This window comes from Gorilla gorilla, chromosome X, assembly GCF_029281585.2.
Source record: "Gorilla gorilla gorilla isolate KB3781 chromosome X, NHGRI_mGorGor1-v2.1_pri, whole genome shotgun sequence".
Classification (NCBI taxonomy): Eukaryota; Metazoa; Chordata; class Mammalia; order Primates; family Hominidae; genus Gorilla; species Gorilla gorilla.
Genome location: NC_073247.2, coordinates 53,848,624 through 53,920,712, shown reverse-complemented (window position 1 = coordinate 53,920,712; position 72,089 = coordinate 53,848,624).

Sequence of the window (72,089 nt, the reverse complement as noted above, 5' to 3'; positions counted from 1 at the left end):
GCCTGCCTCTGTAGGCTCCACCTCTGGGGGCAGGGCACAGACAAACAAAAAGACAGCAGTAACCTCTGCAGACTTAAATGTCCCTGTCTGACAGCTTTGAAGAGAGCAGTGGTTCTCCCAGCACCCAGCTGGAGATCTGAGAACGGGCAGACTGCCTCCTCAAGTGGGTCCCTGACCCCTGACCCCCGAGCAGCCTAACTGGGAGGCACCCCCCAGCAGGGGCACACTGACACCTCACACAGCAGGGTATTCCAACAGACCTGCAGCTGAGGGTCCTGTCTGTTAGAAGGAAAACTAACAAACAGAAAGGACATCCACAGCGAAAACCCATCTGTACATCACCATCATCAAAGACCAAAAGTAGATAAAACCACAAAGATGGGGAAAAAACAGAACAGAAAAACTGGAAACTCTAAAACACAGAGCACCTCTCCTCCTCCAAAGGAACGCAGTTCCTCACCAGCAACGGAACAAAGCTGGATGGAGAATGATTTTGACGAGCTGAGAGAAGAAGGCTTCAGACGATCAAATTACTCTGAGCTACGGGAGGACATTCAAACCAAAGGCAAAGAAGTTGAAAACTTTGAAAAAAATTTAGACGAATGTATAACTAGAATAACCAATACAGAGAAGTGCTTAAAGGAGCTGATGGAGCTGAAAACCAAGGCTCAAGAACTACGTGAAGAATGCAGAAGCCTCAGGAGCCGATGCGATCAACTGGAAGAAAGGGTATCAGCAATGGAAGATGAAACGAATGAAATGAAGCGAGAAGGGAAGTCTAGAGAAAAAAGAATAAAAAGAAATGAGCAAAGCCTCCAAGAAATATGGGACTATGTGAAAAGACCAAATCTACGTCTGATTGGTGTACCTGAAAGTGATGCGGAGAATGGAACCAAGTTGGAAAACACCCTGCAGGATATTATCCAGGAGAACTTCCCCAATCTAGCAAGGCAGGCCAACATTCAGATTCAGGAAATACAGAGAACGCCACAAAGATACTCCTCGAGAAGAGCAACTCCAAGACACATAATTGTCAGATTCACCAAAGTTGAAATGAAGGAAAAAATGTTAAGGGCAGCCAGAGAGAAAGGTCGGGTTACCCTCAAAGGGAAGCCCATCAGACTAACAGCAGATTTCTCGGCAGAAACCCTACAAGCCAGAAGAGAGTGGGGGCCAATATTCAACATTCTTAAAGAAAAGAATTTTCAACCCAGAATTTCATATCCAGCCAAACTAAGCTTCATAAGTGAAGGAGAAATAAAATACTTTACAGACAAGCAAATGCTGAGAGATTTTGTCACCACCAGGCCTGCCCTAAAAGAGCTCCTGAAGGAAGTGCTAAACATGGAAAGGAACAACCGGTACCAGCCGCTGCAAAATCATGCCAAAATGTAAAGACCATCGAGACTAGGAAGAAACTGCATCAACTATTGAGCAAAATCACCAGCTAACATCATAATGACAGGATCAAATTCACACAGAACAATATTGACTTTAAATGTAAATGGACTAAATTCTCCAATTAAAAGACACAGACTGGCAAGTTGGACAAAGAGTCAAGACCCATCAGTGTGCTGTATTCAGGAAACCCATCTCACGTGCAGAGACACACATAGGCTCAAAATAAAAGGATGGAGGAAGATCTACCAAGCAAATGGAAAACAAAAAAAGGCAGGGGTTGCAATCCTAGTCTCTGATAAAACAGACTTTCAACCAACAAAGATCAAAAGAGACAAAGAAGGCCATTACATAATGGTAAAGGGATCAATTCAACAAGAGGAGCTAACTATCCTAAATATATATGCACCCAATACAGGAGCACCCAGATTCATAAAGCAAGTCCTGAGTGACCTACAAAGAGACTTAGACTCCCACACATTAATAATGGGAGACTTTAACACCCCACTGTCAACATTAGACAGATCAACGAGACAGAAAGTCAACAAGGATACCCAGGAATTGAACTCAGCTCTGCACCAAGCGGACCTAATAGACATCTACAGAACTCTCCACCCCAAATCAACAGAATATACATTCTTTTCAGCACCACACCACACCTATTCCAAAATTGACCACATAGTTGGAAGTAAAGCTCTCCTCAGCAAATGTAAAAGAACAGAAATTATAACAAACTATCTCTCAGACCACAGTGCAATCAAACTAGAACTCAGGATTAAAAATCTCACTCAAAGCCGCTCAACTACATGGAAACTGAACAACCTGCTCCTGAATGACTACTGGGTACATAACGAAATGAAGGCAGAAATAAAGATGTTCTTTGAAACCAACGAGAACAAAGACACAACATACCAGAATCTCTGGGATGCATTCAAAGCAGTGTGTAGAGGGAAATTTATAGCACTAAATGCCCACAAGAGAAAGCAGGAAAGATCCAAAATTGACACCCTAGCATCACAATTAAAAGAACTAGAAAAGCAAGAGCAAACACATTCAAAAGCTAGCAGAAGGCAAGAAATAACTAAAATCAGAGCAGAACTGAAGGAAATAGAGACACAAAAAACCCTTCAAAAAATCAATGAATCCAGGAGCTGGTTTTTTGAAAGGATCAACAAAATTGATAGACCGCTAGCAAGACTAATAAAGAAAAAAAGAGAGAAGAATCAAATAGACACAATAAAAAATGATAAAGGGGATATCACCACCGATCCCACAGAAATACAAACTACCATCAGAGAATACTACAAACACCTCTACGCAAATAAACTAGAAAATCTAGAAGAAATGGATACATTCCTCGACACATACACTCTCCCAAGACTAAACCAGGAAGAAGTTGAATCTCTGAATAGACCAATAACAGGAGCTGAAATTGTGGCAATAATCAATAGCTTACCAACCAAAAAGAGTCCAGGACCAGATGGATTCACAGCCGAATTCTACCAGAGGTACAAGGAGGAACTGGTACCATTGCTTCTGAAACTATTCCAATCAATAGAAAAAGAGGGAATCCTCCCTAACTCATTTTATGAGGCCAGCATCATTCTGATACCAAAGCCAGGCAGAGACACAACCAAAAAAGAGAATTTTAGACCAATATCCTTGATGAACATTGATGCAAAAATCCTCAATAAAATACTGGCAAACCGAATCCAGCAGCACATCAAAAAGCTTATCCACCATGATCAAGTGGGCTTCATCCCTGGGATGCAAGGCTGGTTCAATATACGCAAATCAATAAATGTAATCCAGCATATAAACAGAGCCAAAGACAAAAACCACATGATTATCTCAATAGATGCAGAAAAAGCCTTTGACAAAATTCAACAACCCTTCATGCTAAAAACTCTCAATAAATTAGGTATTGATGGGACGTATTTCAAAATAATAAGAGCTATCTATGACAAACCCACAGCCAATATCATACTGAATGGGCAAAAACTGGAAGCATTCCCTTTGAAAACTGGCACAAGACAGGGATGCCCTCTCTCACCGCTCCTATTCAACATAGTGTTGGAAGTTCTGGCCAGGGCAATCAGGCAGGAGAAGGAAATAAAGGGTATTCAATTAGGAAAAGAGGAAGTCAAATTGTCCCTGTTTGCAGACGACATGATTGTTTATCTAGAAAACCCCATTGTCTCAGCCCTAAATCTCCTTAAGCTGATAAGCAACTTCAGCAAAGTCTCAGGATACAAAATCAATGTACAAAAATCACAAGCATTCTTATACACCAACAACAGACAAACAGAGAGCCAAATCATGAGTGAACTCCCATTCACAATTGCTTCAAAGAGAATAAAATACCTAGGAATCCAACTTACAAGGGATGTGAAGGACCTCTTCAAGGAGAACTACAAACCACTGCTCAAGGAAATAAAAGAGGATACAAACAAATGGAAGAACATTCCATGCTCATGGGTAGGAAGAATCAATATCATGAAAATGGCCATACTGCCCAAGGTCATTTACAGATTCAATGCCATCCCCATCAAGCTACCAATGACTTTCTTCACAGAATTGGAAAAAACTACTTTAAAGTTCATATGGAACCAAAAAATAGCCCGCATTGCCAAGTCAATCCTAAGCCAAAAGAACAAAGCTGGAGGCATCACACTACCTGACTTCAAACTATACTACAAGGCTACAGTAACCAAAACAGCATGGTACTGGTACCAAAACAGAGATATAGATCAATGGAACAGAACAGAGCCCTCAGAAATAACGCCGCATACCTACAACTATCTGATCTTTGACAAACCTGAGAAAAACAAGCAATGGGGAAAGGATTCCCTATTTAATAAATGGTGCTGGGAAAACTGGCTAGCCATATGTAGAAAGCTGAAACTGGATCCCTTCCTTACACCTTATACAAAAATCAATTCAAGATGGATTAAAGATTTAAACGTTAGACCTAAAACCATAAAAACCCTAGAAGAAAACCTAGGCATTACCATTCAGGACATAGGCGTGGGCAAGGACTTCATGTCCAAAACACCAAAAGCAATGGCAACAAAAGACAAAATTGACAAATGGGATCTAATTAAACTAAAGAGCTTCTGCACAGCAAAAGAAACTACCATCAGAGTGAACAGGCAACCTACAACATGGGAGAAAATTTTCGCAACCTACTCATCTGACAAAGGGCTAATATCCAGAATCTACAATGAACTCAAACAAATTTACAAGAAAAAAACAAACAACCCCATCAAAAAGTGGGCGAAGGATATGAACAGACACTTCTCAAAAGAAGACATTTATGCATCCAAAAAACACATGAAAAAATGCTCATCATCACTGGCCATCAGAGAAATGCAAATCAAAACCACTATGAGATATCATCTCACACCAGTTAGAATGGCAATCATTAAAAAGTCAGGAAACAACAGGTGCTGGAGAGGATGTGGAGAAATAGGAACACTTTTACACTGTTGGTGGGACTGTAAACTAGTTCAACCATTGTGGAAGTCAGTGTGGCAATTCCTCAGGGATCTAGAACTAGAAATACCATTTGACCCAGCCATCCCATTACTGGGTATATACCCAAAGGACTATAAATCATGCTGCTATAAAGACACATGCACACGTATGTTTATTGCGGCATTATTCACAATAGCAAAGACTTGGAACCAACCCAAATGTCCAACAATGATACACTGGATTAAGAAAATGTGGCACATATACACCATGGAATACTATGCAGCCATAAAAAATGATGAGTTCATGTCCTTTGTAGGGACATGGATGAAATTGGAAACCATCATTCTCAGTAAACTATCGCAAGAACAAAAAACCAAACACCGCATATTCTCACTCATAGGTGGGAATTGAACAATGAGATCACATGGACACAGGAAGGGGAATATCACACTCTGGGGACTGTTGTGGGGTGGGGGGAGGGGGAAGGGATAGCATTGGGAGATATACCTAATGCTAGATGATGAGTTAGTGGGTGCAGCGCACCAGCATGGCACATGTATACATATGTAACTAACCTGCACAATGTGCACATGTACCCTAAAACTTAAAGTATAATAAAAAAAAAAATCAAAAAAAACAAAACAAAACAAAACAAATAATTGCTTGAACCCTGGAGGCGGAGGTTGCAGTGAGCTGAGATTGTGCCACTGCACTCCAGCCTGGGTGACAGAGCAAGACTCCGTCTCTAAAAAAGAAAAAAAAAATTATCCACTCATTACTCCAACTCCAAGAGGTGCTTTGTATGCTATTTATTAGTATTTCCATGGTAACCCCAAGCCTCTCAGATACTCCTGTCATTTAAACTGAATCAATCCGGAGTCTCTTCTCTAGGGACTCAGCTCTGAATCTAGCTAATATGGTAAACTAAGGCCTGCTGATGTATTAAAGAGGGTTAGTGAGTTAGTTTCATCCAGGGCCAGCTTGAGGTGGTATAGTTAACCATCTACTAAATTATTTGATGGCATAATTTTTCCATTCTTCTTCACCTGACCATTCCCACTGGGCTGTTGAAAATGGCCAGCATTTAATTCTGAAAATGTCCAGCATGAATCATTTATTTGGGTTAATAAGCTGTTGTGTGTGGCCTGAAAGTTAAGTTCTTAAGCAGGGATGTGCTGGAACAAAAAGGAGATCTTAACAAGAGCCCCTTTTTCAAGCAAAAGCTACCCAGTTTCCATGGACACTTGATTTAGGGTGGGAAGACAACATAGAGAGTGTTTCTTTTGTACTTAATAAAGTAACTCCCCCCTACTCCCGCCACCCCCCAACCCTAAGCTCATTTCTCTCAAAGCTACCTATGCATATCAGATCAGGAACATTCACAAAGTACCTTACCTCAGGGCATATTCTCATGTGAAATATTTGGAATAACTAAGAGTGTAACTGGGCAACTGGACTGTTAAAATTGAAGTTTCTTTTCCACTCCTGTATATTGGAGGATCTTTCTTATATATTTTTGGTGTACCCAGCCTCAAACTTGCTCTTGCTCCTGGACCTGCTGTCCACCTAGATATGTCTTAAAAGCAAGGAGGTATATTCATCATTCGGAATGTTTATTCTATACAACAAGAAAATTCTTAGTTGACTTCCAGAAACTTAAGTTTAGCTCCAAATGCCTCAGGGCTAGGCAAATTGTCCTCTTACAATTTGTCCTGAGATAATCTTCTCAGTGGAGGCTTTGTCATGTGGAAATAAATGAAGACCACTCTAATGAAAACAAACAAAAGCTATTTATTCAGAGCTTGCTATAGCAAGAGAGTCAGCCACCTTCACTTGGGTTTTGGGATAGACTCCAAGGTGGGCAGAGGAGTGGGAAAGCTTTATGTTGGATAAAAGGGTAGGTCTCATGTATGCCCTGATTAGATGCTATTGACCTGGGGAAGTTGTGAGGGGCTAACTAGAAGCATGGCATCTTATGTAATTGGTTAGGGGTGCGTATTTATTTTTCTCTGGTCCTAAGTTGGAAGAGGGGACAAATATTAGGGAATCTATCAGTTATTAATCAAGTTCTGTCTACTTTGGGCTGATTGTACAGGGATTTCTATTTAGTTTCCTGGGTTGTTATTAGAGATAGCAGTCTGACTTTCTACAAGTCTGACTTGTAGATAGCAGGCTGGCTTCCTGGGCTGGTTACTGTAGATAATTGATTGGTTTCCTGGGCCTGTTACTCTAGGTTGTGGGTTAGAGTTCTATTTTATATATGATATGGCCATTTTTCTATTTCTGTTCAGTCTCTCAGTTGAGAGACACAGCACATCATATCTCTTTGAATAAAGTTACCTGATAACTTTCCACATGGCTTTTTCATACACTCTGCATTTACTTTGGGAAATAGTTCCTTTTATAAACCCTGTAGTGGATGCTATACTAAGTTGTCAGGATTCCCCTTCAGGATGGGAGGATTTATTTCACCAACTGCCGTCAGGTGTCAGTCCTGTCCTCTCTGGGAATTGCCCTCTGCTGAGGGAGCTGATATGATGCCCAAGTAATCCCCTGTCCCATGGGCAGCCAATATCTAGTGACTGGTCAAAGCAGGAGGCATAAAGGCCCAGCCTCCTCAGCCCAACTTGGGACAACTCTGAAGGACTGCTCCAGCTTCGTAACTCCTGTTAGAGTCCACCAAGACCTTGGCTGAGATGGCATTACCAACCCAACTTCTCCCTCTGCCCAAGTCGGCTTCCTTTTCTTTCCCAAGTTTTGATCCTCAGAGCATTGCACAATAAACTTTCTGTTTGCTAATCTCCATCTCAGAGTCGTCTGCTTCCTGGGGGATATTACCTATAACAATTCCTCTTTAAATTATCCTAATTTGAGTGTACCATCTGTTTCCTGCTGGGACCCTGGCTGGCACAGGATATTATGTTTATTATTTATCCCATTAAATGCAGGCTGATGATTCACAACAGGACTTTTTTGTTTGTTTGTTTTTCACATAGACCAGGGGATTTGGGGTTGTTCCAACTGTGGGAATAGGGTGTGTTGAACATACTTTTTACTTATGTATTTTATCACCTTTTTTGGTCTGTCACATTTACATACCCCCCCCAACACATACACACACACACACACAAGCACACACGCACACATACACACTCCTTTTATAATGCCCAATGTATTTATTGAGGATTCAGAGCTTGGTGGAATTGAGGTACTACACAGAGAAGGGACAGAAGCAGCATTATCTTGTTTTGGACTTGCACAAACACTGTCAAAGGCAGCTGAGGTGCCCTGATAGGGTACAAAATTGACAAAACAGCTTATTTGTTGCCATGCTGCAAGTCATTTATACTGTGGCTTATATAACTATTCTGGAAGAACATACACCACGAATCTGTGTAGTTCAGTTTAGGGCAATTTTCACAAACATCAGTCTCTCCTGGTTCTTGAGCCAAGTTTAGCACCTCTAAGACAACATCATTGTAGGAAAGACAGCAGGATCAGCACCCAGCTGTCTGTGAAAAATATGTCCATATCCCAATTCTTTTAGCTCTGGGAAGATATTTTTCTACAGAGTTTGGCCTGTCTGAAAGGCAGAATTATAGCACAGTGCTTTAAAGCATGGGTCCAGGAACCAGAAGACTGCCTGAGTTCAAATCCTCCCTTTGCTGTTTACCTACTGAGTGGCTTTGGGAAAGTATTTAGCCTCTCTGTGCCTCAGTTTCCTCATTTGTCAAGTGAAGAAAATGATGATAATATCCATCTGATAAAGTAGTTGTGCAAATTGAATGAGTTAATCCATATAAAGCCCTTAGTATAGTGCCTGGCATATAGGAAGCATCATATTACTATTATAATGTGAACTTCATTGCTTGCCATGTAGAATTTTTAAGTTTAGTTTGTAGTCGGATCTGTCAGTATTTCCTTTTATTTTTTCTTTAAGGTAAGAAATTGTAGAGGAAGAAAAATAGACAATCTGATCCTAACACTATTGGCCTTCATTTATATTTTCCTCTAGTCTATTTCTCTAAATAATTAAAAATGTGTTATAGCAAATAATAAAATAAACTTTAAAGACAAGAAACATATACTTTGGGCTGGGTGTGATGGCTCATGCCTGTAATCCCAGCACTTTGGGAGGCCAAGGTGGGTGGATCAGTTGAGGTCAGGAGTTCAAGACCAGCCTGGTCAACATGGTGAAACCCCATCTCTATTAAAAATACAAAAATTAGTTGGTCATGGTGGCATGTGCCTGTAGTCCCAGCTACTCAAGAGGCTGGGCAGGAGAATCGCTTGAACCCGGGAGGTGGAGGTTGCAGTGAGTCGAGATCGTGCCACTGCACTCCAGCCTGGGCGACGAGTGAGACTCCATTTTGAAAACACAATACAAAAAAAAAAGGGAAAGAAACATATACTCTGTTTCCTCCCAGTCCATCAGACAAAGTTTTGATATTCTTAGTATATAAAGAGAACTGTAAATTAATAAGAAAGACAACCCAATAGACATGGGCAAAGTATATGTACAGGCAATTGACAGAAGAAATATCAATACCCAATAAACATATGAGAAGATAAGTAACTTCACTAGTAATGCAGAAAATGCAAATGAAAACAAAAATAAGATCCCTTGCTACCTACTATTTTGGCAAAACTGAAAGGAAGTGATTGAACAAGATTTCTGCATTCTCCACTCCTCTCACCCTTTGCCCCAGACTTCCTCTTGTGTTCCAGAAGCTATTCATCTTATATTCATGCTGGTACATGGTATTAAAGTGAAGCATTTTTTGTTTTAAACTGAAAATTTTCTATCAACATCTAAAATTACATTATTTTTTAACCTCCCCCTTTAATCTGCTTTTCATCTTTGCTCCCCCCATATCTTTTTGCTGAATTAATTAGTGAACTGGAAAATCAAGCAGAGCAATTCACTAATTTCTTCAACTATGTCCATTCTGCTATTCAATTTGTGTATTTTTATTGTCATAAATCATGTTTTCAATTTCTAATAACTGATTTCATCTTTTTCATAGCAATCGGTTTTGTGCTTCTGAGTGAGTTTTTCTCTTTAACCTCATGGACTGTGGCTGTTGTTTGGGACTTTGGGTATTATGATACCCCTTTCATATTTCACATAAATTCTCCCTTTTATTTAAACCATTTGGGTGGGTTTCTACTACTTGCAATCAAAACAATCCCTAACTAGGACAGGAATCTTATGGAGAATCAGAAGTGGGAGAGATCACATCTAGTTAGTTGAATGGGCAAAGACTTTATGTGGTGGTTTATAACATTTACTTTTCTGGATGGATATGACTCAAACTACCAAAAATGAGGAGCGTGTTCCAGGTTGAAGGAAGAGCAGTAACAAAAGCAGGCCAGTAAAGAGTTCTCAAGAGCAGGAAGCATTACAATTTGGCTGGATCTACCATGGGGTAGGTACAGTAGTGGTGGTGGAGGTGGAGGTTAATGGAAAAAGGCTAGGAAGGTATTTTAGGGACATTATGTTGAGGGCTTTCAATGCTAGCGAGAAGACTTTGCAACTAGCTTGACATTGAGGAGCTACTGAAAGGTTTTGAATAAAAGCATGGCATAATTAAAGTTATTGTTCAGAAAGATTAATCTGACTCCAGTGTGCAGAATGGGTTGGAGTAGTGGCTGAGAGCAGGACAAGTGGGCAGACTATGGAATTAGTTCAAACAAGGTGTAATGAGTGTCTGAACACATGGAAATATTTCACAGTCTATACAGAATTTGAATATTTAGTTTAGAAAATAGCACATACAAAGGAATAGTTGTATTTTCATATTCTAATAATCAAGCAATACGTGATACCAGATTGTAGCAATAAAATGCAAAATGGCCAAAAATGTAACTCCTGTTGTACTAAAAATGAGTTCACTTATTACCCCCTTTAAACATTCATTTAACAGTTTCTCATGATATTTCAACAACTAACGTCGATAGCATGTGTGAAATTAGAATTGCATCATTTGGCAAGTTCCTCAAAGACTTAATCTTTAGAAATGTTTCTTAAAATGAATTTCCAATTTCTCTTCTACAGTACTCAGTTAAACAGTATTTCTATTTCACTTTTAGCAAGTTTCAGAATAATTGTATTAATTTTGCTCTTGAATAGTTTCTGGGAAAATCTGCACTCTGAAGCTTTTCTTAAATTTAGAAACCCAAGGGAATTGAGGCATAGAGAACATAAGTGTAACCCTCCCCTCTCCAAATAGAGCAGGTAAGCTCAAGAATGTTAAAGTGAGCATAGGATAAAAGAGTTTAATTTTCTTGGTAAGAGCACAACTAACTGAGTTTTCTTTTTCTACATATCAGTACTGCAAGGACTGGAGGTAAGGATGGGGAAAATGCATAGATTTTCAGAGCACAGTGGTTGTCATGTTATACCACTCAGATAAATCTCCTCATCCTTCCAGGGCTTAGGCACTAGTTTACCTCAGTCCCTAGGAGTGCTATAAGTCCTCTCTGAGAATTGACTTTGGCTGAAAACAAAAACTGCCTTGCTCAAGGTCACAACCTTTTCTGAGGAGCAGTTCGTTTCCAGTGAGTAGTTTATTTGGCGGGTATAATGCCCAGCCCATCAATCCAGCTTGGGGAAACTCTGAAAGACCATCTCAGCTTCAGAACTTCCTGCTGGAATTGGCTGAGGTCTTTTGTATACATTTTCTATTGTTGGATGTAATAAATTACCATAAATTTGTGGCTTCAAATAACACAAGGTTGTAATCTTATGGTTTCTGGAGATCAGAAGTCTACAGTGGATCTCACTGGACTAAAATCAAAGTGTCAGCAGGGCTCCTTCCTTCTGAAGCTCTTAGGGAGAATCCATTCCCTTTCCCTTTCTAGCTTCTAGAGGTCATCTGTAGTCCTTGGCTTGTAAACTCTTCTATCTTGAAAACTAGCAGCATATCAGGCATCTTATCTTCTCTCAAACCTCTGCTTCTATGTTTATATCTTCTCTCTCTGACTCTGACCATCCTGCCTCCTTCTTTTCCTTATAAGGACCCTTGTGATTATATTGGGCCCATTTGGCTAATATAGAATAATCTCCCATGTCAAGATTCTTAACTTAATCACATCTGCAAAGTTCCTTTTTGCCATCTAAAGTAATATATTCACAAATTCCAGGGATTAGGATGTGAACATCTTTGTGGGGCTGGGTTGGGAGGGAAGTGGTCATCATTCTGCCTACCACGCCTTTGTTGGTGGCTGCATCACAACCCAACTTCTCCTTCTGCCCAATCCAGATTCCTTCACTTTCCCAGCAGATGTTGATCCTAAGAGCACACACTAGTAAACTTCCCGCACACAAAATCCATTTCAAAGTCTGCTTCTCAGTGAATCCAACTTGTTACACAGAACAATCCAGGAGGTTAGGAGAAGAGGCTGGTCATGGACTATACATTTGTAGTAGAGTTAAATTGTAATTATTCCTGAGAGCCTTGGCAGACCAGAGGCTGACTCAGAATTCCTTTGGACAGCACCCTGTCTTTACTTCCTGAAATAACATTCGTTAGCTCTCCAGAGACTTAGATCTTATTTTAAAGCAAGGGACTTAGTTTCTTCTTGGCTCTTTCATGTAGGAGATTGTCCCACATAATGCTGAATGAAAATACCAGGGGTTTCAAGGAGGAAACTAGGCAGGAGGGGTATCGCAGGTTGGGTTTTCTGGGAAGCAGATTTGAAGATGAAAAATAGTCTGCAGAAGGTTTCTGAGAGAGTATCTTTTGGTGTCAATATCTATGAAGGAAAGGGAGGAATCAGGAGTAGGCAGAGGGAGAAGTTGGGCTACAATGCAGTCTTAGGAAATGACTCAGCCAATCCCATGGAGGAGCTCTGGAGCTTGGATGGTCCTTTAGAGGTGTACCAAGTTGGGGCAAGGGGACTGGGTCTTTATACTCCTGTATTAACCAATCATTGGAAATGAGCTGCCCTCAGAAAGGGAGGAAAAACTGCCAAACTGTTTTTGCAAAGTGGTTGTATAATTTTGCATTCCCATGAGCAACATATGGGAGTTCCAGTTACTCCACAAACTCATCAGCAGTTGGTATTGTCAACTATTATTATTTTTAAAAATTCTTTTAGCCATTCTAGAGTGTGTGTATCTCCTTGTGGTTTTCATTTGCATTTCCCTAATGATGAATGATGTTAAATGTCTTTTTCCATGCTTACAGGTCATCTGCCTCTCTTCTTTGGTGAAATGCCTATTCAAGTCTGTCCAGTTTTTAAACATTTGGTGGTTTGTCTTACTGCTGAATTTTGAGAGTTCTTTATATTCTAGGTGTAAGTTCCTTATCAGTTATGTTTTGCAAATATTTTCTTCTGGGCTGTCAGTTGTCTCTTCAAGAGATGTTCTTAAGAATGAGTGATAGTATTCTCAACTCAGTGCCTAGATTTTGAAGGTAGGACAAGAAAGGAAGGACCAAGGTGGGGAAAACTGGAGTGGTCTAACTGTGCCTCCAAGGAGTGTATCCAGGAAGATCAGCCAGTTTTATAAGACACAGTTTTCTGCTTCTATTGCTACAGCACATGGCACTGATATAGAATTACCAAAAATAAATACAGCAAATTATAACAAGCTTGATTGTGAAACTTTGAATTCCCTCCTACTAGGGAGATTCCTGCCAGTGAAAATAGCACTCACGTAATGCTAATTATACAAAGCAGTTTTTTACTCTGTATGTAGTTAGGTAAATGGTAAGATGGTACTCGATAAATAAAATCAACTTTAAACAGAGAAGCTGCTGCTCTGAACATGCCTGGGTGTAGATAGCAGGTCGTCTTAGTTTTGGAAAGAGCCTGCAAGCTGCTCTGCATAGGTATACACATTTGAGTTGGTGCTCATTATTCTGAGAAAAGTCCCACACAACCTTTTGTCTTCTGACAAAGTACACATCTCTCATTACCCCCTGCATGCTGAGCTCAAAGTCATGTGAGAAGTTCTAGCTCCAAGGAGGCAGACACCCACTCTTCTCAAAGCTAATTAATTTGTGTTCCCTAGAAAGCAGAACCTGAGACAAGGCTTTTGGTGCAGAGGGTTACTGGGGGGAAGGGACCTCAGGAAGCAAGTGTGACGTTATGGGGAAAGTGAGACAGGGAAGGAGAATAAACTGATTAAAGATGTAGTGAATGATGTCACTGCTATTGTGTAGCTCTCCTATACTGACTGCCCAATTTCCCGGCTTCTGTGGGTTTTGCTCTTAATGGATCAAACGTGCAGCCTTCATTATAGAAGCATTCCTGAACTACTAGAATTGCCTTATCTGGAGCCAGTGAGAATCAGGAGTGCCTGGGAGTTTATAGTCCTTTGGATCCCCATGCTCCAGAGTGGCCCATAGCCAATGGCTAGTACAAAAGTGTGAAAGCACAGCTGCCTTGCCTCCAGGTGGGACACACTCTATGGTGTGATTTACATTGCAGAATTTCCCAAGGCTGGGATTCACCTGAAATCTCTCTTTGTTTCTTTCTTCCTTAGCCCTGCTCTGTTTCCCCTACACCCTTACTGCTCTCTCCTGGGAACACATCCTTAATAAATTGCTCACACAAAAATCCACATTTCAGGGTCTGTTTCTGGGGACAGGACCAAGACCTAAGGATACATTATGGAGATTGCCTCTGTGGGAAATGGGATTGTTATTCTTCCAGGACATTCTGTAAAGCATACAGAAACCCGAGCTCCCCCAACCCCACATTGTCTGAGGGCTGGGAGGCTGGAACATTTATCTCCTGCTTGCAGCCTCCTATTGGTTGAAGGTTAGACTCTGGGGGCTGTTAACTTCTCTGTATTCTTGGCTGGGATATTGTTGTCCCTGTGAATAAGGCTCTCAAGGCATCAGAAAAGGATTCAAGGCACCAGAAAAGTCCACCAGGCAGAAAGTGGAAAGATGACTGTGGAAAGCCGAAGATGGGACTTCTGAGCTTGAGTGTAACTGTCCATGGTAGATGTGGGTGAATTCAGAGGTGGGCCAAGGAATGTGATATAAGGCATCAGAAGTGTGTGTTAGGGTGACCTAGCAAGTATAACCTAAAGAACTATAACCCTGTGATCCCCCTGAACAAGGCATGACTGAAGTCTGTGCTTTAGCTAGTTGAGTGAGCAATGGACAGAGTTCAACAGTTATACGATGTAGCAGGGATAGTGCATCAGCAACTGGAAACTAGGGTCAGCTTGTCAAACTAGGCTGTGTGACCCCTAAAGATGTATCAAGATATCCCAAGGGATTTGTTTTAGTCAGCTTGTGTTGCCCTAACAGCATACCACAAACTGGGTGGTTTAAACAAGAGACATTTATTTTCTCACAGTTCTGAAGGCTGGAAGTCCAAGATCAAGATGCCAGCAGAATTGGGTTTTGGTGTGAAATTAAAATAGAATCCTAAGCCCCTACTCTTGGCCAAGGGGATCCCAGAAAAACTGAAAACTAAGTTCCCTGGCCATGAAAAGACAGAGGTTTGCTCACACCTCAGTACAACCCCTTCCTCGCTAACCTTTCCCAGATTATTTCCTGAGTCAAACAGAAACCAACCCTGAAAAAAACAAAAAACAGAAGATTTGTTCCATCACTGACTTCATCCAATCGCCTGATGCTGCAACCAGACTCCCTTCCCTTTTTGTGGTTTTGACACAGCAAATGACCAGTTATACCTTGTGTTTCTTCCTTATGTTCTTCTTTCCATGGACTGGTTTTAGCTGGTTTATAAAGGTTGTACACAAGACACCTCTGTGTTCTTTGTTTCACCTTTTGACATATAGGGCCAAATTGTAATACATTTAAATGTTAAGTCTCCATCCCAAAGTGAACATGGGATGCATTTGCTTACTATGCATGTATGAGTTCCCCCTTCATGAATATTCATATCTATACATATTCATATTGTCTAGATACGTATACTTGGCTATCTGTTCAGCATAAATTCCTGTCTCACTCTTCCTCCCTTAAAGTGCCTGCTTTTGGTCTTAGCTGAAGGCTCCACTTCCCAGTTTGCAGACTGTAACCCTTTTTATGAAATAAAACTCTTCTTTCCAAATTTATAGACTTTGTGATTTTTTTTTTTTTGAGATGGAGTTTCGTTCTTGTTGCCCAGGCTGGAGTGCAATGGCGCCATCTCGATTCACTGCAACCTCTGCCTCCCAGGTTCAAGCGATTCTCCTGTTTCAGCCTCCCAAGTAGCTGGGATTGCAGGCATGTGCCACCACGCCCTTCTAATTTTGTATTTTTAGTAGAGACAGGGCTTCACCATGTTGGTCAGACTGGTCTTAAACTCCTGACCTCAGGTGATCCACCTGCCTTGGCCTCCCAAAGTGCTGGGGATTACAGGCGTGAGCCACCTTGCCTGGCCGTCTTTGTGATTTTTAAGTTGACACTCATGAGGCCTCTCTTCCTGGTTTGCAGATAGCTGCCTTCTCACTGTGTTTTTACTTGGCCTTTTCTCTGTGCATGCACACTCCTGGTGTCTTTTCCTCTTCCTCTTCTTATAAGGACAACAGTTATGTTGGATTAGGGCCCCACCCTTATGACCTTGCTTAACCTTAATTACTTCCCTAAAGGCCCTATCTCCAGATATGGTTACATTGGGGGTTAGGGCTTCAACATATGAATTTGCAGGGGGAACACCGTTTAGTCTATAACAAGTACATGGGCATGGGAATTTTGTGAGAATCAATTTCTAGACTCTAAATTCCCATATGTACTATTTGCTAAAAATGAGAACATACATGCAATCAAGTGTCATGAAGATTCTCCTTTCTACTTCTCCTTTCATAATTGTCCTTTTCCCACTTTACAAAACACAGGCTTGCCTTTCACCCATCCCAGATTTTACTAAGGTGTATTGATTGCTGTGGGATGTAAAAACATCCTGCAAACCAACATATAGGCAATTAGACATTAGACAATTAGACACAGCTTCTTTTAACCAAGGTATCATAAGCCTGCTATTAGGTTTCATGTTTTGCTCTGGTATACACATTCTCTTAAGGATAAATTAAGAAATTGGAGTGAACATGGGGTACTTTAGCTCATGTTGGAGTAGTCTGAATTTAGTTACATATTTAGACTGGAGAAGTAGAGGTGATGACAAATTTTTTTTGACAATGTTCAGGGGATGGGAGAGGCAAGGGCTTTTAAGAATGCATACATTATTCTTAAGAAAGAGTCTGAAAGAAAAGGAAAGAAGAGTGTTGGAAAAATGACAATGCCATGCCTTATTTCACCCAGGTGACAATAACAAGGCTTCATAATATGAATATTAAAGAAAAGTTAAAGTATTATGAGAAACATCAATCTTTTACAAAGCTCATTTTTCTGCATTTTCAACATTCTCAGTAATTAGATAGAGAATGAAAAATTTCATTCATCTACATCTTAGTGTCTGTTTTAAGCTCCAAGGATTTGGTGAAAACAACATTTATTTACACAATAAGATAAAAGCAGTGTATAAAACCATAACAATGTTTCAATTTTTCCAGCCCCTTCTATGTATACAATATTACAAAAGGTGCCTCTCAGTGGAAGAGTAACACGGATAATGAATTGCCATGTTGCACGTTTAAGTAGTCTTTTAAAGTATACTTCCCACCAGAAAAATGAGAAAGTGAATGATTGATTTGACTAGGTAAATCCTTTTGCAAATCATATACTTTTCAATTCTTCGTTTTCAAGTAATTTGAAAGAAGACCTAATAAGATTATTAGCGGGTACGTCATTAAAGATGCTTTCTGGAGCTGGGTGTGGTGGCAAGTGTCCATGGTCTCAGCTACTCAGGAGGCTGAGGTGGGAGGATCACTTCAGCCGAGGAGTTTGGGGCTCCAGTGCCCTGTGATCCTACCACTGCACTCCAGCCCAGGTGACATAGGGATACTGTGTCTCTTAAGAAAAAAGATGCTTTCTGATTAAATAACTACTATTTGATTTTTGCCATATGAATTGGAATGGAGTAACTTTGCTATAATGAAACTATTTCTATTCATTTACTTGTCTAGGTGAGCAATGTTTTTCAATTCTTACATCTATAAACATAATACAAATTTACTGTAACCTTTTAAAAATACCAAGTATATTATTTAGTTCTCTCATGAAAGGCCCACTCTGTGCACAGGTCTGACTTACTCTGTAGAGACTGAAGGCAAGAGTGGGAAACAGTTCCTGGCCCTGTACTCTACCTTTTTTTTTTTTTTCGCTTTTTTGTTTGTTTTTCTTTTCCTTACTGTAAGACAGGAAGGCACAGCCCAGGTTGTTTTTCTACTAAGTTTGGGCCATAGGGAGCCTGTGGACCTGTTCACTAATTACATGAAGAAGTGGCAGGGAGTCATTTTATGACACTCTTTCTTTAGACAAAACAGCACTAGCTCCACTGCTTTGAAATAACTCTTGGCAAAATGCTTTTAATACAAGGCCACAGTGTTTGCTATATAATTAGGGAGCTCTAAGGCACCAATAAGAATGTAGTAATGTATATATTTCCTTAATGGTTTTGAGACTCTAACACTTTCAGCATCTTTGATTGTAAATTTTCTAGGAGAGCAGTCTTTAAACAACATACCACTCATAATAACCAGCCCTACATTAATAGATCTTATTTATTTAAACTAGGAGTTGGTAGAATTTTCCACAACCAACTAAACTTTACTTGATCCTTTTTGTTATACTTTATATAAATGAGAGCTCAGCAATATAATTATGTATTCATTGTACTCATTAATATCTTAACACTATTAAAGCGAGAAAAACATTGGGAAGTGCCTTGTTGTTACAGTAAGTTTTACTTTTGAAAAGAACTTGCACTCATTGCAAAGAAAATGTGAAAGCTAAGTTGATGGTAAACTAAGCTGGTTGATTTTAAGTGACTCTGAGAGAATGAAGAAGAAAGAAAAGAAATCATGCCATATTTGACTCCAGAAAATAAACAGCTTCATCATACATCAGTGCCCAAAATATATACAAGTGAACATTAGAATTGCAAATGAATTGGGGGAGGAAAGAACTGTCTGCTTTTACATAATTTTGTTTTGCACTGGGCTAGGGGATTTTTTTCCTAGTGTAAAAAATGGAATCTAATGAATCTGATTCTACTTGAAAAAGTGGAATCTAATAAACTTGATTAATTAGAAAAAGGAATGGCATTCATGGCAGAACAACATCTTATCACAGATAAATGCTTAACTTGTAAAGCATGATGCCTTGTATGTGCATATATTCAGGTTCCAAAGTCTTGAAATTTACATTCTGATGAGCCACGGTCTGCCTGATTAAATGACCAGGTCTTGGGATACTGAACTCTTATCATTTGATTTTAAATTCCCCTGAGAGAATAAACAATGATCAATAACTACCTACTTCATACTGCCTCCTAAACACTGATCTCATTTTTTAAACAGAAACTAAATGCGGATTTCTAACACGATTATTATTACTGTGTTTTGGAATTTTTCTGCCAACCTCATTTTGAATGTAAGCACGATGTAGCTCTTTCTTTGTCTATTTAGGGGACTAAAATGAAAGTTAGATGAAGGCAAATCTGGGGGGAGAACCCACCTCTTCTAAACGTGTGACTTCAGGCAAGTCACTCTAGAATTCGGGGCTTGGATTTGGAGCTTTATTACCATTTACAAAAGATTTAATATTTTTATTCACTTTTCAATGTACATTGGATTCAATGTACTTACACCTCAATGTAAGACCTAGAAGAGATCACTTGACTTCTCTTTTTTTCACAGATAGCACAGATAAAAGGGCTTGTGAAAATGAGGTATGGATGCCCACAATTAAACCCTCTTTACTTGGATGAATAAAGCATCTCAGGGTCAATGTAGGTGACCTGGCATCTGTCCCTGTGCTCTGGTAACTCAACTTTAGCTGCAGTAGAGCTGGGGGAACCCACCCTCTATAGAATCCAGGGCCATCTTTAGTGTATTTTCAATTTGAAGAACTCTAGATAAAAATGGAGGAATAAAAAGAATGTTACCTAATGACAAACTAAAGGAGAAATCCCATGAAATAATGAAAAGACAACATGTGCTCTGTATGTAAATGTGAGGATGCACTGGGCAGTGAGGAGAGAAGTGAGATCCACACTTGGCATTCAGAATGAGAACCACCAGACTGCGAATAAGGACCCGGGGAGAAACACTGGGAAATTTCTCTCGGAAGAGATATGGCTCTTCTCTTGCTTGAAAACCCTGTATTATCTTCATTTGAGGGAGTTAGCCTACAGGGGAATGCCAAGTCTCATCAAAACATTCTCACTACCTTCCAATGCTTCCTGACCTATAACTGGAGTCCAGTCACAGCACACCCAATGAGGGCCAAGTGCTAAGACTGAGTGAAAAGGAGAACACTTAAACATTGGCAAAATGGCAAGGTTTTAGCTAAATTGTATCAGCAACAATATGAGAAATATGTATGAAAATGAATTATGAAGGTTCTAGACCAAGGGATGTGAAATATATCATTGGCTAAGTATACCTGTTATTAATGACTTCTGCTTCATCCAGAAACTTAACAATTTGGACAATTTAGAGAAACTGGACTGCATATATTATCTGAAACAGCTGGGAGTGGTTGACTAAAATCTGAACTCAAGAGTGGGCTATACAGACAGTCCCTGACTTACGATGGTTTAACATGATTTTTTTTTGACCTCTGGATTGTGTGAAAGCAATTCTCATTCAGTACGCTCTTCGACTTACAATAAGGTTATGTCCAGATAAACCCATTGTAAGTTGAAATATCATCACTTGAAAATACACTTTTGACTTATGATAGTTTTCAATTTATGATGGGTTTATCAGGAAGAACATTCGTATTCAGAAAGATGCCTGAATTCAGTAAGCTAAGATGCCAGAAGTAGCCAAAAGTAGCCTGAAGGAATCCAAAAGCTTAGAGAGTGTAAGGGGCAAGGGAAAAACTTCTCCTTGGCCCTGTGAAGGTTCACTGAAAATCAACTGACAAAAGGCAAATTAAATAGAAGAAAAGGTGTACAAGACTTTACTTTAATATGTATAACATGAGGGAATCCCAGGAGAATGATTACCCAGTAACCCAGTGGGGTACAGAAATGCATGTACCTTTTTCATAGGGGAAGGGGGAAGATAGGGCATGTAGACAACTCTTTTGAGGAGTAGTAAATGATTATTAGGGAGAATAATGGACAAAAGTTAACTTGTAAATGATTCTCTTTGGAATTTGAGTCTGAGAGGCAGGCATTATTTTGTGAAAATGTCTGTCCAGATGTGGTGGCATTCCTGTCTTCTTTTCTGAGATGGATAATGAGATTTCAAGGAAGGGAGGAAGGCAACTGTTTCTTTTGAAAAGAAACTTTCCTGGTCAGATCAGGGACATTCCAGAGAAAGTCTCTCCCTCTACTTTAAGCAGGTGGAAAAAGACAAGGCTAGAGGGATCTTGATTCTGAGGCAGCTTCTAAGATTTCTCAGCATATCAAAGCATCAATCTTTGAAGGTATGGTTTTCTGAGTTCCAACAAGAGATAAGAATGTTGGAGTGAGTTTATTGTGTGCCCCACCCCACCCACCTCTCTCACTATTTCCTCTGGCAAGATGTAGATGACATACTCCCTTCTCAAGGCACTGAGAAATCCATGGGAGTGGGAGCTTCAGAAGCTCTTTCATAGCTTTTTTCTTCAGGTTAGCAATCATGGTGGGAGATGCTGCTATTGAACTGAGCTTCCTCATTTAATTAGGAATGATGGGATCCCTGAATGATAGAGGCCAAGGGAAAGCACTTAACCACTAGAGAAAAGGTGGATATGATATGCTTTGCATTTGTGTCCCCGCCCAAATCTCATGTCAAATTGTAATTCCTAATGTTTGAGGTGAGGCCTGGTGGGAGGTGACTGGATCAAGGGGGCAGATTTCTCCCTTGCTGTTCTCATGATAGTGGGTGAGTTCCCACAAGATCCGATTGCTTAAAAGTGTGTAGCACTTCCCCCTTTGCTCTCTTCCTCTTGCTCTGGCCATGTAAGACATTGCCTGCTTCCCCTTCGTCTTCCACAATGATTGTAAGTTTCCTGAGGCCTCCCCAGCCATGCTTCCTGTACATCCTGCAGAACTGTGAGCCAATTAAACCTCTTTTCTTTATAAATTACCCATCTCAGGTATTTCTTTATAGTGTGAGAACAGACTAATACAGGGTGCAATTACCAAAATGGCCAGAGTCAGAGTGGCAATCAGTTTTGTCCTGTAGGGATCTTTGGGGATGGTTTATTGATCTCAATGTCCCTAAGACTGTAATAAGTTATCAGCCTGTTGTCATGGTTCACCTTCCTCAGGACCAAACTCTGATACAAAATTTGCATTACGAAATTTTCTTGGGAAATGCTCTTGGGATCAGTACCCATGTGAAAGTGAAGGAAGCAGCATTAGGCAAAAAAAAAGCTGAGATGGATCTGCAGAGTGTTCTGATTTGGAGCAAAGGTGCCTTGTTTTATGCCTCTGTACTGACCTGCCATTTGATATAGCCTGCCCCCAGCAAGAGGCATAATCTTAGGCAAGCAAGTTCTGTCTTCAGGCCCAGGCAAGCTACAAAGAAGGACCTGGCTGAGATGTTGCTGCCAACACCCTCATCAGTTGTGGTAATGAATGCTCCAGTCTTAGAAGAAGGGTTGGGCTTGTGAAAAGTACCGAAGTACCCACACACCTACTGAAGTTTTATGGGATCTATATAACCAGGGGGAAAAATCTAGGTCTAGTGGAGAGAGACCTGACTTGAATTATTACAGTGAAAATCATGGTCTCTCACTCTGTTCACAGACCTGAGCCAGGTCACAGAATCAGAACATCTTGAATAAGGGGATATTGGGTCCCCTAGAAGAAGGATCCCTATGATATTACCATAAGCATATATTGTAAATTTGTCTCTAAGTTTTCCTCAGGCAGTTTAGAGCCATTTATCAGGGACCATGGACTGGAGAATGGGAAGTAGTTACATCAAAGATTACCAGATAGTGGCTCAGAGTTGAACCTAGTCTTGGAGTTCTCAGATGCTGCTGTGGCTCACCAAACAGAATGGTGGCTAGAGGTTAGGTGACTCATAGAATTTCAGGCTGAGAATATGATTTTTTCCCCAGATTTGGAATTATGACTGGGATAGACATACACAGACTATGACAGAATCCCCACATTGTTTCCCAGGCTCAGACTGAGGGACATTACAGTAGGAGTAGCCAATGAAAACCCCTGGAACTTCCATTTCCTACCAGGATAATAAATCATAAGCAGTATTACTTCCCTAAGGTAACCACAAAAAGTGGTGTCACCATGAAAAATTGAGAAAGATGGTTCCTATCACATCACCACTTAACTTGCCTATTTGTCTTCTGCAGAAAGCATCTGAGTCTTAGAGAATGGCTGTGGATAATCACACAGTTAATTGAGTGCTGACTCTCATTTCAGCAACTGCTCCATATGGGATCTCTTCTCAAGATGAAATCAACATAGCTCTTGGAACCTACCTGGTCAGTAGAGGCTTCTTCTTGACCTCTGGGCAATACCACCTTCTCCCTATTCACTCCTCAGTCGTAAAACACTTTTATAGCTTATTTCTCTGGAATTCCTCTGCGTGAAATATCTAGAGTGATGTTGTAGATTAAATTCCCTGGGAAGCAGACTAAAACAGAAATTAGCATACAGGATATTTCTTGTATGCAGGGAAGGGAGGACAGCACGATCAGGCAGAGGGAGAAGTTGGGCACAAATCACAAGATCCACTGCAAGTGGGAAGTGGAGGGAGAAAGGTGTTAGGGACAGTGAGGTGGCACAGATGACAAGGTGATGCTCCATCCTAGGGTCAGTTATTCTGGGGTGGCCAGAAGAAACCTGACTAGAACTCCATACTAGCCAATTCCATGGCATAAGAAGTATTTCCTCACTCAAATGATTGGTTCTCTACATTTCTCAGCTGCGCAAGCTCATATTATACATAACCAGAGAATATACAGAGCAATATTTGTGCATACACATCATATGTAACAAATTTACTATAAGCTATATGATTGCATTAAGTGTTCTCTATGTTTCCCAAATTATTTTTGGAAGAAAAATTTCCAAAGCAGCTCCTTTATGGCTGCAATGAACATCTTTGCAATTACACTTATTAAGTCTGTCCCACATCCTCTCTCCCCAACCCTGGATCTTCAGCTTTGCAAGAGAAGAAATGAGAGCTAATGAGACAGACAGAGAGAGAGAGAGAGAGAGAGAGAGAGAGAGAGAGAGAGAGAGAGAGAGAGAGAGGGAAATGGAGTTTAGAAACACAGCTAAAAGAATGCCTTCAAGATTTCTGAAAGCATGCTACACCATTTTGCATCCCTTCTTAAAAATCCATGGAGATGATCTAATTAGTTGCAGTGCTGATTTTTTTCCCTGTATTTGTAAGAAGATGAACAGTGAGAAAACACTAACTGGAGGCTTTGTTGCTGAATATCAAGAGAATCCCCAGAAAACAGAATGTTATAGATGATAGGAAGTAAGGACATGAGAAATTTATCTGGAATGTTGGGACAGATTTCAATGACACGATGAGGGAAATGTATTAAGAAATGACTGGGAGAAAGAAAAACTCAGAATGACAAATGATATAATATTTGCTAGTGCTTGAGCTGACAGGAATGGAGGAGGAAGAATTGCAAGACACTGCCTCAGAACAGGACTGGCAGATGAAACTGGCTGCCCTTGTGGCATCATGCCATGCTCCCTAGGAAAGCTGCCTCCATCGTCTTTCCTTGCTGCACCCCCAATTCTCTCTGAAATTTCTGTTAGATATTACTTCATTGTGTGATCTTTTCTTTATAATTGCTTTTGAAGCTTATAGCACCTAGCACAAAGCTGGGTTTGTGACTATATTCTGTAAACACTTTCTGATAATTTTGAAAATGTAAATTCTCTTAGGAGTAGAAACGTGGCATTTCATGTTTAGTAGGAAATAAGTACATATGACATATGTTTTCCTTAGCTATTTGAGAGCTCTGGACCTGCACCTGAGATGTGGGACATTAGGAAAAAGGGTGCTAAAAAAAGAGGAAATGCCCACCAATGGTCCCCAAAAATCTGCGCTTCCTATTTTCTCATGCAGCTTCAGGCCATGGAAAAATTGTGTGATGAAGTCAGTGTTGTGGGTTCAAATCCCACTCTGAACTTTTTTTTTATAGTTAAAGATTATAATACTGACCATACATCATTAGCTAAAAGATGTTTTATGTAGAGCAGTTGCTTTCATTTTTGTGCTCCTTCCAATATTTGTTCCTATACATAGTTTAAATAATTATAATGGTAGCAAAGATATTTTATGTTTTGATTTTTTACATAAAATAATTTTTCCATGTTGTTACACAGTCTTAATTATAGGTTTTCACGGGCTTCTGTGCAATTACTCAATTGTATTCCCATAGGACAGTTGTGCTAGTTTGTAATTTTCATACTACAGATAAGTCTCAAATTTGAGAAGAGAAACTACTTGGTCAAAGAAGCATGAATATTTAGACAGCTTTTGAGATATTGCTGGATTGTTTTCCAAAATGTGGCAATTTATAATCCACCAAACATTTCCACCTCACTTGCTAGTATTATTATTTTAAATGATTCTATTATTTTAATGAAAGTATTTGGTGTAAAACATAACTGTAAAAATGTATTACTATGTATTTCTTTGAGGATTGGCAAGATTTAATGGGTCCCCATATGTTTAAAATGATATTAAAATGAAAAATTATATATATATGACAAGTTTACAGAGAAGTTACAAGAAGAATACAAAGATCTCTGTGTATCTGTACCTGTAACCTAATGCATCAGTTGCATACATCTTGCCACATTGTTTTATCATGAACCAGTTTTTCATGAACCAGCTGAGAGTATGCTGAATATACCATGTCGCTTTACCACATTAATAGTATTGCATTACGTTAAATTTTCCTGAATTTTATAGTTACACCATTATTATATAAGAAAATATCCTTGTTCTTAGGAAATATGCATTTGTTTTACTTAATCTACAGTTCATATTCCATTTTTACAAGTTGCCTCAATAGTATCTTTGAAAACAATTTTTTTTCCTGTCCAGAAACCAATCCAAAACCATGCATATACTTAGTTGTCATGCTTCTTCAGTTTCCTTTAATACGGAACATTTTCTCAGCACTTTTTGGTCTTTCATTACCCTGACATTTTCAGAGTATGGGCCAATTATTTTGTAGAATGTCCAGCAGTGTGCTGGTAAATGTTTAACAGATGTCTTAAAAAAAAAAAAAAAGTCCTGCTGTGTAGCATTTACTGATTTCCCTGGTGTAAATATTCCTATCATGGCTGATGTCAGGCTACCAAAGTGATGTTGCTGAAAGTGCTGTTGTGCCATTGGAAAGAATTGTGCACAGTTGGCTCTCCTGAGCTGATATGTACGAGCCAGCTCCAGCACATCACTGAATCTACCTCAATTTGGGTTTGTCTGCTTGCTTTTTCATGAATATAACAGGAGCACCAACAAAGTAATGCAATGTCCTTCTTAGTGCGTCATACCAAGGAGGCACATAATATAGATACGTCCTACCTGTACATATCTTTGAGTATGCACATACATATATATGTGTGTGTGTATGTGTGTGTGTGTGTGTGTGTGTGTGTGTGTTTATTTCTGCCTCAGTATGTGGAATGGATGGAAATAAGGATGTGGGAGATGTTCTGACATTCTGGTTGAAGTAGAGAAAGTCAAATCCTCAAAGTCCCATCATTCCCCATATTGTGCCCCTGAAAGGGCTCTGAGTTGCACAATTTGACAAAAATCACTATCCTACAGACTGGGAGTTGTTTTGTGCAGGACTCAAAAGTGGAGTATATAAGCCCAAAGCACCTACTGATAGGTAAGAAAAATCTACACATAGAAGCACAAACCCCGTTAGAGAAAATGTGACTCATCCATAAGTATATTCACTCAGAACAGAATCAGGAAGAGGTCACAGAAGCCACAGCACTAGACTACAGTTCCAAGTTAGGAGTGTCAGTTTGCCTTGAATTAAGTTGTATCTGGTGATGACACTTAGGAAAGAGAGGAGTGTCTTAAATTGTGGCACCCCAAAAGCCAACCTGGAGAAAGGATTTGGGTGGTTTATTTGGGAGCTGATCACAGGAAACACCAATAAGGAGAGGATGGAGTGGAAGAAAACTAATACAGGGTGTGGCGGTGAGCAGTTGACTTCCCTAAGCAATCAGAACCTGATCCCACTGGGAACCACCGAGAAACCGTGAAGGGCATGTGCCAGAGTTGTTTTACCTGATGTGCAAGGAAGCTGGGTATTTATCACCAGCTCCCATCCATCATTGGCTGAGGGCTGCTCACAAGGGCATCAGACCCCTTGGAAATTTCTGCCTGTAGCACTCACAGGTGAAACCTTGTCCTGTGGTCAGAAAAAGCCTCTTTTCAGTAGAAAGACATTAGCATGTACAGGAATGATGAAAGTGGCAGAGATATTGGCAGGTTGCAAACAGCATCGGCTATAAGGGGCAAAAATGTTTGCCTACCTTTGGAAATGGAAAAGTAAGATGTACTATATAACTGAACTCTAGTCTGAGTGGCTATAATGTCTAGGTCAGTTAAGACAAGAAGAATGAGAAAAGTGGCTCATCAGGCAAGGGTACACCTTTGTGGCTTCCAGATTCCCTTTACACCAGTTTCTCCTGCAGGTCTTGGCTGTTCCTTTTAGACAAACACAGACTTTTACTGCATGTATATGTGTCAAGGATGAGTTTACTCTGCAACCCTTAGTTACAGGAAATATCACATTCTTTTATTTCTTCAAATTGAATTTCATATATTCATAACCTTGCCCACTTCTTAGTTGGCAGGATATTTAATTTCTTGCATTACTATAACTCCCTAAACCTCAGTACATAAAACATACAGGGTCCAGGTCTATGTGGGGCTAGAGAACCATTGTAGAGATTAGGTCCTCAGTCCATGGTGGTATACCATTATTCCTTTATTCTGTCACTGATTGGTAATTCATTCAATACTGCCTGGGCTCAGAGAGGCCCCTTGCGGTGACCATCACCTAAAGAGACCCTCATCACTTCTCTCATGGCTGAATAGCATAGTCCTGAGGCTATGCAGAATCCCTTGTGATTGCCCATTAGGGTGCAGTTTCAGATGGGGCTGAGTCTTTACCACATGTACTTCTTCTCCAGTTCCCATACTTACCTGCAAGTACATGCTTCCACTCCACTCTCTCAGGGACTACAAATCATAATCCTTAGCAATGAGCTTCAAAATCCCTTTACTCTGTTATAAAAACCCTTTATTACCCTGTCTCAGAGCCTGAGACAAGAATGTAAGAACAGGTAGTTTAGTCCCAAAGAAGGGAATAGGGAAAGAGAGAGAGGGAATGGAAAAAGCCAATGAAATGTGCATGAATGATCTGGTTTTTCTAAGAGAAACTGAAGCTCTGTCTCCTTGGGGACCTTATTATTGTTTCACCAGGACTGGAACATTTATCTGTTTATTTTTGTCCTTCATTGGTTAAAGTTTTCCCTTGGGAGGCATTCACACCCCCATATTTCCAGGTTGCACCTGTGTGGAGCTGATCAGGCGTTCTGAGCTTGCGAGAAGGCTCTGAGGCAGCAAAGCAGTTCCCAAATGAATGTGAGATACTGGCAATGTACAGTGAATTATCTGTCTATGCTAAAATTGGGTGGGGTGAGGTTTGGTCGCATGATACACTGTAAGTGTCTGTTAAATACCTGTTTTGGACATGAATTGTATACACTTCCTCAGATTCTCTTGCCTACTTCTCTCTTTCTGAAGGTGCCATCTGCTGCCCAGGCTTCTCCACCATTACCATCTTTGCTGAGATCCCTATGCTGGCTGGAGTTAAGTTGCATCCTGGGACTTTGATGGCCTATATAACCCATACTCTGGGCTAATCCATGACAACATCCACTCCATTTTCAGACTTGGATGAAACACCACACTCAGGGGGCATCTGGCTTCCTGAAAGACTGACAAGGGGCTGGATGACACAATCTAGAAGTAAAGGGGCGTTAGTTCTCTGTGAGGTAAACCTTGGCCAATGGAAAACAGGAGGCATGAGGGAGCTGATCATATAAATTCCTCCTCCTTTCTCCCTTCCATGGACTGCTGTGACATGTGGTTTCTTCTTGCACCTTCCAGAGGAATCCTGGTACAAAGAGACATAGATGCCAAGTTACCTATGCTCTAGTTTCTTGGCTTATCATCAAGCTGTGGCCAATGCAGTAACAAATTATGTCACTTATTTTTGCTTGCCTCATTGCCCTTTTTCTTTCTCACTTTCACTGTCATGGGATTGTACCAAATAAAACAGCAGTGCTCTAATCCTTACCTTGGGTTCTGCTTATTAGAGCACCCAGACTAAGAAATTATGCTTCTTTTTTTTTCCGAGACAGAGTCTTGCTCTGTCACCCAGTCTGGAGTGCAGTGGCACATCTCAGCTCACTGCAACCTCCGCCTCCTGGGTTCAAGCGATTCTCCTGCCTCAGCCTCCTGAATAGCTGGGATTACAGGCACACGCCACCACGCCGGCTAATGTTTGTATTTTTAGTAGAGACGGGGTTTCACCATGTTGGTCAGGCTGGTCTCGAACTCCTGACCTCATGATCCACCTGCCTTGGCCTCCCAAAGTGCTGGGATTACAGACGTGAGCCACCGTGCCCAGCCTGAAACTATGCTTCTTATACCTACCCCACCTGCACCCTTGCTAGTACTGGTGTTGTATGAGACAAACCAGACATCTTGAATCACATTCTGGAGAAAAGGTATAAAAGAAGGTGCTGACCAATATTCTTGTTTTACTTGTTGATGCTAGAGATAAGTGACTATGAAAAAAATTTATAAGAACCTTTTCTCCCTTTATTTGTAATATCCTTAAATTAAGTAGTAGATATCTTGTCTTAAGAAGAAAAATTCTGGACTAATTTCTACTCCCAGATTGTATCTGCCTGCCGCAGAAGACTTAGACAATCTTCTAATCACACGGGTGCTCTTAAATGCAGAGAGAGACAAATCATACAATGATCGCCTCTATCATGGTAAATTATAAGCTAAATGGAAGACAAGGGTTTATTTTCAAAGGGCAGGGGGTTCTAATTATTCTAGAAGGTTGCACAGTGTTAATGGGAAGAATTAATGACTTATTAAAATCATGCCTGTCCAGTGTGCTGACCTAAATGCACCAGTGGGACATACTTCCATCTATAGTTACTTAACTCAAATATATTTTTAATTAAATAGATTTGCATATCAAAGATCAGTTTCTTCTAATTTAATTCTCTCGTATGTCTTCGAGAGTGGTATACTTAGACTTGATTTAGCTCTGTGACAATAAATATGTCACATAACTTACTAGCATCTAATCTATCTAAGGAAAGGATGTTGCACTTATTGATCCTTGATTCTGTGTGGAAAAGGACTTTAAAATTCTAAATTATACTGTTCCCAAAGGTAGAGACCAACCTAGGCCATCACAGAAGAACTGCAGAACTGTCACTCCATGCTCTCTGAACCTTGTCTTCCTCAGGTTGAAAATCTTGATCTAAGTAGGTTTAGACCAAAGGTCAGCACTTCCTCAGCTCTTATCTATGGAATCTATTCTTCCCCAAGATTCACAACACTCTAGTTACATTTTACCTTTCACAGGTACCCAGAGTTCCTCCTATTATTCCATCACTTTAATGAGAAAACAATGAATGGGCAAAAATAATGACTAGATAAAACATACTATTTTTGAGGTAGCAGTTTTTAGATGCTGCAATGTTAGCTGAAATACAGTAATGAAATATTTTAAAAAATAATATTACAGGCCGGGTACAATGGCTCATGCCTGTAATCTCAGTACTTTGGGAGGCCAAGGCGGGTGGATCGGAAAGTCAGGAGACCAAGACCAGCCTGGCCAACATGGTGAAACCCCATCTCTACTAAATAAATACAAAAAATTAGCCGGGCGTGGTGGCACGCACCTGTGGTCCCAGCTATTCGGGAGGCTGAGGCAGGAGAATTGCTTGAACCCAGGATGCAGAAGTTGTGGTGAACGGAGGTTGTGCCACTGCACTCCAGCCTGGTGACAGGGCAAGACTCAGTCTCAAAAAAATATATAATAATAATATTACAGGTTACTCTTACAATAATAAGTACACATTTAGACTTAACTGACTGATAGAATTTCAACATATAAATCTTATATGTGGATTGTCATTTCAGGTTATAGAATATTTACATATATTTGAAAATGAATACTGAGGTGTTAATAATAAATCTGGAAAAATGACATGGCCTTTTAATATTATGGATCTTACTGAGGAAGGCCAGTAATGATGGTGATGTGGGTGTTTGGCCATTCAGCTTTTCAAAAGTTGATATATAAGAGGAATATTTGATTTTGGCTAAATACTGAGGCTGAAGCCAACTTTCAAGTATCCTTAGCATTCTGTTCCTGCTTTAGCCTTTTAGTAAGTTTTCTTTTTGAAATCACTTTTAAAATGTACTTTTGATGAGAAAGCTGCCAAGGCCATTGCCAGATCTGAAGCACCTCTAGTACCCACTCACAGTTGTGAATGTGCCAGGCTTTGTTCCCCATCGGGAGAATGTGCACATTTCCCCATGACTGCTCTTTGCTTTTGACTTTGGATGTGCTCATTGACTTCTTTTAATTTTTTTAGAGACAGGGTCTCTCTCTGTCATCCAGGCTGGAGTGCAGTTGCATGATCATAGCTCACTGCAGCCTTGAGCTCCTGGGCCTAAGCTATCCACCTGCCTCAGCCTCCCAAGGCACTGGGATTACAGGCATGAGCTGCCACACCCAGGCTCATTTTTAATGGTGCCAAAAAACTAAAGAAACAAAAAAATAGAAAGAAAGAAGTTATTAGATAAATTTGACCAGTAATCCAGGTCACATTTTGGAGAAATGAGTAGCTTGAGGTACAAGAAGACATGGAAATCCTGTCTGCCTAGCATATTGAAATAGTTTTGCAAAGTATCTTGAGGCTATAAAGGAAAACAAAAAGGAGAAAACCAAGATAAAGAACTACAAAATTGTATAAGCTCTTTGAAGGCAGAGGCCATGGTTTCTGTTTCTTCGTTATGATTTTGTACTGGGAAAACTAAACTAGATTCCAGCAGCTTTTTCCCACCTAGTAAAAGAACTATCCTGGTCAAAAGAAAACTCTAGGAAAATGAAACCCCATGTTTTTAATGATTTTCCCTCTTCCACATCCTCTGTCTGTGATAGTTTAGTGAGCAATCACTATTCCAACAAATATTTATCGAGTGTTTTCTATGTGGCACTTCCCATTGCCATAAAAATATGAACAAGAAAAACTTCATCTTTGCCTCAGGGTCTAGCTAAAGTTTAAGCCCTAGTTAACTTAGCTTTGTGGATGACTTAGAATGGCCTCAGCCACATGCAGAGGGTACAGCCGATCCTCGGATATATTTTGTAGGAAATACTATTGCTTACATGCTTCCATGTTCTCTTATATTCTTTCAAAGAATCAGAATTCCTTGAAGTATTAAAATTAAGGTTCTATTTATTAAAATGCATATAAATAAGATAATTAAACAACCAGACTATTTTCAATATATATAAAACCAAGCCTGGGGCAGGGAAGTATTTCCCAGGATCTCCCTTACTGTACCTCCAACACCATATACTCATTCCAAACACAGGAATAAAAATAATGTTACAGATGGCTCCATTCAAAGAACATGCTGGGTTATTTTTATATCTTTCCCATGTTTATAAGCGTGTAGTCACTGATGTGTTTTTGCTGTAGCCATTGTATACATCTGCAGAACAATTTCTTCGACAAAATGCAATCCTTCTTCTCACATGAATATTTGCCTCTTTCATCACTTAAATCATCTCAAATAATCCATTTTCAATGAGCTGTAATTTTTAGAGGCCAAGATACACATTAGAGGGCTTATTTTGTACAAAGAGCTAATTTGAATTTTCCCTATATTAGTCAGGGCCCCAACAGGAAACAGATGATGCTCTTGAATTAGCATACTTCAAGGAGGGATTAATAAAGGCACTATTCATAAAGATGTGGGTGGGACATAGAGGAACCATAAAAAATATTTCAGGAACCACAAAACTTAGTGCTGGTAACTACAAAGACGTCACTACTTCCCAGCCTGAAGGGAGATGAGAAAGCACTAACTGGGACCCAGAAGGCAAGAGTCTTCTAGAGAAGTTTGCCTTCAGTTGAGAAACCCACCCAGCTCAAGACAAACTGTCAGGGAGGGAGATGTGGAAATAAATACTTTGACCTCACTTTATTTTTGCCCTGATCTTCCGCTAAGGGTCTTTATGAGCCAAACCTAAGTGGAAACTATAGGACAAAGAAGACATTGATATAATTTATATAGACCAGGCTCTCAAGGCAGAAAGCAGGATGGAAAAAGATGGAGCACAGGTCTAGAAGGGCAAATGGAAGAGATCCTGCTACAATATCCCTATTAATTAGAAACCCCTTTAGCTTTGGGGCAAGGAGATTACAAAATAATTCTTTTGCTTGAGTCATGTTTCCAACTTTGTACATTTATATATGCATCTACTGAGCCCCTATTTTGTACTAAGCTCTATTTGGTGAAAATAAAATAAATAAAAATCCCTCCCTGCAAGCAATATTCTATGGGTGGCCATTTCTCTCAGGCAAGAGTCATTTTGTTGCAAGAGAAAGTCACTCGAGTTAGGAGGTTTAAAAAAATATTGCTTGTAAGAAATTCTCCAGATTGTTGTGAATCTGTCATGCAACTACTCCCTGGGCTATTACACACCTCTCTTCTTTCTTTCTCTCCCCCATCTCTCTCAATCTCTCTCTCCATATCTCCTCCCAACTCCCCAAAAAGTGATTTTGCTTCTCTACATATCCCTCCAAATCTGTTCCCTTCTCGTATAGGCAGGCTTCATTTTGAGGTTCTTATTGTCTCCTTCCCTATATTTTCAGTTTGCATGTGCTTTGGTATCTATTCTGTTTCTGGTAATTTATATGAAAGTGCTTTGAAAACTTTGAAGCGGTGGTCATCCTCATCCAGCCTATATTGCCCCCACTCCAAAAATGTTGTTCACATGACAGATGCTCTCCTATTGCCATATCCACTCACCCATTTGTTCATTTTTGAAAATTCATTTGAATATTTATTGAGTACTTTTTCACACCAGAGGTCGATGGGAAATTACCAAGGAATGATGGACATTTCATTTACTGAAGCTGGCGTTGGTGCTGGGGTAGGCTGGCATATCATGAACTATAGGCTGTGGGGAGAAATCACCAGCAGGTAAAAGAAACCAAAGCCAGAGTTCAAAGTGATATCCTTTCAAGTCAGATCTCAGATCTAAGCACAGTGCCCAAGAAACGGGAGCACAGACTAACCAGTCTGCAGAGTGGTTGAAACATGGTAGAGGGCCCATTAGACTGAAGCAAGAATCTGGGTCCACCAAGAGCAGAAACTATGTCAGAGATTGTTCAACATTTCTGCACTGAGCAAACTCTTACATGTGGTAAGAGTTGTGGGGGATAGAGCTGGTTCCCACTCTCAAGTGGTTTTACTCTTTTACAAAGGTACAATAGGCAGTTGTTGATGGTTTAAATGGCCCCCTTTTAGTGCTTTTGACTCTATCTCCTTCTGTCTGCATTTTCCTTAATATTGACGTATACTGAATACTTCTATTCCATTTTGAAATAACAAGTTAATGTGCTGCCCTTTGCAAGCATGGTTTTCATTTTGTTCCTGTTTATTTCAAAATAATATATAGCTCTGTGTGTGTGTGTGTGTGTGTGTGTGTGTGTGTGTGTGTACATATCTATGTTTTGATGGGAGTTGAAAAAGTTCAGGGGTATTGTGTCCATTAATTGATCTACACTGTCGTCTGCAGAGGTTTTGTGATGGAAGTGAAGTCATAGTTTACGCCTTCACCATTTTTCTAGCCCCTGGTTTTGAAGAACAACCATGGTCTAGACTGTGTGACTCGAGTTGACATTTGGAAAGAGAATTCCCTATATCCAAGGTGTTGTTCTGCATCTAGTATATTGTCTCGGACTTTGAAATAGTGTTTGGACAAAAGCACACCTCCTTGGATTCACTCTCCCTGCGGTGCAGGTACCATGTTATTTATTTTACTCTAGACCAGCTTTCTCAAAGTTGGAGTGCAAATAGAACTCCCTGAAAATCTTGTTGGAAGTGCAGAAGTGTAAATCATACCCCTGGGGACTGTGAGCCAATAGATCACAGGTGCATTCGTTTTCTAGGGCTGCTGTAACAAATTACCACAAAACTAGACAGCTTAAACAACAGAAATTTATTGTCTCATGATTCTGGAGGCTGGAGTCTAAGATCAAGGGGTTGGCAGAGTCACCCTCCTTCTGAAAGGGCTAGAAAAAGATCTTTTCCAGATGTCCTTCCTAACTTGTGATAGCTCCTGGGCTTGTGGCAGCATAACTTCTGTCTTCACATGGTAATCTCTCTGTATGCATGTGTGTTCAAATTTCTTTTCTAAGGACACAAGTCATATTGGATGAGAAGCCCACCCTACTCCAATTTAAGTAAGGTAAGAATTATTTAACTAATTACATCTGCAATGACCCTATTTCCAAATAGCACCACATTCTGAGGTACCAGGGGCTAAGACTTCAACGTATGCAATTTTTAAAACACACAATTCAACCCATAACAATGGATAACAACTAGAAACTGGCATTTTTACATGATGTATCAAAACCCCCTTAAGCTTCTCTTTATAATTTTGGCCCAATCTTGGATTCCAGTAGCCTTGATATGAAACAATTCGAAGTAGAGTGGTCTGTTTCACACAGGTGCACCTGGATAGCACTGGATAGCACTGTTACACCTGGATAGCACCTGTTACAATTCGAAGTAGAGTGGGCTGTTTCACACAGGTGCACCTGGATAGCACTTCTCTCCCAGCCAACCCCTCATGTTTCTTGCTTCTTGCTCCAGGCTTCTCTTACACAATAGCATGGAATCCTGCTGCCTCCCACTCAGCTGTGACACATGAGTAACTCAGAATATGGAGGAGTTAACACTCCTTGGGTGGCCCTTGGCCAATGGGGGATGAGATGCAATAGATAGATGATTCTCTCTCTCATCCCCAGGTGAACAGGTCTGAGATCTATTTCATTAGGATTTTTAGAGATTTCTTCAAATTCAAACACCAGTTACTAGTAGCAGTGGCCAACTTAATAATGCATTTTTTTGTTGTCTTGTCCAGCTTCCCTTTTATTCCTTCAGTTTTTTACCCTTGCTCCCTGAGTTCACTTCCCAAATAAATGATGTGTATCAAAACCTTTGCCTCAAACTCTGTTTATGGAGATCCAAGCTTCCCAGGTAATCCTGATGTAAGTGATCCATGGACCAATCTTTGAGAAATTCTCCAAATCTCAGTGGAAAACAAGATGGGCTAAAATTACTCTTAATGTGTGTGTTAAATAGAACACTCCCCACACCATTAATCCAAGAAATATGCAAGAGAGATTCTGAAGCCAGGAGTTATATGAGAAGTCCAAAATCAAAGTAAATCTCAGAATGAGGAGCAGGCCAGGTGCAATGGCTCATGCTTTTTATTTCAGTACTTTGGGAGACCGAGGCAGGTGGATCACTTGATCCCAGGAGTTCAAGACTAGCCTGGCCAACATGGTGAAATCCCATCTCTACAAGAAATACAAAAAATTAGCCCAGCGTGTTGGCACACGCTTGTAGTCCCAGCTACTTGGGAGGCTGAGATTGGGGGGATTACTCGAGCCCAGGAGTTTGAGGCTGCAGTGAGCTATGATTGCACCACTGCACTCTGGCCTGGGCAACAGAGCTAGACCCTGTCTCTGAAAAAAAAAAAAAAAAAAAAAAAGCTAAAAAAAAAAAAAAAAAGAAACATGAGGAGCAAACCACCCTCTGTGACAGAAGCCAGCAAGTACCCAGATACTATGGCTAGTACTGTCTGTCCTCGGAAGATATCTGGGTGATGGGTCAATGTGACTCAATTATCAAAGCCTCATTATCTCTGTGTACTTAGAAAATTTATTTTGAGGCCTTCTAAAGCTGTGGGTCAGACACTGTCACCCTTTCATGAAGCAGGGTCCTATGAGGCCCCATAGGTGACGAAGAGGTGGGAAGGCCAGCGAGTTAATAGAATATGATAATCTCCCTGCTGTGTCTCATGGAAACAGGACTCATGTTACAGAAAAGCCTATGCCAGTCTGAAAGCTTCATTTAAATAAGCCCCCAATTTATAATAGCCTTAAATGTGGCAGAACTGATGTTCTAACCTGAATTTTATGTTTCTGCTACTAGGCTGACAGAGGGCTAGTTATCTCTGGGACTGACTCAGCAGTTTAAAAACCAAACAATTACTAACCAGAATGGCCAGCTCAGCAGAAAGGATGACAACTGTGGGCTCTGAATAGCAGGATTTAAAATTCATGCCTGAGCTTGTCAGTCCTATGTGCCTAGACACAGTTGGGGGAGAAGAGAAATAATAAACAGAGGAAGATAAATTCAAAAATTATATATACATAAATATTTGTGTGTGTGTGTGTTTGTTAAAATGATGGCATTATCTTAACCAAGGATAAGATATTTGGTGTCCAGAAAACTGCTTTCTTCATGGATGACCCATCATGGAGGAAGAGTGAACAAAGAATATAACAAGGGCAGACCAGACAGGCTGGGCCTAAGCAAAGACCCTAAACCTGCTGGTAATGGAACAAGCCATTGAATGGATATTTTAATACCCATGTTGCACTTGAAGGGGTTTGGACTCGGGTAGATTTGGGTTTATACCACAACTCTACCACTTACCAGCTGAGTGCCAGCCAGATACTTAACTTCTCTGATAATACTACCTTGCAGAGTTGTGAGGATTAAATGAAAGAATGGGTTAAAGGTATTCAGCTTAATTCTTAGTACATAGTAGCCATTCAATAAATGGTGTATATTATAGTATTGTTATAAGAAAACAATTTTAGTGAACTATAATTTAGTATACACAGGATGCATCTTGGACTTTATACAAGCAATCTTAGTTTATGAAGTACTTAAAGAACCTAGTTGCACTACAGCCCCTGGGCATGGACTACAAGAACAGAATTAGAGGAAATATTGTGTATATATGAGATAATTAAATGTATGCATTTATGTGTATCATATAGTGTTATAGATTTATGTCTGCATTTATATTTTTATTTTAAATATTCTTCTTTTAAGTCTCTGTTCTTTCTTGTCCTTGTTTTTTCATGGTTGCAGTATCTTCTCAGCTCTGTGAGGTGCTGATAGGTTATTTGGGAAGAGGAAAGGTTAAACAAAATAACTGTTTCCTCTAATTGCTTTTTTTGCTCATCTGATGATCCTTGGCTGTCTGTTTACATTTACAAGAGGGACACTAAAAAGCTGACTGGAAGCTTTTAGAGTTGAATTGATCAACTGTGAATATTTCCATAGGGTTATCTGGCTGGGCCCTTTCTTTGGGGAACCTTTGATTAAGGCTTTCCTCTTTGGGGGAGATCATATTCCTTAGAGTAGGCTCTTCTTGTAGCCTCAAGGCTTGCCTTAAGGATGAAGGCATGGTGACTGGAATTCTGAGAGCAACATGGAAAAGAGGTCTGGGGAGACCTCACTGTCCATATTATCTGTTTCAATCGTGAACACAAGGCACAAAGACCCTACTTTTGATCTTTCCAGAAAATAAATCTCTAATAATGTTCTAGGGTGAGTGGAAGAAATTTCAAAGGGTAAAAGAGTAGATCTAGCAACCTAATTGTTTCTTAAATAGATTTTGAACTCAATTTCCTTCTTTTGGACCTTTCCTTTCCCCTTCTCTCCCCTACTTCTAGAGATACATAAATGCTGCCATTGGGGATTTTGTTGTGTAAGTTGAAGTACATTGTGTTGTTTCCTTGTTGATCTCTTCAAATTCAGTGTTCTCATGTTTCCTAAAATCTTTTATGCCTGCTTGTCCATCAGATTTCCAGTTTCCAAAATTTTGTTAGTGTTGCATCCTTTCCTGTTTCCCTACATTTTGTGGTTTTATGGCTTTAAAAACATAAAAATAATTAGAATTTATTGATGTAAGTTTGTTCAATCTGCTCTTTACCTATACATATGTACTTTTATTATGATCCGGAATTACTTTATTTTATTATAATCCTGACTTAGAGATATTTAATGTAGAAGTTTTATCTTTTGTCCTTTGCATAGACAGTATACAGCAAAGCAAAGTTCCCAAAATGAAGACAAAAGTGGAAAAGAAATGGATTTTGTGCCTTGGGCTGTGGACTTGAAACTGGCCTTCAGTCCTGTCACATTCATGGTCTCATATATGGTTAGGAAATTTATGAGTGTTTCTTCTCACAATTCCCCTTGTGACTAGTTTAATGAAATATGCACTGTCTTCATCTGGTATCTTCCCTCAAGAATATATCATATGAGACACTGAGGTCCATGTCTCAGAATTGCTCTCTAAATTCTTGGTACCTCTAGAACAATGTTGAATAGACAAGTACAATGACCAGGAGAAGGCATTGATGTGTGTGTGTGTGTGTGTGTGTGTGTGTGTGTGTGTGTAGACTTTTTTTGGACACTGATATGGGCTGTGCTTTCAATTCTCATTCTAGTTACTGACATGAGTTTCAGTGGTCATGAATAAAGCAAGCTCACGTTGCCTGATGATGAACTTGGTTATGCAAGCTGATTCTTATTCTGGCACACCTTTTCCAGCTTTCCCAGAAAGTTCAGCAAATACAGATTGTAGTTCCTTCCAAAACCTGTGATCCAGACATTCCCTCTTTGGGATGTGCTGCCCTTGTTTTCCCTTCCCACAGTACATCAAAAACTCAGAGGAAGGTAGGGCAAAAAAAAAAAAAACCCACAACAACAACAAAAAAGAAAACCTCCTTTTGATCTCTTCCAGGGGGGCTGCCATATCTTTCTGTTGTCACTGCCAGCCTGTCATATTGCCTCCTGTTTCTTCACTTACATCCAGAAAAGAAAAAAAAAATTGCAGATGTTTCTGAAGCACCAAACTTCTAAAGCTTATTTATCAATTCTCCTAGTGTCTGATCCAGGAAACTCCACCACATAAATCTTGGGTCCAAGAAGCTGTCATTGAAACCCTCTGGGCATCAGTTTCTCTATCTATGACATAAGGAGATGAAAATCTATGATCCCTTCCAAACTTTAATAATTGTTCTCTATCTTTTGTTCACCCAGACTGTACCAGGGAGGATCTGTATTTATATGAATTCAATTTTAGCAACCAAATGGAGAAGCAAGACATCAAAGAAGCCCACTGATTAGATGTTGTTAATAGAGAGGATGGTAGATCTGTTAATCAAGGAGAGAGAGAAAGAGCTGTTCTTTCTTCTTTCACAGGACATTGGCTATTGCCTTGGGGAAAATAACTTAAGCCATTTTAGATAAAAATGGGGATGAGCAATCCTGCGACCAGACACACAGATTATTGTGAGAGATATGATATGGTGTAGGTAATGGAGAGAAGGAGAGAGAACTGGGGAGGGGAGCTACTCTGGCTAACAGAATAGCCAAAGGAAGTAAGAGAATTGAGGTCAGGATGCGCAAGCCTTACCCTTCTAGGAATGAGCATGGATCAGGAGTAAAACTGGAAGAGGCTTTATCCTCTTTCCCCAGAGGAACCTTTAGAAGGGTTGAAGGGAAGCAGAGGCATGGGCACTGGGAACAGCCAGCCTGTGGGAGTTGTTCGTCAGGGAATGAGACAGACCAGAAGTGAAACTGGAGAGGGGTGGAGTAGTAAGAACTCAGGGCCAGGAAGCCAAGCTTCCAATTCTGGTTCCACAGCTAACTAACTGGGTGATTTGGCCAGGTCTAGCCTTCAGGTTTCTCATCTGAAAGACTAGCAAATTGGATTACTTCTCTCTAAGATCTGAGAGTTTTAACATTTTTATGATTCTATGAAATGGAAAAGGAAAGGTTCCTCTACATTTGTGAAAATACAGTTATTATTTTAATAATAATAATGATGCCAGTTACTGGCTACTATTAATTGATTGTTATAGGCTAGGCATTGAATTTAGCATTTTATATACAACTTGTGAGTGAGGTAGTTATTTGCAAAAAGCACAGATAAATATTTTAACAAAATTACACATTTAATAAGAGGCAAAGCCACAATTCAAACTTAGTCTAATAAACAATGAATTTTGAATCATAGAACTAGAGATTACCCTAAACAAAGCATTGAAGCCAATATTTCCTTTGAACATAACGAGGAAACAGAAGACTAGAATTCTTATCCCAGTTCTCATTATAGGTATAAGCTTGAGAAAGTCACGCCCCTTCCTCAGTTTTCCGGATCTCTAATTCTAACTGCAGCTTTTTTCCCCAATGCCCTAGGCTGCCTTCCTAAGAAAAATTACATCAAGCTGGTCTGCAGCTGTGTCTTTCAAGAAATAACAGCTTAGGGCACAGGGAAGTAACCTGAAACCCTTGGAGAAGGGCAGTCTTTCAGACAGGCTGGGTTCAGTATTTCTGAAAGGTCCTTTGCTATGTATGTGACTTTCAGGACCTGATTGAATTGACTTGTTTTTTAATGAAACACTGTTTTCCAGAATCTTATACTCTGGCTCTAACTCCATTCAAATTAGTGTATGTAGCACTCATGTGCAGTGTGTAAGATTTGCCTTGTCAGAAAGTTTATACAAAGTGTCAGCATTGCTAGGGAGCCAACATAGTGCCCTGCTTATATTTTTCCAGTGTGCAAGTTTCCTGTCCCCTGTGAGAACTTACTGAGAAAGGCTGGTGGCTTTGCTGTGTTATTTAATCTTGGACTGCCCTGGACCATTTCTGGAGGGAATAGCAAAGCAGTATGAGAGACAAAAACAGTAACCCAGGAAGTAAAGAGGGGGAAAGAAGTATAGTAAAACTGTAAGAGCTTTCTTTTCACCTTGGACTGTATCTCAACAAATGCCATCTTTTCAAACTGCCTTCTTCTCCCCACTTTTATTTTATGATAAAAATTTAAATGATACTTTAATATTTGATGTAAAATAAATCAAAAAACCATAATACAAAATTATATATTACAGCTGCTATCATGCAACAATGAGCTTTCATAATGAAAAATCACTGGAAGGTGATATTTGAAAATAAAAATCGTTTTGAATTATGGTTGCTTGTATTTGTTCTCAATATGCTTACTAATTGTTTTATGGCCTTTTAATTAATCAAGCACAGAGCTTTTAAATGAGTCTCCAATAGAAAAATGGGCAAAGGAGGCTGGACACGGTGGCTTGTGCCTGTAATCCCAGCACTTTGGGAGGCTGAGGTGGGCAGATCACCTCAGGTCGGAAGTTTGAGACCAGCCTGGCCAATATGGTGAAATCCCATCTCTACTAAAAATACAAAAATTAGCCTGGTGTGTGGCATGTGCCTGTAATCCCAGGTACTCGGGAAGCTGAGGCAGGAGAATCACTTGAACCCAGGAGGTGGAGGTTGCAGTGAGCTGACATTGTGCCACTGTACTCCAGCCTGGGTGTGACAGAGTGAGACTCCATCTCAAAAAAAAGAAAGAAAGAAAAATGGGCAAAGGATATAAGAAATTCACAAAAGAAGCAAAAACATGATCAATAAACATAAAAATTGCACAATTATATTTATGTTAAGCTGCACACTGTGATGGTTAATGTTATGTGTCAACTTCACTGGGCTATGGAGAGCTCAGACATTTGGCCAAAGATTATTTGGGTGTGTCCGTGAGGGTATTTCTGGATGAGATTAACATTGAATCGGTAGACTGTTTAAAGGAGATGGCCTTCCCTAATGTGAGAGTGCCTCATCCGGTCAATACCTGAATAGAACAAAAGACTAAGTAAGAGGAACTTCACCTGCCTGACTGCCTGAACTGCGATATCTGGTCTTTTCTTATTTTAGGAGTTAAGCTGAAAAATTGGGTCTTAATAGTCACAAGCCTGCTGCCTTTCACAATGGAACTTATACCATTAGCTCTCCTGGTTCTCAGGCCTTTCCACTAGAAAAGAAAATACACTATTGGCTCTCTGGGGTCTCCAGCTTGCCAACACCTGTCTCTCTCTCTCTCTCTGTTTCTCCATGGAAACAGAATCTATCTATCTATCTATCTATCTATCTATCTATCTATCTATCTATCTATCTATCATCTATCTATCATCTATCTACCTAAAATAGACATGTAATTAATTCTGTTTCCCTGGAGAACCCTGATTAATACAATATCTTAACAATAATAAAATATCTTATGCCTATTGTATAACTAATGTATATTGTATTAATACCTCCCGAAAATTCATATGTTGAGGTTCTAACCCCCAGTACATTGGAATGTAACCTTATTTGTAATTAGGATAATTGCAGATATAATTCGTTAAGATGAGGTAATACTGGATTATGGTGGGACCCTAATCCAATATGACTGATGCCCTTATAAAAAGGGGGAAATTTGGAGATAGACACACACAGGAAAAACACCATGTGAAAATAAATGCAGACTTGAGGGTGATGTTTAAACAAGCCAAAGAATGCCAAAGGTTGCTAACAACCACCAGGAGGTAGGGAGGGGCATGGAATAGATTCTCCCTCATTCTCCTCGGAAGGAACCAATCCTGCCAACACCTTGATCTCAGACTTCTAGCCTCTAGAACTGTGAGATAGCAAATTTCCATTGCTTAATCCATTCAGTTTGTGATACTTTGTTATGGTCACCCTAGCAAGCTAATATACATTTCATGTTAGAAAAAGTTAAAAGACAGATACAATCCAGCTGTGGAGAAATAGGTACTAATAAAGTTGGAGAAAATGTGATAAGTACTTCTCTAAAAGCACTTTAGGAATAGGAGCAAAATAAAATTTTATGCATCTACAGAAGTACTTAGGAATTTATTTAACAGGATTATACTTACAGAGCTGCTGGTAAGCATAAAAATTTCAAACAATCAAAATTTGTGTCAATAATGAAATGGGTAAAAAGTTATGGTACATAAATAATATAAAATTAATATATCTAGTTCAAAGAATGAGGCAGGTCTAATTGAGTTGGTACAAATGCTGTCCTTGATATGTTGGTTAACGAATAAAGCAATTCACAAAAAAGCATATAGTTATAATCTCATCATTGTAAAAATCAAAGTGAAATTTATAGGTGTGTATATATGATGAATAAATAAAAGTTGGTGTATTAGTCTGTTCTCATGCTGCTAATAGAGACATATCTGAGACTGGGTAATTTATGAGGGAAAGTGGTTTAATTGACTCACAGTTCCATATGTCTGGAGAGGCCTCACAATCACGGTGGAAGGGAAAGGAGGAGCAAAGTCACATCTTACATGGTGGCAGGCAAGGCAAGAGAGCTTGTGCAGGGGAACTCCCATTTATAAAACCATCAGATCTTGTGAGACTTATTACTACCATGAAAACAGTATGGGGAAAACTGTCCCCATGATTCAATTATCTCCACCTGGCCCCACCCTTGACAGGTGGTAATTATTACAATTCAAGATGAGATTTGGGTGGGGACACAGCCAAACCATGTCAGTTGGCAAAATGTGCATACATAGTAAAACTATTAAAGTAGTTACCTTTGCGGACAAGGGTTAGGAGCATAAAAGTTAATCCCTTTTTGTTGTATGTTCTTTCCTTGCTTGTTTTACAATGAGCAGGAATTCTTTATAGTATTATCAAAAAATGAAAACAGAAAGCATTGTTTCAGAAAAAGGATCTTCCCATTTGAATTCATGGCCAAAGATTCCTCTAATAACATACTATCATAGAAATTCCTGCTGCCTGCCTCATCAGATTCTGGGCATAGCACTCTTAATGCTGTTGCACTTACTTCAGGACTCTCATATTCTAAGGTTGCTCTAACCACAACGACAGCACTGACCACTATTGTAGACAGAGGGTAGTGAGGGCAGAGCTGTAGGCCCCTCAACACATTAATTCGAAGAGATACCACTACCCACATATTAATAATTCTATATTAATTCTAAGGCTGTCTTAGCATGCCTTCTTTCTTCATTCACCTCAAATTTTTATTCTTGTTACAGCTTGGCTTAGAGGTGAGTTCATCAAATACAGTTCTCAGCAACACTAAGATGGCCTTTTCCAAATTCTGCATCTATGATAACACCAGCATTTTACCAAACATATCTTGTTATTTTTAAAATAGTTTATTGAAGGTATGACTGACATACAACAGATAAGTAGCACGCATTTTAAGTGTAGAATTTGATAAATTTTGACATATGTATACACCCATGAAACCATCACCACAATCAAGATAAAGAACATATCCACCCTCACCAAAAGTGTTCTCTTGCCCCTTTGTAATCCCTCATTCATGCCTCATTCCCACTCTTCTCCAATCCTCCAGTCTCTAGACCACTACCAACGTGCTTTCTGTCACTATAGACTAGTTATTAGGCTGGTGCAGAAATAATCAAGGTTTTTGCCATTAAAATTAAAAGTAAACTTTTAATGGCAAGTAATGGTGATTACTTCTGCAACAACCTAATAAAATTTTCTGGATACGTAAATAAATGGAATCATATAATATGTACTCTTTATTCGTCTGCTTTCTTTCACTCAGCATGATGATTTTGAGATTATGACCATTTTAGTTGGTTCCTTTGTATTACTAGACAGTATTTCATGGTATGATATAACACAATTTATTAATCTATTCATCTATTGATGAGCATTTGGGTTGTTTTATTTTTGTCTATTACAAATAAAGCTGCTGCTACAAACATACAAGTCATTGTGAGCTCCTTTGTTTTCATTTCTCTTATGTAAATATCTAGGAGTAGGGTGGCTAGGTTAGACTTTGGGCATATGTTGAACTTTTTAAAAAACTTCCAAAATATTTTTCAAAGTGGACGTCCCATTTTACATTTCCATGAAGAATATATGAGAGTTTCACTTGCTTCACATCCTTGCTAGTGCTTGATACTGTCAGGATTTCTAATTTTAGCCATTCTAACATGTGTGTAATCTCACTGGGGCTTTAATTTGAATTTCTCTAATGATTAATGATGCTGAACATCTTTTTGTATGCTTATTTGCCATCCATATGTCTTCTCTGATTGGCCTGTTTACTTATTATTGTGACTTGTGAGTTATTTAAATATTCTGGACACATCTTTTATCAAATATGTGATTGGCAAATATTTTCTCCTTGTGCGTGACTTGCTTTTTCATTCTTTCAATGGTGTATTTTGAGGAAAATTTCTTAATTTTGGTGAATCCCTGTTTATTCAGTTTTTCTTCTATAAATTGTGCTTGGCTGTTATACTTAAGAAATCTTTATGTAACTCAATTCACAAATATTTTCTCATATATTTTCTTCTAGAAGTTTTATAAACTTAGCTTTGTGTAACTTTGTATCCTGCCAATTTGCTAATTTCACTTGTTCTAGTATCCTTTTATTTGGTAATGTAGGATTTTATACATAAACAATCATATCATCTGATAATAAAGGTAGTTTTAATTATTATTTTTCAATTTTTGTGCCTTTTATTTCCTTTTTTAAAATTTTTATTTCACTGGCTGGACCCTACAATGTACTGTCGAATAGAAGTAAGGAAAGTGGATATTCTTGCCTTTTTTTTTTAATCTTAGGGGAAAATAATTCAGTTATTCACCATAAGTATGATAGTGACTATACATTTTTTAAAGATGTCCTTTATCAGTATGAGACAGTTTCCATTTATTCCTAGTTTACTGAGAGTTTTAATCAGAAATAGATGTTGAAACTTTTCAAATGTTTTTCTATATCTATTGATATTTTTTCTTTTTAAATCTCGTAAACCAAAATATTAAACCAATCTACTCTGATAATAATTCTCATCTGATCCTTTTTATATATTGTTGAATTAAATTTGTAAAATGTTAAGAAGTTTTGTATCTATGTTCATGAGGGATATTGCTCTGTAATATTATCTTTATAAAATGTCTTTGGTTTTGGTATCACAATATTTCTCAACTAATTGAAAGAGTTAGAAAGTATTCCTTTCTTTTTAATTTTCTGTAGGAGTTTTGTAGAATTAGTATTATTTGGCCTTTAAATGATTGAAGGCTGGATATGGTGGCTCACACCTATAATCCCATCACTTTGGGAGGCCAAGGTGGGAGGTTCGCTTGAGCCCAGGAGTTTGAGACCAGCCTGGGAAACACAGGGAAATCTCATCTCTAAAAATAATTTTTAAAATTAGCTGAATGTAGTGGTGCATGCCTGTAACCCCGGCTACTCAGGGAGCTGAGGTAGGAGGATTCCTTGAGCCCAGGAGTTCAAGGCTGCAGGGAGCTATGATCATGCCACTGCATTCCAGCCTGGGTGACAGAGCAAGACCCTGTCTCAAAAAAAAAAAAAAGTTTGGTAGAAATCATTAGTAGAGCAGCTATCTGAGCCTAGAGTTTTTGTTTTGTTTTGATTTTGTGGGAAAGTTTTTAAACTACAAGTTAAATTTTTAAGTAGATATAGGAATATTCTGGTTATCTCTTACTTTTTGAGTGATCATTGATAATTCTGTCTTCCAAGTTATTTGTTCATTTCATAAAAGCTGTCAAATTTATTGGTATAAAGTTGTTCATAATATTCCCTTATTAAATGTGGTGGTTTTAAAATAGATTCACAAATAATTTGGTATTCCTCCCTTAAAGAGACAGAGACTAAATTCTGCCCCCCACCCCCCCATGTTTGAATAGTGCTAAATGACTGGCTTCTATCAAATAAAATATGGCAGAATTAAAATTGTATGATGTCCAAGATTAGGATATAAAAGACACTGATGGCATCCTCCTTAATCTGTGTCTTGGATTGCCTGCTCAATAGAAGCCAGCTGTTACGTGTAATGACACTCAAGTATAACCCTATGGAGAAACCTTCAGGCAAGAAATGGTGGCCTTTTGCCAAAAGTTAGCAAGGAACTTCGGCCTCCTGCCAACAGTCATGTGAATTAGCCATCCTGGGAGTCTTCTGGCCCTAGCCACATCTCCAGATGACTCTAGTCCTGGCTACCATATTGGCTACAATCTCACAAGTGACCTTGAGACAGAAACATCAAGATAAAATGCTCTGAAATTCCTGAGCCACATAAATTTTGATAATATATGTTTGTTTCTTTAAGCACTTAGACTGGGGACAATCTGTTAAACATCAATGGAAAACTAATACACATTTTTGTACTGAGAATGGAGTACTGGAATAGCAAAAAGCAAAAAAGTGGGAGTGGTTTTGGAATTGAGCAGTGGGCACAACATGGAAGAGCACTGAGGAGTGAGTTAGTGAAAGATTGAAGATTTTTGAAGAAATTTAATTCCCGACTCACAGAAACTGTGAGATAATAAATATTTGCTGGTTTAAGCTACCATGTTTTCTGGTAATTACTATGCAGCAATAGATAACTAAGGCATTTTCCTTTTATTTTTATTTTATTTACTTATTTTAACTCTTATTTCATGTTCAAGAGTACGTGGGCAGTTTTGTTAGATAAGTAAATTGCATGTCAGAGGATTTGGTGTCAGATTACTCCGTCACCCAGATAAGTAGTTTTTCAGTCCTCACCCTCCTCCCTCTCTTCACCCTTAAGTAGGCCCTGGTGTCTGTTGTTCCCCTCTGTGTGTCCATGTGTTCTCATCATTTAGCTTCCACTTGTAAGTGAGAACATGTGGTGTTTGGTTTCTGTTCCCATGTTAATTTGCTAAGGATATTGGCCTCCAGCTCCAACCACGTTCCTACAAAGGACATGATCTCATTCTTTTTATGGCTACATAATATTCCATGGTGTATATGTACCATGTTTTCTTTATCCTGTCTACCATTGATGGCATTTAGGTTGATTCCATGTCTTTGCTATTGTGAATAGTGCTGCAATGGACATACACGTGCATGTGTCTTTATGGTAGAATGATTTATATTCCTTTGGGTGTATACTCAGTAATGCAATTGCTGGGTGAAATAGTATTTCTGTTTTTAGTTCTTTGAGGAATTGCCGCATTGCTTTCCACAACAGTTGAACTAATTTACACTACCACCAACAGTGTATAAGCTTTCCTTTTTCTCTGCAACCTCACCAACACCTGCTATTTTTTTACTTTTTAATAGTAGCTATTCTAACTGACATGAGATGATATATCATTGTTGTTTTGATTTGCATTTCTGTAATGATCAGTGATGTTGAGCTTTTGTTCATATGCTTCTTGGCCACATGTCTGCCTTCTTTTGAAAAGAGTTCATGTCTTTTGCCCACGTTTTAATGGGGTTATTTTTATCTTGTAAATTTGTTTAAGTGCCTTATAGATGCTGGATATTAGACCTTTGTCAGATGTACAGTTTGCAAATATTTTCTCCCATTCTGCAGGTTGTCTCTTTACTCTGTCGATAGCTCCTTTTGCTGTGCAGAAGCTATCAACAGATCCCATTTGTCAATTTTTACTTTCGATGCAATTGCTTTTGGCATCTTTGTCATAAAATCTTTGTTCATTCCTATGTCCAGAATCATATTTCCTGTTTTCTTCTAAGTTTTTATAGTTTTGGGTTTTACATTTAAGTCTTTAATCCATCTTAATTTTTGTATATGGTGTAAAGAAGGGGTCCAGTTTCAATCTTCTGCATATGGCTAGCCAGTTATCCTAGCACCATTTATTGAATAAGGAATCCTTTCTCCATCGCTTTTCTTGTCAGCTTTGTTGAAGATAAGATGGTTGTAGGTGTGCAGATTTATTTCTGGGTTCTCTATTCTGTTCCATTGGTCTATGTGTCTGTTTTTTGTACCAGTACCATGCTGTTTTGGCTAGTGTAGCCTTGTAGTATAGTTTGAAGTCAGGTAGCGTGATGCCTCCAGTTTTGTTCTTTGTGCTTAGGATTGCCTTGTCTATTTGGGCTCTTTTTTGGTTACATGAGAATTTATAAATAGTTTTTTTTTCTAGTTCTGTAAACAATGTCATTGATAGTTTGATAGAAATAGTATTGAATCCATAAATTGGCTGGGCGTGGTGGCTCACGCCTGTAATCCCAGCACTTTGGGAGGCCGAGGTGGGTGGATCACGAGGTCAGGAGATCGAGACCACCCTGGCTAACATGGTGAAACTCCGTCTCTACTAAAAATACAGAAAATTAGCCCAGTGTGGTGGCAGGCGCCTATAGTCCCAGCTACTCGGGAGGCTGAGGCAGGAGAATGGCATGAACCCGGGAGGCAGAGCTTGCAGTGAGCCGAGATCATGCCACTGCACTCCAGCCTGGGTGACAGAGTGAGACGCCGTCTCAAAAAAAAAAAAAAAAAAAAGAAAAGAAATAGTATTGAATCCATAAATTGCTTTGGGCAGTATGGTCATTTAAATGATATTGATTCTTTCTATCCAGGAGCATGGCATGTTTGTCCATTTATTTGTGTCATCTCCGATTTCTTTCAGCCATGTTTTGTAGTTCTCATTGTAGAGATCTTTCACCTTCCTGGTTAGCTGTATTCCTAGGTATTTTTTCTTTTTGTGGCAGTTATACATGGGATTACATTCCTAATTTGGCTATCAGTTTGACTACTGTTGGTGTATAGGAATGCTAGTGATTTTCATATGTTGATTTTGTATCCTGAAACTTGGCACCAGAGTTGTTTATCAGCTTAAGAAGCTTTTGGGCAGAGACTGTAGGGTTTTCTAGATATAGAATCATGTCATCTGCAAATAGAAATTGTTTGACTTCCTCTCTTTCTATTTAGATGCCTTTTATTTCTTTCTCTTGCCTGATTAGTCTGGCAAGGACTTCCAATACTATGTTGAATAGGAGTGATGAGATAGGGCATCCTTGACTTGTACCAGTTTTCAAGGGGAATGCTTCCAGTTTTTGCCCATTCAGTATGATGATGGCAGTGGGTTTTTCATAGATAGCTCTTATTATTTTGAGGTATGTTTATTCAATGCCTGGTTTCTTTAGGTTTTTTTTTTTTTTTTTTTTTTAGGCAGAATTTCACTCGTTGCCCAGGCTGGAGTGCAATGGTGCAATCTCAGCTCACTGCTGAACTCCACATCCCAGGTTCAAGCAATTCTCCTGCCTCAGCCTCCCAAGTCACTGGGATTACAGGCTTCTGCCACCATGCCCAGCTAATTTTTGTATTTTTAGTAGAGATGGGATTTCGTCATGTTGGCCAGGCTGGTCTCCAACTCCTGACCTCAGGTGATCCACCTGCCTCAGCCTCCCAAAGTGCTGGGATTACAGGCGTGAGCCACCGCGCCTGGATTGTTGAGGGTTTTTAACATGAAGGGATGTTGAATTTTATCAAAAGCCTTTTCTGCATATATTGAGATGATTGTATGGTTTATGTTTTTAGTTCTGTTTATGTGAGGAATCACAGTTACTGATTTGCAACCAATTTATTGAACCAACTTTGCACCCCAGGGATAAAGCCTACTTGATTGTAGTGGATTCACTTTTTTATGTGCTGATGGATTTGGTTTGCAAGTATTTTGTTGAGGATTTTTCCATCAATGTTCATCAAGGATATTGGCCTGAAGTTTTCTTTTTTTGTGTGCATTACTAACAGATTTTGTTATCAGGATTATACTGGCCTTATAGAATGAGTTGGCAAGGAGTCCCATTCTTCACTTTTTTGGAATAGTTTCATTAGGCTTGATGTCAGCTCTTCTTTATACATCTGGTAGAATTCAGCTGTGAGTCTGTCTGGTCCTGGGGTTTTTCTGATTGGTAGGCTTTTTGTTACTGATTCAACTTCAGAACTCCTCATTGGTTTCTTCAGGGATTCAGTCTCTTCCTGGTTCAATTTTGAGAAGAGATATGTTTCCAGGAATTTATCCATTTCTTCTAGGTTTTGTTACTTGTGTCCATAGAGGTGTTCATAGTAGTATCTGAGAGTCTTTTGTATTTCTGTGGGAATCAGTGGTAACTGTTTGGTCATTTCTGATTGTGTTTATTTGGATCTTCTCTCTTTTTTTCATTAGTCTAGCTAGTTGTCTATCTATCTTATTGATTCTTTCAACAAACCAAATCCTAGATTCATTGATCTTTTATATAGTTTTTTGTATCTCAGTTTTCTGCAGTTCAGCTCTGATGTTGGTTATTTCTTGTCTTTTGCTAGCTTTGGGGTTAGTTGGCTCTTGTTTTTCTAGTTCCTCTAGTTGTGATGTTAGGTTGTTAATTTGAGATCTTTCTAAGTTTTTGATGTGGACTTCTAGTGCTATAAAGTTTCCTCTTAACATTGCTTTAACTGTGTCCCAGAAATTCTGGTATATTATATTTTTGCTCTTATTAATTTCAAAGAATTTTTTGATGCTTGCCTTAATTTCATTATTTATCCAAAAGTCATTCAGAATCAAGTTGTTTAATTTCCATGTAATTGTATGGTTTTGAGTGAATTTTCTTAGTATTAATTTCTATTTTTATTGTAATGTGGTTCAAGAGAATGATTGGTGTGATCTGTTTTTTTGAATTTGCTAAGGATTATTTCATGTTCTATTGTGTGGTCAGAGTGTGTGTCATGTGCAGATAAGAAGAATGTATATTCTGTTTTTTTGGGGTGGAGAGTTCTGTAGACGTCTATTAGGTTGATTTGTTCAAGTGTCAAGTTCAGGTCCTGAATATCTTTATTAGTTTTCTGTCTCGATTATCTGTCTAATACTGTCAGTGGGCTGTTGAAGTCTCCCACTATTTTGTGTGGTTATCTAAGTCTCTTCTTAGGTCTCTAAAGACTTGATTTATGAATCTGGGTGCTCCTGTGTTGGGTGCATATATATTTAGGATAGTTAGGTCTTCTTGTTGAATTGAGCCTTTTACTATTGTGTAATGCCTTTGTCTTTTTTGATTTTTTTTTTTTTGTTTAAAATCCGTTTAGTCTGAAATTAGAATAGCAACTGATGCTTTTTTCTCTTTTCCATTTGTCTGATAGATTTTTCTCCATCTCTTTACTTTGAGTCTATGGGTGTCATTGCATGTAAGATGGGTCTCTTGAAGACAGCATATAGTTGTGTCTTACTTTTTTATCCAACTTGCCATTCTGTGTCTTTCAATTGGAGCATTTAGCCCATGTACATTCAAGGTTAGTATTGCTGTGTGTGGATTTGATCCTGTCACTGTGCTGTTAATTGGCTATTATACAGATTTTTTGTGTGGTTGCTTTATAGTGTCACTGGTCTATGTACTTAAGAGTGTTTTTGTAGTGGCTGGTAACAGTCTTTTCTTCCAATATTTAGCACTCTCTTCAGTACCTCTTATAAGGAAAGTCTGGTGGTAATGATTTCCCTTAGCACTTGCTTGTCTGAAAAGGATCTTATTTATTCTTCACTTATGAAGCTTAGTTTGGCTGGATATGAAATTCTGGGTTGCTAATTCTTTTCTTTAAGAATGCTGAATATAGGCCCCAATCTCCTCTGGCTTGTAGGTTTTCTGCTGAAAGGTCCACTCTTTGCCTGATGGGATTTACTTTGTAGACAACCTGCCCCTTCTCTCTAGCTGCCTTTAGCTTTTTTTTTTTTTTTTCCCCATTACAACCTTGGAGAATCTGATGACTATGACTGTGTGTCTTGGGGATGATCTTCTCATGTAGTGTTTTTCAGGGGTCCTTTGCATTTCCTGAATTTGAATGTTGGCCTCTCTAGCAAGGTTGGGGAAATTTTCATGGATGATATCCTGAAGTATGTTTTCCAAGATGCTTGCTTTCTTGCCCACTCTTCAGGGACACCAGTGGATCATAGATGTGCTCTTTTTACAGAATCCCATATTTCTTGGAGGTGTTGTTCATTCTTTTTTGCTTTTTCCTTATTTTTATCTGACTGAATTATTTCAGGGAACTGGTCTTTGACCTCTGAGATTCTTTCCTCAGCTTAGTTGATCCTGCTGTTAATACTTGCGATTATATTCTGAAATTTCTGACGTGAGTTTTTCAGTGCTATCAGATTAGTTTGGTCCATTCTTAACGTGGCCATTTCATCTTTCATCTCCTGTATCATTTTATTATATTCCTTAGAATCCTCGGATTGGATTTCAACTGTCTCCTGAATCTCAATAATCTTAATTCCTATCCATATTGCAAATTCTTTTTCTGTCATTTCAGCCATTTCAACCTGATTAAGAACCATTGTTGGGGAACCAGTGTGGTCATTTGGAAGTAAGAAGACATTCTGGCTTTTTGAGTTGCCAGAGTTCTTGCTCAGGTTTTCTCATCTGTGTGGGCTGATGTTCCTTCAATCTTTGATCTTACTGTCCTTTAGATTTTTTTTTTTTTTTTTTTGCACTCCTGGGCTGTGTGCTCTAACTTTGGGGGTGGCTAGTCTCAATTCCCCAGCTTTGTTCTCTCGCCCCTCATGGTTATGAATCTGCTGTGCTGGAGGGGCCGAGGTGTTCCCGGACCACTGACAAAACACTGATGGGTGGTGCCAGCCAAATCACTTTGTCAGGCAGTGGCAATGGGATTAATGCTTGTTTGCAGCTGCAGCAGCATGGCAGCATACATGCTTATCAGCTGTGGCAGGGCATTGGCAGTTGTGGGGCTACCAGCCTCAGTGCAGGTGTTCACAGCAGTGGCGGTGCCAGCATTGGCTGAGGGGCAGGGCCACTCGAGTCTATTCACACGTTTGCACTGGCAGTGGTGTCAGTGCAGGGTCAAAGCACTGGTATGTGCAAGGCTGGCAGCACCTTATGCACACATTCATGCTAGCAGCAGTGTCAATGCGGGACCTCTGGCCTCTGTGCATGCATTCACACCAGCAGCAATGACAGCACAAGATTGGAGGGTGGGGCCACTGGCCTCTGTGTGTACATTTGCTCTGGCAATGGTGGCATGGTTGAGTCGGGGATGGGGTGTACTCATGCTGGCAACAGTGGCATGGTGGGGTGCATGCACACATGCATGCCATCAGGGAAGAGGAGGAAAGGCCCACGTGTGGACACATGCACCATCAAAGCAATGGAGAGGGTGGCTGTGGTGAATTGCGTGTTGGCAAAGTGGCACAGGGGAGGTTGTGGTGAGGGAAGGGTGCTAGTGGGCTGGTGTGCATCAATGGGGGCCACTCTGCTGGAGCTTTCCAGTGGTCAGGCATGGTTTGTCAAAGCAGGAGCTATGATGAAAATTCCCAGGAGCCACCCCAGTTAGACATCCGAGGCTGTACTGCAAGCAGATGTGGCCAGGCTGGGCCCCTGGGATAGGCCAGCAGACAGTGGGATGCTCAGGTTGGATTGACTTGTCTTATGGGCAAGATTACCTTTGTTCTGTTCAGGGCCAACAGTCCTCATAATTACATCTTTTAGAGGAGCATGGGGAGCCTTGGGGGATGGGCATCCGTGGCTGTGCTCTACTGCAGACTTTCCTGTATCAAACCCTCTGGGCTCCACACAGGCTGGAGTCCTGCCCTTATCACCTCTCTAAGCAGCTCTTCCTGTCTGCTCAAGGGTCCATGGGGGCTGTGGAGTCTCCTGCTGCCTGGATTCCAGCGGTCTGTGGCAAGAGTGGGTGGCTCCTTGCCAGCTCAACTCACCCCTTCCCCAGAAGTAACTGGGGGTCAGAAATGAGTCCCTGTGTGCTACAGCCTCACGCAGGGTTCTAGCTTCCTCCTGCTTCAGCCCAGCATCTGTGTCCTCCCTCCATCCATTCTCAGTGCCTTACCTCTGAAGATATGCTCAGAGTATGCTATTCTTCACAGTGTCCTGGTCCCTCAGTGGCAGGAGTTCCTCCTGGCTTCATCTAGTCAGCCATCTTGCCTCAATCCTCCATTAGTTAGTTGTATTTTCCTTCTAATATCTGTAGAATTTGTAGTTATATAACCTCTCTCTTCCTGATGTTGGTATTTTTGGATTTCTTTTTTCTGATTAGTCTGGCTAGAGGTTTGTCACCTTCACTGGTTTTTGATCCTCTCAAAAGGCCTTTGGTTTCACAAATTTTATCTGCTATTTTGATTTTGTATTTTATTGATTTCTACTCTATTTCCTTTATTCTGCTTATTTTTAAGTTTAATTTATATTTTCTTATTTCTTAAGGTATACGTTAAAGTCATAGATTTGAGACATTTCTTCTTTCCTAATATAGACATTTGAATGCAGCCCACAATTTTGATATGGGATGTTTTTATTTTTCATTCAATTGAAAACACCTTCTAATTTTCTTTGTTATTTCTTCTTGGATCCATGTTATTTAATTTCCAAATATATTATTTTCTGATATGTCTTATTGATTTTAAATTTAATTTAATTACAGTTAGAGAAGTTGCTTGATATAATTTGAGTCTGTTGAAACTTATTGAAACTTATTTTATAATTGGAAATATGATCTATCTTGGTAAATATGAATTAGATCAAATTGGTTGTGATATTCATTTTTTATGTCCTTGCTGACATTTTTTGGTCTATTCTATCAATTGTGGAAACAGGAGTGTTGAAAGGCTCCACTTATCATTGTTGAATTTTCTATTTGTCATTTCAGTCCTATCAGATTTTGCTTCATGCATTTTGAAGCTTTATTATTAGATAAATAAATGTTTATAACTGTTATGTCTTCTTGATAAACTGATGCCATTATCATTGTGAAATGCCCCTCTTTATCCTAGGTAATATCTTTACTTTCAAATCTACTTAATCTAATATTAATATAACCACTGCAACATTCTTTTGATCAGTGTTAGCATGCTCTATCTTTTTCTATTCTTTTACTTTAACCTATTTGTCTCTATATTTAAAATGAGTTTCTTGTAGGCATCATATAGATGGTTGCTCCTTGCTTCTCAATCCAATTTGACAATCCAATTTGGCTTTTAATTGAAGTGTTTAGACGATTATACATTTAACATGATTATTTATGTAGTTGCATTTAAATCTTGTGCCCTTTTTTTTCTATTTTTTCCATCTGTAATTTCTTTTATTTTTCCTTTCCCCCTGCAGCCTTTATGATTGAGGAGATTAAAAATATTTTTCTTATTATTTCCTTTGTTGGATTATTGCTATAAATTTATTTTGGTTTCTTTAGGGTTTATAACATAAATCTTTAACTTAAGGTCTACTTTCAAATAATATGATACTATTTTACATATAAGTATCTTATGACAGTATATTTTCATCTCTCTACCCTAACCTTTGTGTCATTGATTTATATGTCTTACTGATACATAATTTATAAATCCATAATACATTATTATTTTCACTTTAAATAGTCAATTATCTTCTAATAGCTTCAAAAATAACAAAGAGGTCTTTTATATTTACCATCTCTGGTACTTTTCATTCCTCATATAAACCTGTTTCTTTTCTTCTGCTTGAAAGTCTTTCCTGTAGTCCAGGTCTATTGATAATTAATTCTTTCAGCCTTTGCATGTATGAGAAAATCACTCCTTTCAAGAGGTATTTTCACTAGGTATAGCCTTCCACGTGACAATTATGTTTTTCTTTCAGTACTTTAAATATGTTCCTCTATTGTCTTTTGGCTTGGATTATCTCTAATGAAAAATCTGCTACCTGTTTAACTTTGTTACTCTACATAATGTCTTTTTTCCCCCTCTGGCTAGTTTTCAGATTTTCTTTTTAGCCTTGGTTTAATAATTTGAATATAATGTATCTTGATTTTTTTAAATATTTCTGGTGGTTAGAAAACATCCAGCTTTTTAGATTTGTGAGTTTGTGGTTTTCATCAAATTAGAAAAATTTTAACCATTATTTCCTCAAGTATTTTTCTATTCTTTTGTGGCCTCCAATTGCATGTATATTAGGCTCCTTGATTGTTCTAGAGGTTACTAATACTCTGTTCATTTTTCAGTATTTTTTCTCTGCATATTTTATTCTTGATGAGTTCTATTGTTAGGGTTTTGAGTTTAATATTTTCTCCTCTAGTGTCTACTTGGCTAGTAACCCTATCCAGTGCATTTTTAAAGAAATCTTTGACACTGTAGTTTTATCTGTAAACTTTTGATTTGAGTTTTTATTTTCTTTAACTTTTAAAAATTTTTGTAGAGATAGGGGTCTTGCTGTATTGCCCAGGCTGGTCTTGAAACCCTAGGCTCAAGTGATCTTTGTGCCTCAGCTTCCAGAGTTGCTGGGATTACAGAGGTGATCTACTGTGCCTAGCTGATTTGAGTCTTTTGTATAGCTTCCATGTCTCTAACATGCTCAATTTTTTTCTGCCTTCTTGAACATATCAAATATAATAAAAATATCTGTTTTAGTGTCTTTGTGTACTAATTCTGACACCTATGTTGTTTTTAGTTTGTTTATATTGATTTACTTTCTCCTCATTATCAGTTTCATTTTCCTGCTCCTTTGCATATCTTGTAATTCTTGATTGGATGCCAGACGTAGTGAATTTTACTTTGTTTTATGCTGGATTATTTTTTGTTTCTATAAATATTTTTGAGCTTTGTTCTTGAATGTGGTTAGATTACTTGAAAACAGTTTAATCCTTTCAAGCCTTACTTTAAAGCTTTGTTAGGTGGAACCAGATCAACTTTTAGTCTATAACTAATTTTTTCACCCCTACTACTGAGGCTATACCCTTCCGAGTACTCATTCAATCCATTGTCTTGTGAATTACAAGGTGTTTTCACTCTGGTTAGTGGAAATACCTATATGTTCTCTAGGGATTTGAGATGGTTCTGTCTTCAGTCTCAGGTGGTTTCCTCCTTACACTACTGTGCTGATCAGTACTCAGCTGAAGATTTGAGGAAGATCTTCTGCAAATCTCTGGGAGCTCTGTCTTTGTGCATCTATCTCCTCTCTGTTATTCCTGCAAACTTAGCCATCCTTGGGCTCTGAATTCCATCTTTTTAACTCAGGGAGACTGTTAGGCTCCTCCTGTGTTTTCTCTGCCTGTGATGTGGCCTGAGAACTCTGTCTTGACAGTAAACTGAGGCAATCATAGGACTTATCTCATTTATTTCCCCTTTCATAGGAATCATTATCTTATGCTCGCTGATATCCCATGTCAGAACAACATCGTAGCACGTATTTTGTCTGATATTTTAGTTGTTTCAGGTGGAAGGGTCAATACACTCCTGTTACTCCATCTTGACCAGAAGCAGATGTCTCTTCTCAACTACATCTAATTACCTATGTTCCACAGTAGTTCTTAAACTGATCAACCTGTTTCTAATATTTATTTATACCAATTCTACATGTCTTCTAAATTATCTTGTCTAAAACACTTCCCTAAGAAATGAAGCCACTGCTTTTCTTAAAAATGTTGAATGATTAGATTATATCCAAACTTCTTTTTTTTGATGTTTAAGGCCTTCTAGTAAAATGAAAAGCATCTCATCCTTTTATTTTTCCTTCCATTGGACCAAGGGAGGAGAAAGAGAAGGAAATCACATTGACATCTTTTCTCTTTCCATTTGATGGATCTGCCTCCTGGAACAGTAGCCCTTTTGTGTATAATCTATGATTCTAGGTCAGACAGTGGAGAAGTACACAGCTGACAGTCAAAACTCATGATAGCAGGTATATATTTGATAAAGATATAGTCTGTATAAATCACAGTACCTAGAACAAAACGATTTACATAATAGTTCTATAAAAATATTTCTTGGCTTAGCAAGACATAAATTTAAGACCTTAAAAATATATAAAAACATGGATCATATCTTTTTCCCCTTAAGCAATGAATTAAACCAATCATGTATTTCTCCTTATAAGCAATCAATTAGGCCTTATTATCACTGGCATTTTCTGTTGCAGATCAAGCTATAGCTATCTCAAATTGGGAAAGCTGTTGTTGACTTAACATTGTTCCTCAGTCTCAAAAACTGAGATTTAACATAAAATATTTGGGCAGAAAGATTGGAAGGAAAAACAAAACTGCTCCTAGGGAAATATTACTTGCTGTGTCCAATCTTGATAAAAAAAATAAAAAGAAGGTGATTTTCCTAGCATTTCAGTTGTCACTTTTATTTGTCAATAAATGTGTTTGAATTTTCTCAGGTTATGAAACAACCAGCGGCAATAGCAGGGGTGGCAGAGGCGTAAACTGCTTGATTATCTTAGCACTGACCTGTAAGCAGCCCCCTCTGGGGTGAAATGCAATTGAGTCTCTCTATTAAGTTCAGTCCTGAGTGCCTCTGCAGTAGTCTCGGTTATCAGACTCAGAACACATTGAGTTAAGTAGGAAGGCGTGGGGTGGATAATAGTTTTGTGACGCAGATGGCTATCAGCAAGAGACTAAGCTGAAAATTACTTCTCTGGGGCTGCCGAGGATGGGAAATCAGGGTGAAAGTTGAGGCTGAGCTGCAAGGTTTGGTTTTCTATCCTCTGCAATGGCCTTGCTCTGTGGGTTAAAGGCCACTGCTGTACTCATGAATATACACTATTTCTGGCTGCTATAATTGATTAGCTACACTTTGCAGCTGGCTTAACAAGCCTAAGAGCTACTATTCAAGGCCGGAGGAGCAGTACAGAATAGCATATCCATAGATGCTTTGAATTATCTTTGGCCATGTGGAAACTGAGTGAACTCAACAGCAGAAAAACACTCTTCACATTATATGGACTAAATTTTGAACTACTATCATACCAGCATTGTCTCCATGTTAGTTATATAACTTTATATTTGACAAGAAAAAAAGACCTCAACATTTCATCTTTCTTTAGTTTACCTTTATCTTCATTTATATATGTATGCAGATGGTTTTATCTTTGTGATGGAAATGGATTCAACATCTGACATGGTATGGCGTCAGGCTAAGATCTGAACTCTGGAGTGAACTGCTTGGTGTTGAATCCTAGCTTTATCTCTCACTAACTGTGTAACCCTGGATAAATTACTTTACCTCTCTTGCCTTAGTATCTTCATCTGTAAAATAGGCATAATAAGGTGACCACCCTCATATGGTTGTTATAGCACTAAAGAGGTTAATAAATATAAAGCACTTACATAGAGTTTACCATAATCTAGACCTTGTTCTAACTTTTAGTCATAGTATTAGCTGAAATGACACAAGAACTGCAGTGGACAAGTATACAATGTAAAGCTTAGAATTTAAGCTGATGTCATTTTTTCACCCTTGCTCTCAAGCTATTTCTGAAAGGCTTTCCTTTGTATTTGGTTACACACAAATGTAATTTTTCTCTTAGGTCTGTAATTGTGTTGTCTTACTTAGCTGACTAGAAGCTCTTGAAGTGGAGATTTTATTTCCCCCTTCACTTCCTCTATAAATAAGGAGCAGCTAGCACAAACAATGGGTATTTGTAAGTATTACTTTTAGCAAGTCTATTTTTCACCAAATAAAGGCTTCATGTGCAGCCTCTATACCTTGTTGCTGTGAGTGCAGAGCAGGATCTATCAGCTCCTTAAAAATATGATATTATGTGACATACTCTAAAGAATACCAGTTACCATTTATTGAGTGGCTACCATCTGTAGGGCTCTGTATAAAAACTTTACATAGCTTGTCTCCTGGAACTCGCAAATTCTCTGTAAAGTGGATGGTATTATCTTCACTTTAGATATGGGGAAATAGAAGCTCGGAGGGATGAAGGTACTTAACAAGGTCACACATCTCTGTCACTCAGGCCCGCTTGATTTTAAAGCTTATGGGTTTGTTTACCATATCACACTGCAATTCTTCCTGTTTTTGTCTCACGCCTGTCTTCACTTTATATTCTATTTATTGATTTTTTTCCTCCTTCTTGTCTTGTGTTGTTTTGATGATAGTCTTCATCAACAGGCATAAAGATCAGAGTTAAATGATGCTACTTCATTTTAGTTCAGGAGACTCAGCCCCAAGATCTTCCCTGTGGTATTTGAATAAAATCGTTGTCAACCTTTGATTAAACATTTCTACAAATCACATCATGGTCACTAACAAAGCTTTTTTATTCCCACTGAAACACTCTGTTAACGGGGAGTTAACTAACTGAAACCCCCACTGTGCTCAGAGGACAGTCACAATGATGGGACTTTTAATAACAGACAAAAAAAAAACCCACAGGCTTCTCTATCTGGATTATCACAAAGGGGAAAGATCTGGAAATGACTGTTCATCAAAGCTATGATTGAAGGAGCGACTGCTTCTCAGTTGTGTCATTTCTCCTTGCATTTTTCAGAGTAGCAACATAGTATAGCAGTTCAGAACCACTGACGGTTGCTCGAGCCACATTGCTGTGTTCAAATCACAGCTGTGTTACTTACTAGCTGTGTGATGTTGGACACACTACTTGATTCATTTAACCTTCACAACAGCCCTATGATGTAGGTACTATCATTATCCCCACTTCACAGATGAGGAGACGGAGGCACAGAGAGTTTATATAACCTGCCCAATGTAATATCCATGGCATCTCCTTGAGTCTTGAAATTTGGGGTGTCAGAATCAATATTTTTTTCTAATATTTTGTTATGAAAATAGTATACAGAAAAATTAAAAGAATTTTCCAGTAGATACCTGTATATCCACCACATAGATTTTACCAATGAGTTTTTATTATAATTGTTTTATTGTATATCTGTACACCCTTCTATACATTCATCAATCTATCTTTTTTTGTTTTCGAATGCACTTTAAAGTAAGTTACCAACGTCAGTTTTCTCCTAAATACTTCAGCATTTATATGACTAACTACAGGTCAATATTTGTTTATAGTTTTTCTTTTGATTTATGTACAATGAAAGGAACAAATCTGAAATGTGCATTGCAAAATATGCGCTGGGAATAGTGCAACTCAACCCCCATCAAGATATAGAACATTACTGTCACATTACCATCATCCAGATCTCTTGTGCTCTTTTCCACTCATCCTCCACTCCTATTCCAAAAGTAGCCTCTGTTCTGATATTTTTCATTATAAATTAGTTTAGCCTGCTTTAGAAGTTTGTATAAATGGAATCCTGCACTATTTTCTCATTTGTGTAAGCCTTCATTCACTGTGCTGTTGAAAAATATCTTATTTGAAGACAGAAGAGCTTTCATAAGGAAGCCAAAAGACTAACTTATTTAACTCTAAAGATCCAGTCAAATGAATGGTTCAAGAAGAAGTGCATAGAAATAGAAAGATATGGCCGGGTGCGGTGGCTCACACCTGTAATCCCAGCACTTTGGGAGGCCGAGGCGGGCAGGTCACGAGGTCAGGAGATCGAGACCATCCTTGCTAACACGGTGAATCCCCGTCTCTACAAAATAAATAAATAAATAAATAAAAATTAACCGGGCGTGGTGGCACGTGCCTATAATCCCAGCTACTCAGGAGGCTAAGGCAGGAGAATCACTTGAACCCAGGAGGCAGAGGTTGCAGTGAGCCGAGATCGCGCACTACACTCCAGCCTGGTGATAGAGTGAGAATCTGTCTCAAAAAAAAAAAAAAAAAAAGAAGTGGAAAGATATAATTTCTCTTGTCTATAGCTTTCAGAGTAATATTAGCGTGTGTATTTCCGTGTGTAAAATCATCTTGAAATACAAATATATATATGTGTGTGTTTATATATATAAAATATATATGTGTGTTTATATATATATATAAAATATATATATATTCTATTTAAAAAGAGCAGGTGAGGAAGAAAGCTGATATATATGGAGCACCTAATGAGCCCCAGACACCTTACATGCACTATTTCATTTAAACTTCATACCCCAAGAGAAATATTTTCTCTTTTTTACACATGAGCCATGCACTCACAATTACACTTTGCTGTTTCCCAAAGTGTAATTGTGCTACTTTGTATTAGGGAGAAACCAGGGCTCCCTAGCTAAGCTGCCATTCCTAGTTGGCCTTCCTTACCTTCTCCTCGTTGTTTTCCAGTTACCTCATTTTCTAGAGTTTTGCCCCAGACTAGGTGACAACTAGTTAATTACTTAAATTGTCATGGCTCCACGTCCTGTAAAGGTTGGTATCCTACCATTTGCTTCTTATGCTAGATATATTTACTTTGTAGAAAGACTGTGAGAGACAATATCTTTATCTGAAGGAGAAACACAATGGTGAGAATTACCGGTGCTTCTTTAGATAGGTGGAAATACATTGTAATAGGCAGGCATTGTACATTTCTAATATGTATACTTACTAACCTTACAACACTTTCTAGATTGTTGCTCATGGTTTCTAGATGTCTGCTTGTTCCCATATCCATCATTAGGAATCCAGGTATTGGAGACTTGGTTCAGGACTGTAAACAAGAGTTCCAGTAACTTCAGACCTACTCAAGTCACTTAATTAAGGCCTATGTATTACCCACATGAACAATATATCCAGGACTTGGTCTTTTTATTCCTTGACTTCCTTAGTTTCTGTAAATTCTTTTTTTTTTTCATTAAAAAATGTAATTGTTTTGATTAGGACTTTGGCACATAAGACGCCATCATTAAAATGAAAACTTCAACCAAGGATGTAGGGGAGAAACATGAAATCCATCTTCTCTCTCTGCCATATCAATCATTTTTCCCTTTCCATCCATATCTGCCAGTCTTTTTCCTTATCTGTCATCAGGGTAATTTCTTTCCTCTTGACACATTTTCTTCCTTCCATCCCTCCCTAAACTCAACTCACATTCTCACAAGCAGGAAGCATCTGTTCCCAAGCTGGTGATGTGGATTTAGGGGACAGAAGGAGAGGAGAGTGGAGTGCGCATTTGATGGAGGATTCTGAGAAGTGTTATGAGCCATCCTCCACAGTGCAGTGGCACCACCTGGGCCCACACCACCAATCTCTGCTAAGTTTTTCATAAGTGCCTGCCCCACCTGGGATTCTCAAGCCATTTTATGTGTGTAAGAGCCACCTGGGGATATTGTTAAACTGAAGAGTGAGATTCAGTAAGAATCTGGCGAGGAGCCTGCAATTTGTATTTATTTTTATTTTTTGATACATTATATATGTACATATTTATGGGGCACATGTGAAATTTCGTTACATGTATAGAATGTACAGTGATCAAGTCAGAGTCTTTAGGGTATATCTGTCACCTGTGTATTTATCATTTCTATGTGTTGGGCACGTTTCAAGTCCTCTCTTCCAGGTTTGTATTTTTAAGAAGTTTTTTAAACAAGTTTTTTGGTCTATGGACCACACTTTGAGTAGTAAGGTGCTACATCATTTTCTTTCCCAAAAGAAAGAAAAAGATATTAGTAAGTATGTGGTGAGCATTTGGAGAATTTCAGAACTATAAAGAAGAGCATGACCAGAGTCTTTCAAGAATACCTTGCTGATGAGAACCAGGACCCACCATCATTCCGAATGAACCCCAGGCTCACAAGCGGTGGGCTCTACAGTTGTTCCACTTTGGGATAGCTGGTATGCCTGAGTGAGTTGTTGCTGGACATGACTCATGCTCACTGAGCTGCAGCTTTCCCCACTAACCCAGTCTGTAGGTAAGCTCCTGCCATCCCATTCCTGACTTTACTTTTATTTCCTTCTCAGAATTAAGTCACTAGAATACTAGCGCCTTGACTGGAGCCCTGACAACCTTCCTATCCTTTCTAGCCCTTCTTTTAAGGGCACATAACCATGATCTTATGCCCTTAGACCCTGGAGTCCTCCCCAAAAGTAGCTCTAAAATGCTCAGTTCTCCACATGCCTGACTACAGCGATTTTCATTGACCTGTGATATTTGCCGAATCAAATTATTTCACTGGATGTTGCAGAATGATAATTTTCTAATGCTCTCATTTTATTAGTTGGCTATCGTTCATAAAGAAGAGTTTCCCTTTTTAGCTGGGAATGAACTAAGGTCCTGCAAAAACAGCAGTTTAAAAAATAAGTTATTTCATCATTATGGGTTCATGTATTTAAATTTTTAAAGTGTTTCATAATCAAGAGTTCCTATTCTTTTTCTTTTTTTTTTTTTTTGAGACGGAGTTTCGCTCTTGTTGCCCAGGCTGGAGTGCAATGGCGCGATCTCAGCTCACCACAACCTCCGCCTCCTGGGTTCAAGCGATTCTTCTGCCTCAGCCTCCGAAGTAGCTGGGAAGTAGCTGGGATTACAGGCATGTGTCACCACGCCTGGCTAATTTTGTATTTTTAGTAGAGATGGTGTTTCTCCATGTTGGTCAGGCTGCTCTAGAACTCCTGACCTCAGGTGATCTGCCCACCTCGGCCTCCCAAAGTGCTGGGATTACAGGCGTGAGCTACTGCACCCGGCCCAAGAGTTCCTAATTTTTTGATACTCAGATTGTCCCCAGTTTGGCCAGTGCAAACACTTTCACACTGGCTCTCATATCATTTTGACATGTCCCCATTATTCTTTGAGCCCTTGCTTGCTTGCTACCACAAAATCTTTCAGGCTCCTCTTTTATTTTCCCTTTTCCTGGATGTGAATTCAGCCATTTTCTCCATGTAGGTTCATTCTAGTGGGAAATTGTTCTTACACATCAAGATCTGGGTGCTAGCTATCTTTAATACCACCGAGAATGCCATTGTTTCTAGTACAACTCAGAGACAGACCTAGCATGTATAAATATGAACTAAATTGTTTAAAATATATTTTGAACTCAAATTTAACATCACAGTTTTTAAAAACATTTTTGACTTTATATTTCTTTTCTCTTAACACTTGAAATTTTACTCCTTAAAAAGTTAACTCTTTGCTTTCTTATGTATTCTATAATATACATACAATAGCAAATGGAAAATACCAATATTCCCATTTTTAATGACTAAGTTAAGATTTCTTTGCAGTTCTTTTTATGTTAACAAACACAAATATGTCTATACATGCTTTGTAAATATCTAAGGATATACAGACATCTATGCAAAAAATCCCTTGAAATAGCTCTTTTCTTTGTGTGATTATTATAAATTTTATATAAATTGGGTTTATTTGTTCCCATCTGTGCTTAGTTTTAAGTTTTGCTCGCTTTTTTTTGATGAAAATTTATTTTGTGTATGTAAGACATTTACATGATTCAAAAGTCAAAACTTTATTTTAAAAACTATATTCAGAGAAGATCCATGTCCAGCCCTTTTATTCCTTTACCCTACCTCCATAAGCAGCCATTTTTTAAAAATCTCTGGTTTATTTTTCTAGTTTTTTTTGAACAAATTATAAATGAGTACTTATCTCCTTTCCTTTTTTATGAAAAAGTATAGATTGAACCATGAGTTAGTTATTTTGGTACATTAAAAATGGTCAATTTCCCCCACCATGCCTGATCTAATCCGTGCTTGTGAAACAGATGAATGCATGCATACATGAGTGAAACTAATGGAGCACAAATGAGGGTTATTCCCCCACTTGCATGTAAGCTCCAAGAAGGATGAGGTTTTTGACTGTTTGATGCTTTGCTTAGCCTCTGCACCAAGAACAGTGTATGGCACATAACTGGTACTCAATAAGCAGTTAACGAGAGAGTGAACTATGACTTTTTCTGTGTGGCTGCAAAACTGTGACGTTTTCTTGGTGATGGTGGATGCTAATTCCAGGGAGACTGTCTGAGGCACCCATTCCTGCCCTCTGACTCACCACCAGGAGGCTCAGTCCTGTGCATGCCTCAAGCTCGCCCATCAGGTCTGACAGCATGATTGACACTTTCTCTCCACTGGACAAGTAGTTTTCAAAATAGTGGTGTGTGGACCACCTGGGAAACAATTGCACCAGAGTCACCCAAGGTGCATGTTAATATGACAGGTTCCTGGGTCCCACAGCACACTAGCTAAATCAGAATTTCTGGAGTGGCTCCAGGAATCTGCATTTTCGCCAACTTTCTACTTGTTTCCTATGGACACTAGGAAGATTCAACAGTGGCATGGGCTGCTCTAGAAGGGTAGTGAATACCCATCACTATAGAAGGTCTAGAAGAGGTTGGGCAGCCTAGGACTGATAACACTGGGCATGTGTTTCACTCTCCCACTGCACCTCCTAAATAGTAAAAGAGTAGCATTGTCCCTGGCCCAACAGGCACTCAGTAAAACTTGCTGAAAAGAATGGATAGATTCCGAGATTTGTTCATACAAAATTATGTAAACACATGTAGGTGTTTATTCATTATCTATGTGCTCAATGATTTATACGAACCAATAATTAGCCTGTTTTTTTTTTTTGGACTTGAAATTCTCTTTATGTTCTCAAATAACACAGCTGATTTTAAGTCATTAAATTTCTCCTCTAACACTTTCATAAAAGTCACATTTTTCTGAGTATTACAAAATTCCCATAGAGAGGAATTCCTTAAAGTTAGTTCGTGTGCAGTTGACCTGCAAAAGGGAAAATGGGTCTTGAAATTGAGGAACCACAGTTATAACTACCTTAACTAATTTACAAAACACTCCATGAAAGAGGATGTAAAAAAAATGTAACACAACATAAACGATTTCTTTCATTTGACAAAAGATACCTCTTGTTCCTCTCTATAGTCGGCATGTTTTATCTTTAGCATTTACAAAAGCATCGGCATTTTCAAGAATATTATTCAGATCACCTTGATGCTTTCCCTCCTGGGATCTTCCTTCCCAATCAATAGAAGTGCCAGCAGCAGAAAGAACTGAGAAATCCTTGTCGAGCTGGGAATGCCTTTTCAGAACAAACTGGGAGGATTTCCTGACTTGTTTATCTTTGGGATTTTTAGCAGGTGACCATGAATTCCTCCAAAGATGTACTTTTTGATCTTTTGATATAGTACACAGGCAATCATTTTTACCCCTCTGGGTTTCACAAATTTCAATATCTGCATTTTCTATTGATTTAGATGTTTAAAGGAGATGATAAAAATGCTGTAACCCAGATAATGATCACCTTACTCTTCAAAAATATTGCCCAAGGTACTGCTGATTATCATTACCTCTCTGTATCTGGTCTCTTTCACATCATGGTAGGAAACTATGTATGGTGGGTTGAATGGCTGCCCCTCTCCTGACCCCCTGCACTCCCTCCATCCCCCGCCCCCCTACCCGCAACAAAATAGGTGTCCATTTGGAACCTGAGAATGTGTTCACCTTGAGTCTGTGAATGTGAGGCAGGAGAATAGGGTCTGGAGGCTGGGAACATAAGGCCGATTCATGCTGACTTCCTAGAACTAAATCAAATGGAAACACTTCAGCTATGACAAGAAATATCCTCTCTATTTACGTAGGGCGTACACTGAGTAAATTACTTTGTAACTTTACTTCATCCTCTTCATTTACATAGGGCGTACACCAAGTAACCAGTGGAAACCTCTAGAGGGTATTTAAACCCCAGAAAATTCTGTAAGGGGGGGTTTGAGCCCCTATGCTTGGGCCTGCTCCCACCCTGTGGACCGTATTTTCATTTTCAATATATCTCTGCTTTTGTTGCGTCATTCCTTCCTTGCTTTGTGCGTTTTGTCCAATTCTTTCTTTGTTCAAGATGCCAAGAACCTGTACACCCTCCACTGGTAACAAATATGACTTTATTTTTAGTAAGGAACTTTGCAGTGTAATTAAGTTAAGGATCTTGAGATGAGATCATCCTGGAATATCTGGGTGGGCCCTAAATCCAATGACAAGTGTCCTCATAGGAAGAGAAGATACACATAGAGGAGAAGGTGTTGTGAAGATGGAAGTCAAGACTGATGATACCAGTTGGAGAGCACCAAGGACTACCCGCAGCCACCGGAAGCTAAGAGAGAGGCATAGGACTGTTTCTCCTTCAGACCCTCCAGAAAGACCAAACCTGCCCACACCTTGATTTCAGACTTTTGGCCTCCCACATTGTGAGAGAATAAAATTTTGTTTTTGAAAAAAAAAAAAAAAAGGTCAATTATTAGTAATTTTATATGGGTCAAACTAATGTATATTAACTTGGGTGAGACTTGACATTTGTATAATGTTAAATCATTCTATGCAAGAACATAACATACTTTTCCATTTGTTCAAATCTACTTTTCTGTCTTTTACAAGTGTTTTGTAAATTGCTTAAGGTTTTTCCATGACATTTTATTTTCTTTTTGCTTTTTTAAAAATATATATACGGGGTTTTGCTCTGTTGCCCAGGCTGGAGTGCAGTGGCATAAACATGATCCGCTGTAGCCTTGGCCTGCTGGGCTCAAGAAATCCCCCTACATCAGCATCACGAGTAGCTGGGACCACAGGCATGCACCACCATGCTCGGCCATTAAAAATATTTAAAATTTTAAAATTTTTTTGCAGGCATGGGGTCTTGCTCTGTTGCCTAGACTGGTCTCAAACTCCTGGGCTCAAACAATCCTCCCACCTCAGCCTGCGAAAGTGCTGAGATTACAGATGTGAGCCACTGCACCTGGCCTGCTATTGTTAATGTAGCTTTCTCATTCATTATATCTTCTATTATTTGTATATGTGTGTCTGAATTTGATTTTTATATGTTTATTTCATATCTTTGCTACCTAACTGAATTTTTATCATTCGACTTTTAAAAATAATTCTCTTGGTGTTTTAAATCGATACTATAATATCATCTTCAAACAGAGATTGCTTTATTTCTTCCTTTCCATTTTATGTGTCTCATTATTTTCTTGTGTCTCACTGCACTGGAAAATAGTTCTAATACCATGCTGAATAGTAAAGAAGAGTGTGGGCCTTATTTTTTATTTCAGCAGGAATGGTCCAGTGTTTCCCCATTAAGGAAGATGTTGGCCTTGAAGCTGATGTATTACACTGAGGAAGCATCCATCAAGCCTATGTAATTCAATGTTTTTAGGAATATGTGTTGAACTTTTAAACTACAATTTTAGTATCTTCTGAGACGATCATATAAATATTCTTAGATTTATTGATATACTGAATACCTACTTTGTTATTCCTGAAATAAACCAATTTAGTCATGGCATCCAATTTTTTAAATATGTTGTTAGATTCAATTTGCTTATATTTCATTTAGAATTTCTCTATCAAAATTCATAACTTGGATTGATGTACAGTTATTCTGTTATTCTTAAATCATTATCAGGTTTAGGTATCAATACTTTATGGATTAAATAAAAAATACTTGAAAACTTTTTCTATTCTCTGAAACCTTTTAAGAACCATTGGAATTTTCTAGTCTTTGAAAGATTGGTTGAAATCCCGATTGAAAATATCTGTACCTTTTGCTTTACTGGGGAGTAACCCTTTAATAACTTGCTGTATTTCTTCTGTGGAAGTTGGCTTATTTAAACTTTTTCTCTCTCTTAGGGTGAGACGGTAAATTATATTTTTCTAGAAAATTTTCTAGAAAATTATCTAATTCAATTTACAAATTTCCTTTTCATAGAGTTTTGCAACTCAATCCATTATGATTTTGTTGAAGTTAAATAAAATATAGAGATAAATCTCTAAATTTAAGACATTTTATTTGGGAAGGAAGAATTGCAGTTTGGGGCATATACACAGACTGATCTTTGGTATGTCCGAAGAACAAAGAGAAGGTTGGAAGTTTTATTAGAAATAGAAATATTACATATTGTTTTGAAAGAAAGCTCATTGGCACTTGAGAAGCTTTTGGCATCCGGCAAGCTCTGATTGGTGAGTTGTGGTAGATAAAACTTGTCTTAGAGTCACTACAGGTGGTTTCAGTAAAACTGGTCTTTGGGTTACAGCAGGCCATTTCAGCAGCCAAGCTTGCAGAGAATTACATTCTTGGAGCAATGTAATATGCCTTGAATGCTTTTCCCCCTGGCCCCTCAACTCTGATTTAGTTGAGTATGACAAGAATGACCCAATTGTATAATTAACTTTTATAATTCAAAAAATGATTCCTCTGTTTCAGTGGTTACATCTACCTTGTCTTTCTGTTGCATTTGTGCTTTTTCCTGTTTTCTTTTCACTAGTTCAGATTTTAGTTTTCCATTTCTTAAAGGAACTAGCTTGTTATTTATATATTAGTTGTACTGTTTTTCCTAACTCATAAATTTTACTTTAGTATTTTCTTATTTCTGTTTTGTGGATTGCTTCTTGTTTTTTGAATTGAATGTTTAATTTACTTTTATGCATTCACCTTTATCAATTTTAGTGTTTAAGGGTCTGAATATTTCTATCATCAATGTCATATTTTTAAAATAAATTTTGCATTTTCATTTTATCTCCTCCATTTAACAGAAATTTTAAAAATACCCTGCAAATTTCCCAGCCTGTTTTGCAACCTTCTTGACCATGTGACTCATTCTATCTAATGAACTGTGTGGTATGTTTCACTTTTGGGTGAAGGCAGTGTAGTAGATAGTGTGACTTCTTCATGTTCTCTCTCTCCTCTGAGTAGCTAAAGGTGAAAGACTGCATCATGATTAAAGGAGCCTAGATTCCTGATTTACTGCTTTGAACAAGGGTCAACAAACTTTT